This window comes from Chionomys nivalis, chromosome 15 (assembly GCF_950005125.1).
Source record: "Chionomys nivalis chromosome 15, mChiNiv1.1, whole genome shotgun sequence".
In the NCBI taxonomy this organism is placed as follows: Eukaryota; Metazoa; Chordata; class Mammalia; order Rodentia; family Cricetidae; genus Chionomys; species Chionomys nivalis.
In genome coordinates, this window is record NC_080100.1 from 70,175,680 (window position 1) to 70,247,768 (window position 72,089).

The window sequence follows — 72,089 nt, forward strand, 5'->3', positions numbered from 1 at the left end:
TTTGTACTCCCACCAGCAATGAAGGAGTGTTTTTCTTACACTACATCCTCTCCAGGATAGCTGTCATCACTGGTTTTGATCTCAGCCATTCTGACAGTTGTAAGATGGTATTTCAGAGTCATTTTGAGTTGCATTTGAGGTGAGGATTTTGAAAGGTGAAAACCACAAGAAGACCATCAATATCTATGCAAACAATCAAAGATTGGTCTGTTCTGCCAAGTTGAGTGGTGAAGGCAACTCAGAACAATCTTTGGGAACCTTCCTAAGCAGGTCACAGAAGCCAATAAAAGTAGTTAGTCATATCATAACAAATAGATGGCCATAGCTGTAGACTTTTGGATGAGGGTCACTGGGTCAAGGTTTCTCAGAACTTATCTTTCAGGGACAGGAATCAGGAACAAAGACTAGTGGGTTCCAAGATCAATGCTTGGCATAAAATGGGGTTCCTTTAGCCCTACTAAAGGAACTTTTATCACTACTTCAGCACAAGAACTGAAGTAGGAGAGCGACAGCTAGGGATAGTGGGGGAAGGAGTTGGTGGAGTGGGACTGAGATGTAAGAGAGAGAAGAGGAGGAGTAAATATCAAGTCACACACTAGGCATGCATGGAAATGTCATCATGACTCTCAAAATGAACATATGCCAACAGTAACTTAAAACCACAATCAAATACCACTCTATGCCCATTTCAAGAATAACTTTTAAAAATGGGAAGTGGCTTATGGGAACAGAGGAACTGGGACTCAGGGACACTGCTGCTGAGAATGTGATGTGATGCAGCTGCCACAGAAAGCTCCATGGTGGAACCCCAAACAGCCACAGATACATGAGCATCTGATCCAGTGGCTGCACCTCTGACTGTGTGTCCTCACGGGTGAAACTGGGTTCTTCATGGTGCTTCCAAGATCCATCACCATGTCAATGTTGATCATCGCAGCTCATAGCAGGGAGCAGCTGGGTACCAGTACAGAGCAATGTATGTCCAAGGCACACACAAGGGAACGTTACTCATCTTATGCCACAAGACTTGACTATATTGTTAAAAGAAGCCAGCGGTCAAATGGGAGAGGAATGGTGTGTGTTCACTCATAGGAGGTGACTGGCAGAGTCATGGATAAGGAAGTTAGCAAGTCACTTTGCTATATATTTTCTTTATAACACACTTTTAAATTTAAAAAGTATGCAAAGGTCTAAGCCAGATGGAGCACCAGCACCAAAAGGGAAAAGTGGACACAAGCCCCATCTCTAACCCTGAAGTTATCTCCAATTGATAACCGCTCACAAAGGAAAAACATCAGTTTTCCCCAACTGAGACTCACTGTGGATACAAATACACTGGAAGTCTAGTCCTGCACCCTGCAATAGATGACCAACCCAACAGTAACTCGATAATATTTTTGGAGGATTTTGTTTTGCTTCGCTTTTTACTTTACTGGTCTTTTGGTTTTTTATTTTGTTTTTATGAATTTTCTGTGTGTGCCACTATTGTGTCTCTGCATCTCTATGTGTTTCTTGTGCTTTTTCTTCTTCTTCTTTTTTTTTTTTATTTCTTAAAACCGTTTTCTTTAGCTCTTTTTGTTTATTTGTTTTGTTTGTTTAGTCCTATTCTGCTTTGGTTTTATTTTATCTTATTCTATTTTTTTTTAGATGCCTATGAGCTTTCTAATGAGAAGGAAAAATAGTGTGGATTTGGACTAGGGCAATAGGGAGGATCTGGGTGGAGTTGGGGGAGGAAAAAGCTGTAACCAGAATACACTGGATGAGCCAGGCAGTGGTGGCACATGCTTTTAATCCCAGCACTCAGGAGGCAGAAGCAGGCAGATCTCTGTGAGTTCGAGGCCAGCCTGGTTTACAAGAGCTAGTTTCAGGACAGGCTCCAAAGCTACAGAGAAACCCTGTCTCGAAAAAACAAAAACAAACAAACAAAAAAGAATACACTGTATGAAAGAAATCTATTTTCAATTAAAAAAGAAAAAAATTGTGTATGAATGTTTTGTCTGTATATACGAATGTGTGCCATATGAGCACAGTGCCTTCAGGAGCTGGAAGAGGGAGCTGAATCCCTGGAGCTGACAATATAGATGTGTGTGAGCCACCACATGGGTTCTGGACCAAAGCTCAGATTCTCTGTAAGAGCAATAAGTAAGAGTTCTTAAGTGCTGAGCCATCTCTCAAGACCTCCAGATATTTTTAACAGATTTATTTTATTTTCAATTTTTTGTGTGTGTGCGTGCATGCATGTGTGTTTGGGAATGTGTACATGTGAGCAGAGTGCCCATGTGTTTACTATTCTAGAGGTTCTGGGACCTGGGAGAATGGAGCCAATAAATGAGGGATAACAAAGTCTCATGCAATCACCAATTCTATTCAGAGCACCAGACAATTTATACTATTAGGGTTAGGAAGAGTCACATGATAACAAAGTCTCATGCAATCGCCAATTCTATTCAGAGCACCAGACAATTTATACTATTAGGGTTAGGAAGAGTCACATGAGTAAAGCGTACAATCACAAGGACAAGCTACGTGTGGCAGACAAGCCACACTCAGCAGAAACATGTTTTTCCATAGAGGCACATAAACAAATAGCAATTGCCAGCTGTAATGAGTGATCAGCAGGAAACTCACTCCTCTCTGCTGCACCTGGGAGGGCCATGAAAGTACAATCTACAGACGATCCCATACTCTGAAGAGACTAAGTTCACAAGACTCATCTTGTTTTCCTATAAGGACTCAGATATCTTATGTGACTCCATTTTTAGACCATGTTTCAGCACCCACTGAATCCAGAAGAGTGCACTGAGTCTCCTGAACTGGAGATGCAGGTGGTTGTGAGACACCCCACTCGGGTGCTAGGAACCAAACTCAGGTTCTCTACAAGAGCAACAAGAGCTCTAAGTCTTCTGAGTCATCTCTCAAGCCCCAAGTCCTTGACCTTGTTATTTAATTTATGTAATTTATTTATTTTACATCCTGACTGAAGCCCCCCTCCCTCCTCTCCTCCCACCCCCTCTTACATCTCCCCTTTGTCTTTCCCCTCAATCCACCCCTCCTCTGAATTTGCTCAGAAAGGGGCAGGTTCCCATGAACATCAGCAAAGCATGGCATATCAAACTGCCGTAAAACCAAGAACCTTCCCCCGTATTCATGCTGGGCAAGGCAATCCAGCATGAGGAATAGGTTCCCAAGAGCCAAAGCACTGTGGACAGCCCTGATGTCATTGCCAGAAGTCCCACAAACAGATAAGACTACACAACTGTCACATCTATGCAGTGGGCCCAGGTCAATCCCATGCAGGCTCCCTGGTTGTTTATGGGGTCGGGTAGAAGCCTGATGCAAAGGAAACTTCCACAAGTCTACAAGGATGGCCCAGCCAAGACTCTTGGCAGCAGTGGATGTGTAGCCTGAATTGACCATCCTGTGAGCAAAATGATGACCACGCCAGATGTCAGCCTTCATCCAGTGACTGATGGAGGCTGGTTCAGGGACCACTGCCAAACACTGGGCTGAGCTAGGGAGTCCTGCTGAGGAGAGGAAGAACTATAGGAGACAGGGTGCCAGGGACATCTCAGGGAAACCCACAGAAATGGCTAGCCTGGCTCATGGAACTCACAGAGTCTGAAGTCCTTGACGTTTTGAGACAAATTCTCATATTACTTGGCTGACCTTGGACTCACAATCCTCCCACCTCAGCCTCCCAAGAGCTGGAATCTTAGGTGTGTACCATCACACTTTGGAGACACTCTCTGTAAGCACAAAATTCCACCTTGGAGAGATGAAAGAAGTTATGGAGATGAGATGGCCAGTCTTAAAGGCTATTTCACGTTTACTGGCTGGTCTTGTGTGACAACTTGATATAAACTAGAGTCATCAGAAGAAGGAGCCTCAGTTGAGGAAATGCTTCAGTGAGACCCAGCTGTGAGACATTTTTTCATTTAGTGATCAATGTGGGAGGGCCCAGCCCAACCATTCCTGGGCTGTTGGTCCTGGGTTCTATAAGAAGGTGGGCCAAGTAAGCCATGAGAAGCAGGCCAGTAAGGAGCTCCCCTCCACGGCCTCTGCATCAGCTCCTGCCTCCAGGAGTCTGTCCTGTTTGAGTTCCTGTTCTCACCTCCATCAGTGGTGACCATCAGTGTGGAAGTGTAAGCCAAATTATCCCTTTCACCTCTACTTGCTTTAGGGTCATGGTGTTCAGTGCAGTCATAGAAACCTTAACTAAGACACAGGTGAATATGTATTTTGGGTCACCTACTGACAAGCTAAAATGGAAAAATTTGGCAACTGTGTAATGCAAATTGTTACCATGACAAGGTAAAGCCCTCAAATACATTGCTGGCAGCTTTTCAAAAAAAAAAAATGAATAACACGTTAAATTTAAGATACATTTAATACAGTTTGCTGTTAAAAATTACAGATGAAAACCAGCGTGAGATGCTAACAGATACCAATTAGATTGCTGAAAATAGTGACTGAATAGATGAACAGTTAAATATCTTCATAATTCCAAATTCTGGTGTGCATGGCACATACAGAGTTCAAAAGCTCACTTAGTGGGGGTGCAAAATGTGTAGTGACCTGGGGAGCTGTTTGCTAATTCACACAAACTCAGACCTGCTGGAATATGCGCGAGCAACTTAGAATCTAAGTATTTTATTTACCCAAGTGAAACAGACTCACTGGCCAACTGACTCCGGCTTGTTCATGTTTATAGCAATCTTAGTTCACAGATCCCTAAACCTACCTGGTGACTGGGCACAAAGGGAATCACCGGAACAAGGCTCTCAGTGACACAAAGGGCCACACTAGAGACATCACAGAATCACGTGGACGACCCTCCATTGCTATGCTGGAGAGAAGTCAGACCTTAAAGCCTGAGCTGAGTGTCATGAGAACCCATCTGACCTTCAAGGTTATTTTCATCTTTTTATTAGTTCTTTGATAATTTTGTGAAGAGTATTTTGATCAGATCTCCCTGTCCCATTTTTTCCAGATCCATCCCCTTTCCCTACCTACCCAAGTTTGTACCCTTCATATTTTTTTTAAAGATTTATTTAAGTATATGAATCAGATCACACAGTAGATGACTGTGAGCCATCACATGGTTTCTGGGAATTGAATTTGGGACCTCTGGAAGAGCAGCCAATGTTCTTATCTGTAAGCCATCTCTCCAGCCCCGATCCTTTTTATATTTTTAATCCTTCAAGACCAATTTGTGCTGCCCAAATATTCTTGAACATGTGGTTTTGTACAGGTTTGTGATCAGCTCCTCAGGGGCTACGTTCTTAGAGAACGCTGACTCTTCCTCCACAGGCAGCTAACTCAAAGTTACCTGCTGTCATGTGAAGGAATCATGCACGAATAGTCTTTGATATGAACCAGGAACTACTTAGACATCCCTTGCACATGGGGGAGGGGGGTCTGTTTAAGGATTTGGGCAGCATGCTGCTTATGTCAAGTTTCTGGAATTGTCACTGAGCTGTTTTCTGTCTGTCACCAAACCTATTTGCTTTAAGATTATGACAGTCTAGATTTGGCTCAAGTCCTTCCTCATGTTGTTATTTAACATAGGACTCTCTCTATCTTTGCACTTCTGAGGAATTGCTATTTATTTATTTTGATTTTCGGAGACAGACTCTCCCTACATAGACCTGGTTGTCATGGAACTCACTATGTAGACCAAGCTGGTTTTGAACTCACAGAGATCTGTTTGCCTCTGCCTCCTGAGTGCTGGGATTAGAGGTGTGCATCACTATATCTGGCCTGTTAATCACAATTTTTAAAAATCTTTTTTTCAGACACACTGTAGTTCATCTGTTTGGGACATGTGTGATGATCATCACATCCAAATATCACAGGGTCAAGGCTGGAGAGATGGCTCAACAGTCAAGAGTGATTGCTAAAAGCAGAATCTGGATCCAGAGAGCCTTGCCACGGCAGAAGGAGTGTGAGGAGGCCTTGGGAGTGAGTGAGAAAGGGCCTGGTGGATGGAGAGGCAGACTCGGCATAGGTGCACAGACTACAGCGTGTGTTCAAGGCACAGGATTTGATGTCTAAAAGCATCCTAAATGTAACTCGAAATAATATATTTCATATATATATGAAAAAGGAAAAGAGGATCGATTCTGTGGCTCAACAGGCCCATGCACTGGCTACATTTCTGAACATGGTGGGAGGTAAGCTGAAAACTGGACACATCTGAGTTTATCCCCTGGAGCAGATTTGAGATCCTCTCTACAGAATTAGGACAACAAAATCAGAAGATGAGAACCTGTGGATTGCTTCCAGGGGAATATGCTTTCATATACCATGCCCCCCTGGAAGGTCACTGTGAACACCCTCAAAAAATTACTTCATCCAACTGCTGACTGAGATGAACCTAGCACACAGGATATACCATAAAAGACCCGAATAACAGCGCTCCCCCAATCAGAGGAAGCAGTATAGACAGAACTACGCCCATATTCCCAAAGATTGTTTATAATTGTTTGTTTACATTTAATGGGGGATATGCTATAGAGATTTGCATTGATATGGATCTTGGTTTATTGATACAAATTTAAGACCAATTTTGTTATATGTATATGTATTTCTGATCTTGATTAAGGTATTGTGATTTTGTAGCTCATTTGAAAGGTAATGTATAATTAAGAAATACAGATTAATAATCATCTGTAATAGTTAAACTTGTAGTCATGTTAGTAAGATTTTCTATATGTGCATAGATATATTTCAGATAGATAGACATTCTTCATATCTTTCAAAGACTACAGAATATGGCATTTAAAATGTTTTAAGAACTTAGGATTTTTCATGACAATGAGACACATCTGCTCCTGGCAGCACCAATTACTTTGAGAGGAAGATGGGCATCAAAGAGGCTCCTTAGCCATTTGGGCAAGAAACTGCTCTTGCCTGAACTGCTGAACTGGACATGCAGTACCTGCAGAAAAATGACTGCTGAATTTGCCTAAAAATGAGATGATCCTTCTGGATTCCTGCTTCATGAAAGACTGCAAGACATTCTGCAGGATACAGAAAAAAAGTGACTGAACTGTCTTTAAAATCTCCTGCTTCGTCAAAAAGTCTGCCAGATACTATGGGCCTGAAGGTCAAAGATGGATGCCCCAACGGTACAGAAGAACTTTGAGTGACTGTCCAGGCAGTGAGATGTCTCTGTCAATTCTAGAGTTTTGGAAGTTGTTTACAATGCACTTCCTGTTTACTTAGGTAATATTGTATCCTTCTGGAGTCTTTAATGGAGTTGAGGAATAGATAGATAGTTATAATTATAGTTTTCCTTAGTTATGATAAAAGATAAAGTAGTTATAAATATTGTAATTGTAATTCTTGCTTGATACATGTTATATGTACTTTTATTATGTTCAAGTTAAAACCTTCCTTTTTATTTAAACAGAAAAGGGGAGGTGATGTGAGAGTCCCCTCTGTGTGTTGCTTGTAATGGTTAATGAACAAAGAAACTGCCTTGGCCTGATAGGGCAGAACTTAGGTAGGTGGAGAAGACAGAAGTGAATTCTGGGAGGAAGAAAGCAGAGTCAGAGGGACACCATGAACCCGTGGCCGGAGACAGATGTGCTGAAACTTTTCGAGTAAGCCACAACCTCGTGGTGATACACAGATTGATGGAAATGGGTTAAATAAAGATGTAGGAGTTAGCCAATAAGAAGCTAGAACTAATGGGCCAAGCAGTATCTTAATTTTAAAAAAAATCCATAAATCCAGGGGAATCTGATGCCTTCTTCTGATTTCTGAGGGCACTGGGCACACATGTGATTCAAAACATACATGTAGGCAAAATGCTTGTAAACATAGAATTAAAGACAAGAAGGTGTGGTAGCACAACTCATCTAGACAGGTAAAACCTGAAACTGCTCAGTAAGTTCTAGGTTTCAAAGCATTTTAGATTTTAAACTTCTGAATGAAAGATATTCAACCCGAGGAAGACAGATTATTACCTGATTAAGTAACCAGTGTGTGTGTGTGTGTATGGGGGGGACCATATTGGTGACAAAGACTTTACTGTGGGAAAGGAATATTTCTAATTGTCAACAAAATGGAAAATACGAAATGATATTCATGTATGTATATACATACACATATATATCAATGTACATGTGTATATGAATATGTGTGAAGAAATTCATATTTGCTTTGGACATATATATATATATATATATATATATATATATATATATTTGTGTGTGATCTATGTGTGTGCACTGGTGTGTGGGGGTGTTGACCTGTGCATATGGAGGCTAGAGGTAGACTAGATACCTTCCTTTCCCTTTCTACATTCTGTTCTCAAGACACAGTCTCTGGTTGACCTCAGAGCCCCCCATTTTGGCTAGATTTGGAGTTCATCAAACTCTGGATTTCTGACTGATTCCACGCCACCTCGCCCGTTTTTTATATTAATGTGAATTCTGGCGATCTGAACCCAGGTCGTTTGCTATTGCAGCAGCCACGTCACTCATTCATCTCCCCTGACCCCAATCGTGTATTTTTCTGACACAGATGAGAAACAGAGACTGAAATATCAAGTAAAAAATATCACTACTGCCCTTTCAGATAATGAAGGATATTTGAGGAAATTCAGACAACTTTAAGTGACTCAATCTTACTGTTAAAGTCAGGAAAATTTTATTATAAATTTTTTTCTTTTAAAAAATGTTCATACAGTATATTCTGATCATGGTTTTCCCTCCCTCACCTCCTCCAGATGCTCTCCACCTCCCTCCCCATCTAACCCCATGCCTTCTTTCTCTTTCTCTTCAGAAAACAGGCTAATAAAACAAACTAGCCTGAATTTTTTTTAAAAAAAAAAGGTATGAGAAACACACGTATGAAAAAAATACATAAAAACACAAAACTGGAAATCATTATATACAAGAAAAGCACTACTAAGGTTAAAAATGCTCAAGCAAAGCCATATGAGAAAAATCTCCAAAAATATCAGAGTTCAGTTTGAGTTGGCTGTCAGCTGGTGAGCACGGGGCCTGCCCTGAAGGGTAGTTTACAGACCCATGAGAAAATACTGGAGAAAATTATTCTTTCCTTTATAAGTTGTTTTCGATTGGAAATAACTTCTTGACTTGGGTTGTGCCTGCTCTCCCCTCTCAAGTGTTCCAGGGTCTCAAATCAAAGAAAAATTTTGAAGGCAATAATAGACTTATAGCCTTGGTGGTGGCTCATGCCTTTAATCCCAGCACTCAAGAGGCAGAGGCAGGTGGATCTCTGTGAGTTTAAGGACAGCCTGATCTAAAGAGTAGGCTTGACAAAGAAACCCGTTCCTGAAAAACAAAACAAAGAAACAGAAAAACCAACAACAATGGCCTTACGTACCTAAGAATTGTTGAAATGGAGAAATCCAAGGAAATCAGCATGAATTCTATTCAACATTATACATGTACATGATATCATAATATCATAATATCATAATATCATAATGTTACAGCATGTCAATGAACTAAAAGACATAACAGAATCAAAGCACCCATTATCCAAAAGCTGGTCCATGAATTCAAGCAATTGTAGACAATATTTCAATAAAAGATTTCACACACGCAGATTCCAACAGGTATAAATTGAGAAGCTAAATCTCATGTTTATAGAGTATAAAGCAGAAGAAAAAAGTCAAGAGAATTTTGAACTACATGACTATTAGCACTGAGGCACACCACTGGCTCTGCTCCTTGGGAACCTGCCACAGTGCATTAAGCCCTGCGCCCTGCCTCATGTCTGGCAGACAGTACTCTGTCCCTTTAAGCGACAAGCCCCGCCTACTCCCACTGTCTTCCTGCTCTCCTTTCTTTCCTTTGTCTGAGGAGGCAGCTTTCTGTCCTTCTGTCTCTCTCTTCTTCTTTCTCTCCCCCCTCCCATTCCCTCTTTCCTCCCCATTCCCTTTGTCTCAGTAAACTCCACACTCAAGGTCTATCTGTATGCCATATTTGTCCCTCACCAGCCAAGGTCCCGACTTGCCCACTTATCATAACATGGAGGATTTGCAATAAATCCATGGAAACAGAGCCATTGCCTACACAGTTAGAAAATATTTTCCCCTATAGCAGCAAGAGTTAGACATTCCCAGCCTGGGAGTCTCCACTCTAGGTCCCCTGAGAACGCAACACCAGGGGTCTGTTTCTGTTCCTATATTGTCCATCATCATGAGGTCTTCCTTCAGGCATTCTGCCCCATTGTTTGTCACCTACACCACCTTCTCCAACATCCACAGTGTCAAGGAAAACTCTTGAGTGTGGTCAAAGGGGACCCCGTTTTCATTGTGCAGAAAATGTCACCTACAGGGAAGGATGATGGGGTAAGGGATGGACAGCAGCAGAGTCATTTATGGGGCATGTTGGTGTTAGGATTCCAGAAGTAACCCATAGTAGGTGACTGATCTTCAAGGAGCCTAACAGTGCCTGGGTCTGATGCTCCTCCTCCTGAGGCAGCCACTGTGGTGGCCTCACCCCCTGCTTCAGGTAGGCCTTACATCTCTTTGTTCTTCAAAGAGACAGAGACAGACTTCTCCTGATAGCCCTATTGCTATTGCTATTGCTGCTGTTGCTCTGGGGGGTGAAGGGGTGGTGGGTGAGGCCAAGAAGAGTTATACCTTGAGGAGAAAGGGAGGTGACGGTGCAGAAGGACCTGTGTGTTCTTGTGCCCTGCAAGCCTGGGGCCAATCACTCTAGCTTAAAATCTGTGTCTTTATAGACACAATTTCAAACCAAACCTGTACTGCTGACTGATTCCAGTCAACTACTGTAGAAAATCCAGGAGAATTTCTTTCATCATAGACTTAAAGTTCTTGTCAAATAGATCTTTCACTTCCTTGGTTAGAGTTACCCCAAGATATTTTATGCTATTTGTGGCTATCGTGAAGGGTGATGCTTCTCTGATTTCCATCTCTGCTTCCTTATCCTTTGTGTATAGGAGGGCAACTGATTTTTTGGAATTGATCTTGTATCCTGCAATGCTACTAAAGGTGTTTATCAGCTGAAGGAGTTCTTTGCTGGAGTTTTTGGGGTCGCTTATGTACACTATCATATCGTCTGCAAATAATGAAAGTTTAACTTCTTCCTTTCCAATTTGAATCCCTTTGATCCCCTTATGTTGTCTTATTGCTATTGCTAGAATTTCAAGCACTATATTAAAGAGGTATGGAGAGAGTGGACAGCCTTGTGAGGTATCCCAGGCCCAAAAAGAGGAACATGGGATGTACTCACTCATAATCGGTTTCTAGCCATAAATAAAGGACATTGAGCATATAATTTGTGATCCTAGAGAAGCTAAATAAGAAAGTGAACCCAAAGAAAGTCATCCGCCTGGAGAGGGGAAGTAGACAAGACTGCAGGGCAAAAACTGGGAACTTGTGGGTGAGGTGGAATGAGGCAAAGGGGAAATGGGATGAGAAACATGAGAAGGGGAGGATGGGAGGAGCTCGGGGGATTGGGATGGTTGGGATATAGGAAGGGTAGATACGGGAGCAGCGAAGTATATATCCTAACTAAGGGAGCCATCTTAGGGTTGGCTAGAGACTTGACTCTAGTGGGGTTCGCAGGTGTCCAGGGAGATGTCCCCAGCTGGTAACTTGGGCAACTGAGGAGAGGGAACCTGAAATGACCCTATCCTATACTGATGAATATCTTACATATCACCTTAGAACCTTCATCTGGTGATGGATCGAGGTAGAGACAGAGTCTCAATTTGGAGCAACGGTCTGAGCTCTTAAGGTCCAAATGAGGAGCAGAAGGAGGGAGAACATGAGCAAGGAAATCAGGACCACGAGGGATGCACCCACCCACTGTGACAGTGGAACTGATTTATTGGGAGCCCACCAAAGCCAGCTGGTCTGGGACTGAATAAGCATGGGTTGAAACTGGACTCTCTGAGCATGGCGGACAATGAAGGCTGAGGAGAAGCCAAGGACAATGGCACTAGGTTTTGATCCTAATACATGAACTGGCTTTGTGGGAGCTTAGCCTGTTTAGACGCTCACCTTCCTGGACATAGATAGAAGACCTTCGTCTTCCCACAGGGCAGAGAATTTGGACTGCTCTTCAGTATTGAGAGGGAGGGGGAATGGTGTGGGGGGAGGAGAAGAGGAGTGGGGATAGGGGGAGGGGAGTGGGGGGAGGGGGCAATATTTGGGAGGAGGGGAGGGAAATGGGAAACGGGGAGCAGGTGGAAATTTTAATTAAAAAAGAATAAAAAAAAGAAAAATAAAAAAAATAAAAAATAAATAAAAAAAGAAAATCCAGAAGAAACTGCCTTATGGTCCTTCCTAGGCAAGGATTCGCCCTTTTAATGCTGTATAGTTTGAAAGAAAACGGCCCCCAAAAGGGAAAGGCATTATTAGGAGTTGTGGCCTTGCTGAAGGAAGTTTGTCACTGTGGCAGCGGGTTTTGAGGTCTCATATATGCTCCAGCCACATCCAGTGAGACAGTTCACTTCCTACAGCCTGCAAAATGTAGAACTCTCATATCGAGCACCATAAACGCCTGTACCCTACCGTATCCCACCATGATGATAACGGATTAGCCTCTAAATTTTAAGCAACCTCAATTAAATGTTTTTCCTTTTTATAAGAGTTGCCAGGGCCATGGTGTCCCTTCACAGCAATAGAAACCCTAACTAAGACAAATGCCCCAAAGAAGTTTTGGGAACCGAGCTGATGATGCAGATAAGACAAGAGAGTAAAGCCTGGAGACTATAGCATCCAAATTAAAACAAGAATAAAGCCAAAGTTAGGGAGACTGGAATCTTCCCCATCCGATCTTTATAAAACAAAGACTGAGTCCTGAGTGCGTGTGCTGTGTCTTTCCACAATGTCAGAATTTGTCACTTTATGGGGTCTTGGGAAGGAGGGATATGCTTTGCTTTTCTCCATCTAGTGTCTGATAAGACCTTGGGCCTGGTTTACCTGATACGGTTGGACTATGCCATGTGCCCTCACAGTTCCAATTCTCCCCCATTGGACTCACAGGGTGGCTCCCTCTCTATTCCCAGGGATAAGTTAACAGCCGTTGCTTGATGGGGTGACTGTGCAATGATGATTTTTCTGGGTCTACCTAGCAGCAGAATAAAGTCAAAAGCCTCTTAGGGCAATGCGCAGTGTGTGTGGAAAAACCTGTATTATACAATTCGAGGTACCTTAGTCCTTCCTCTGATAGGGATCACCTATCAGATAATTTACATTATGATTCCTTACAGAAGCAGGATTACAGTTATGAAATCGCAATGAAATAATTTTTTGGTTGGGCTTACCACAACATGAGGAGCTGCATTAAAGGGTCCCAGCTTTAGGAAGGGTGAGAACCCCTGTAATAAACGGATCCTATTTCTGTTTTAACCGTGTCCCTGGTCTAATCAGAACCGTATATTTTAATGGGTGGCACCGAGAACCCAATTTGGATCATCTGGCGGAGAAACTGAAGCTCAGAGCATGAGTAAGTAAATAATTTTTATTTATTTCTCTCGAAATATGATGGGAACCGTACACTGAAATGGAAACCCGGTTGCCCTCAGAATACGTCAGAACGCAAAGCATGAATCAAGGCTATCCAGAGACCCTTATTAAATACAATGATCATAAGAAATAACGTTAAAAACCCTAAGGACGCTAATTTCCCAAAGTGCAAGCAGAAAGAGCAAACATTCTCATCGCACAGGGACGCACTGCATCAAGCCGAGACGCTGCTGCAAACCAGTCCCACGTCACCCCCGAGCCCAACACCGCGGCGGCAGGGACTCCCGCAGGTACACTTCCGGCGTCGTCGGGGGCCGCCAGAGCCGGAAGTCTCGCGAGAGTAGCCGCCGGGCCGCGGAGACTCCTGATAGGCAGGTGGCGGGCATGGCCCTGCCTTGGGCTTCCGGGAGCCGGATGGACCGACTGCTGGAGCGCGACGTGTGTGAGCTCGTTCGGCGGGTCACTGGCCTGCGGGACCAGGCGGACCCCAACTTCCGACTGGCGCTGGACTTCGTGTGGTCCAACTTCAGGTGTGGGGTCGCGGCTGCGGGCCGGCGGGCGGGCGGGCGGGGGGAGGGGGGTGCGGCCTCCTGGGAGCCGCCAGCTGCTGCTGTGCCTCGGTCTCTCCGAAGTGCCCTTGCGAGAAACGTGCTTTGAAAACGGAGTCAGCTGTTGATTGATTCTGCTTTCACTGCACATCAAAAGTATTTTTTTAATTGCTGAGAAAATGAATATTAAGTCTCAGCAACTCCTCTCTTCTTGCTCAGGCCGCTTGCAGATTTCCCCGATTCTGTGTCCTCTTTTCGCATAAAACAAACTCAGGTTCTACTACTGAGCAACACGTAGCATGCCCAGTAAAATTCTCCTTGAACACGGAGCAGTTTGTCAAAGTCTGCGATCTTGATTTATAAGCCCAGACATGAGTATCTTTCTAGTTTGTGAGGATACAGACCTCTCAAGTTCATGGAAAGCATGCAACTGTCCAAAATCACAAGTGCAATATTTAGTTGTAACCTATAATGATTCATCAGTCATGGAACTCAAAAAGTAATTGTGTCTTAAAAATTTTTCTCATACTTCTAGCGGCAGGAGGCAGGTGTTTATGTTTGAGTTGGTAAAGAATTAAGATGTTGCATGGTATAATAACAGTAGCAAAAGCATATCTATCACCAGGAGAAAAAGGTGTCTTTTACGTTGTATTACAACTACTTAAGGTTATTCCCAAGTGTTCTTTATTATTACATTAACGACAGTCTTTGATCCCACTGCTGATGTTTAGGTTCTATTGTTTATGTGTATGAGTGATTTGCCTTTATGTACATGCGTGTGTGTGTGTGTGTGTGTGTGTGTGTGTGTGTGTGCCATTGCCATGTGTGTGCCCGTGGAGACCAGAAGAAGGTAGCTGCCTTGGAACTGGAGTTATAGACAGTTGTGGGTGCTGTGAATGGAAACTGGGTCTCCCGGAAGAATGGCAAGAGCTCTTAACCTCTGAGCCATCTCTCCAGACCCTTACCAAAGCTTTTTAAATATTTGGTAATTGTACTTGAATATGCTTGCTTTTCTTTGTATTTCATTTTGTGTGTTTAAAACACAGAATTACTCAGAGGATGGGTGTTAAGACTTCCGCAGGACTTCTCTCTTATATTGAAAAGACAAAGAAAAGCCAGGCATAATGATGCATGCCTGTCATTGCAGCACTCGGGTGGCTCAGGCAGGAGGATTGCTGTGAGTTGCAGGCTATCCTTAGCTTCCCAGTGAGTGCCGAGCCACATAACAAGACCTATCAAAAACCCTAGGAAACTTTGTTATACTGAACGTGGGATCTGGAGAACAGGGTTGTGAGGAGTATCGGGCATGTGTAGGAATGCAGAGAGCTATGGCTCAAGCATGCTTGAGCTATATGGCAGAACTGGCATTAAAAATTGCATTTATCTTCACCAGATTTCATCGTTTCTTGGATGTCAACAGTCACAAGATACAAAAAACAATAGAAGGGTATGTTGAGTCTCTGTATATCTGCATATATTCATTTATTAATGTGTTTTCATCAAGATCCTTTGCTATCAGTTGATTTTTTAAAAAATATTTTAGGATTTATGAAAAATTCACCATTCATTCTGACCTCGGCAAAGCTGCTATTTGGAAGAGAGTAACCACAGAGTTTCTCAATACGTCACTCCCCGGTGTGGAGAAAACAAAGGTGAGCCTTCAGGTGTGTGCTCTCCTTCAGGCGTGTGCTCTCCTTCAGGCGTGTACTCTGTGCTGTGTTCGTTCTTTCCGTGCTGTGTTTGTTCTCTGCGGTGCGGTTATCATCAGCTCGACATCTCTTCCAGACATCCCCTGGCTGGAATATGTTAGCTGTTGCCTCAGATTTGCTGTGAAGTGAGCAACGTGCTCTTGTTCTCTCTTCTCACTTGGTATTTGCTGCCGTTATGAAATCTGCGGTTGATATAGCTTACAACATTGCCTGGTTGCCTTAAACTTTTCAGATAGCACCTGCTACATCCCAAATGTCAGGAGCCCCAAGGTCTCCCTTAGGTGCAGTGATTTGCTACAAGAACTCTCAGAATTTCGAAGTCTGGTGTTTTCATTGTTGAGGTTTATTACCATTTACAAATATAGACTGCAGTCATGAGAGACTGTGGAGGTGAATAGAGCAGAAACAAGCACGTATGTGATAGACTGTGCCTTGAGTTTGTGTGAGTTTACTCTGTAAGGCTCACCCAAGACAAAACTACCTAATGCTGTACTGTCTCAGAATGTTAAGTGAGTCTTGGTTGGTGAAATTGAGATTACATCATTTGTTTGCTAGAATGAGGATGTGTGTGTGTGTTTGTGTTTGTGTGTTCTTGCGTGCTCTCCCTTATTTTTGTTGTTGGTGTTTACTATGTCTTTTGAGAATTTCCTACAATGAGTTTTGACCATGTTCACCCCACACCAAATCCTCCCAGATTCATCCCTACCCACCCAATTTTGTGTCCTATTTTATTTTGACCCATCAAAGCTAATTTTTAAAAATAATTTGTTTAGTTTTATATCATATGCATTGGTGTTTTGCCTGATGTATGTCTGTGTGAGGGTGTCAGATCTTGTTGTTGCCATGTGGGTGCTGCAAATTGAACCCAGGTCCTCTGGAAGAGCAGTCAGTGCTCTTAACTGCTTAGCCATCTGAATCCCCCCATCAAATCTAGTTGTGCTGTCTGTATAGTCGTGGGTGTGTGGCCTTCCACTGGAACATGGTCACCCTGCTAGCAATACTCCTAAGGCAGTGGTAGTGTACAGTCCTTTAATCCCAGCACCTGGGAGGCAGAGGTAGGCAGATCTCTGGGTTCAAGACCCACCTGATCTACAAAGCATGTTCCAGGACAGCCAGAGCCAGAGATATTACACAAAAAAACCCTGTCATGGAAAACCATAGAGAAAAGAAAAGAAATAGAGAACCAGACTTAATGCCATTTAGATTTCATATCTGTGTAAACATTTCGACTGTGAAGAACGTTTAGAGATAAGAATTTATTGGATGGTAACTCATGTTTTTTGAAACAAGTATAGTGCGAGTATAAATTAGTCTCTCCTGCTCGGTCTACTCTGAGAAACGCTCACGAGCCATCCTCACTTTCTTTTTACAGATGGATACTCATTATTCCATACTGTCCCTCCTCCTGTGTCTGTGTGATTCTCCTTCCAACAGCAGCTATGTGGAGATGCCAAGAGACAAAAAAGTGGGTATGTTATCAGACACAGAGTGTTGTAATAAGAGCAGCAGGGCTGCGTCCCGCCACCCGGCTAGCTTTACCTGAAATAATTACACAGAAACTGTATTCTTTTAAACACTGTTTGGCCCATTAGTTTCAGCCTCTTATTGGCTAGCTCTTACATACATATTGATCTAACCCATTTCTAATATTCTGTGTAGCACCATGAGCTGGCTTACCAGGAAAGATCTTAACCTGCATCTGTCTGGAGTGGGAGAATCATGGCGACTCACTGACTCGGCTTCTTTCTCCCAGCATCCTGTTCTGTCTACTCCGCCTACCTAATTTTCTGTCCTATTAAAGGGCTAAGGCAGTTTCTTTATTTAACCAATGAAATTAACTCCTCCATCAACAGAGTGATTTCATTTCCTAGTAATTGTTTGGATTTTTATTGAAAGTTGTAGGAAATCCTTGGCAGGGCTACACAGAGAAGCCCTATCTTGAAAACCAAAAAATTTTAAAATCGGGAAATTAAATTATTTCTGTTGCTTTGGATGGACTTGGAAAATTTCACTTAAAATGTAAGATCTGTGCTCTTGGAGAGATGGCTCAGTGGTTAAGAGCACTGACTGCTCTTCCTTTTTTTTTTTTTTTTGGTTTTTTGAGACAGGGTTTCTCTGTGGTTTTGGAGCCTGTCCTGGAACTAGCTCTTGTAGACCAGGCTGGTCTCGAACTCACAGAGATCCGCCTGCCTCTGCCTCCCGAGTGCTGGGATTAAAGGCATGCGCCACCAACGCCCGGCCTCTGACTACTCTTCCTGAGGTCCTGATTTCGATTCCCGGCAACCACAAGGTGGTTCACAACCATCTGTAATGAGATTTGGTGCCCTTTTCTGACATAAAGGCATACATGCAGGTAGAACTTTTTATGGTGAATTAATTGAAGTGATAAAAGATACGTTAAATTTGGATTTATTGTTTCTCTCTTTTTTCTTTCTTTTTTCTCTTTTTAAGACAAAGTTTCACACACACCAAACTGGCTTCAAGCTCACTATGTAGGCAAGGGTGGCCTTGAATTTCCTTAAGTTCAAGGATTACAGGTGTTTGCTGCTGTGCCCAGCTAATGCAGTATTAAAGAGCCAGCCTATGGCTTCGTGCATGCGAGGCAAACATCAGACACTGTCCCAGTCAGAAGTATCTCAATATTTGTTAACATGGTTTTTTGAAAGTATTTTGAGTTTCATGTACATTTCTTTTCCTGTAGTTTTGTTGTGCTTGGGATTTTGTTGGTTTTTTTTTCTGCCAGATATTTATGATAAAGCTAACGAGGTTCCTTTGTTAAATTTTAGAAAAGAAAGATGATTTTGACTAGGGGAAATACTTGATGGAAGGTGAAGAGATTGACCTTCGTCCAGATGTCGACACACCAGTAAGTGGCTGCGGTTTTGACACTGCACATTATAAGTACATGCCCATTAGGCAGCAGTAGTCTTAGTGTGTCTCTCTGCCATAGAACATGCTATTTAAACAGGACTTCTCTTCACTAAGCCAGTGAGTTTGGCTTCTCAGGTAAACCTTAGTGGCAAACCTGAATACCTGAGTTGGATAGAGAAAAGCAACTTGTGCAAATTGTCCTCTTATCGGCACGTGTGAGCCATGGTGAGCAGCTCATTTTTGTGTCTGCATAATACTCAGTCTCACTGAGTAAAATTTAATAAAGTCATGCTTTAAAAATTAACTATGGAAGATTTATTAGGATTTTGGGCCAAATCAATGTATGTCAATACAGTTTACAGATTGGTGTGTTTTTAAACGGAAGAAAAAAAGAAAACTTCTCAGGTTACAGTACCCTTTTCTAGAACAGAAATGTGTAGATAGGTCAGTGCAATAAATGTACCCAGTGACTGATCACGTTTAGTTCCTACTGTACTGTAGGTCAAAGAATAGCTGTACCCAGTGACTGATCACGTTTAGTTCCTACTGTACTGTACTATTGGTCAAGAAAATTGAAAAGCAAAACTTACTCTCATAGACACTGCCTCAAAGAAATAGTGTATGCTGGATTCTTTAGAATTTAGAATTATTTCTTGCTATTTCTAGTCTCAGAAATTTGAATTTACATATCCACAAAAAAATAAAACTGATGAAGTTCAAACTAGGAAAAACTGAGTTTTCTGTAGTCTTCATGACTGACTCACGGACACTTTCGTTTGCACTCTGTCCTTCCTTGTCACCTGTTAGTCTCGCTAGGTCTCTGTTCTGAGATTCGCCTTCATCTGCATTACTTACATACATGTAGATGTCATACTTCAGTCTTGATTTTTATCACCTCAAACTATTCTATTCCCATTATGGAAACTTTGAAAAGACAAAATTTTATTTGGCTTTTGCTTCTCTATGGAACTATTCATTGTTTTTACAACTAAGTCACTGTAATTGCCACAGCCTCAAGATCTCTTTCTCCTTCACTCAGAACTGGTCTGAAGACAGTGGTGATGAAGACGCACAGCAGCCCTTGAGCAGAGAAGACTCAGGGATACAGGTAGACAGGACCCCATTGGAGGAACAAGACCCCAGCAGGAAGGGAGGACGTCAAGTTGCCTAGGAAGGTATTCTACATGGCTGAGGGCTGGTTTCGTCTCACTAAAGGTCTCAAGTGACAGGTTTAAGACTGCTGGTGTTGATGAGACTGTTGATAAGCCCTGACAAGTAACAGGTTTAAGACTGACAGCATTGATGAGGCTGTTGATAAGCCCTGACATTGTTAACGAACCCTAAACTGTCTTAAGTGCATCCCTAAGAAGTAGCACTGTAGCTTTTATCTCTTATATCACTTCAAATAAGAAAAACAGCACTATGAAATGTAGAATGTAGGGTTTTTCTAAATTTTTATTATTATTTTATGTGGGGGTGTTCTTTGTTCCTCTGTGTACCATGTGTATGCCTGGTATCCAGAGGTCAGAGGAGGGTATCAGAGCCCCTAGAACTGGAGTTACAGATGGTTGTGATTCACCGTATGGGTGCTGGGGGTCACTCGGGTCTTCTGCAAGTGTAACCAGTGTCCTTAACCACTGAGTCTTCACTCCAGCTCTGAAAGACAGGTTTTCAGAAGTAGTTCTAACTGCCTAGTCTGAATATTCTCTTTGTTGTTATTGTGAAACCTCTCTCAGCAAGAGGAGAAAGAGGAGAGTTTATGTTTTACTCGAATGCTTATCTTTTTGTCAGTGAGCAACATGAATTGGTAGAAATTCTAGGAAACTGGAAGATTCTAAAGTCATCCTATTGTACATATCTTGTCAGCTTTTCTCTGATTCCCAGTTTTATTTCCTCTTTCCTGTCAGCTAGTTTTAACACTTGTTCTACTGTGTTTGCTGTCCATATGTGCCATTGTTTCTGCATTGTGAAACATGTTGGCTGGTGTGTTAAATTCCATGATTACCAGTAACTTGTCTCTGACCTTTCCTTAGGTCTCTCTCCTGAGACTCGCCCACATTGGTATGAGACTTTCCTTCCTCTGTTCTTAAACTTCCTGAAGTGTGGAAGGTGCAGTTTCATGATCTCATCTCATGTTCCCTTTTGATAGGCCTCAAGTTACCTGCACAGTCTGAACTTGTGTGAGAATTTGACTGTGATCCACGTTCCTGCCCCCTTAGTCTCCTAAGTGTTGGATTAGGTCTGCTCCTCTGACTGGTTATTTAAAGACTCATGTTCTTGGTGACTTTTCTGTGTATTTCTTGATAACTGCTATTGTGTACTTGTTCCACTGGAGTTTAGTTTGTTTCTAGATAGGGTCTCTTTGTAACTTGAGCCCATCCTCGTCCCTCTTCCTCCTGAGTGCTGGGATTAGAGAAGTGTACCATCATGCCTAGCTTCATCTGGGTTTCCTATCTGTTGCCCTCTTCCCCAGAGCTCTTTTTTGTGTCTGTAAACGGAAACTGCTTGTTTGTTTCTTAGCCATCTGGACCCAAATAATCACACAAAACTTTATTAATTACAACACTGTTTGTCCTATTATCTCAAGCTTCTTAAGTAACTCTTACATCTTAAATTAACCCACTTCTATTAATCTGTGTATTACCACAAGGCAATACCTGTAAGGCCTACCTGTAAGGTCTCAGCTTGGCCTTCCCTTGGGCAGCTACATTTGATCTTGACTCTGCCTATTCTCTATATCTCTTCCAGCCTGACTATATTCTGCCTTGCCATAGGCCAAAGCAGCTGTATTTGTTAACCAATAAGAGCTGCATATATACAGAAGGACCTCCCTCATCAGGTGTCAGTTCTTAGGCCTTAGACATTTTGCAAATAGCTTTTACTCTTCTGACTTAGATAAAAAGAGAAACTGTTCTTTTAAAATAAAAAAAATCAAATGTGAATTTGAGCCACTGAAGAAGTGGCTGAGCACTTACTTAAGAGAGCTTGCTGCTCTTCCAGAGGACCTGAGTTCTAAGCATCCAGTGAACTGCTCACAACACCTGTAATCTAGCTCCACGGAATCCAGCACCCTCTTCAAGCTTCCCTGGGTACTGCAGATGCATGTGTGCACACACATACTCACACACACATGCACATACAAACATATACACACAAATATACATGCACATAAATAAAATTTAAAATCTTAAAAAACATTTCAGATGCTTAGTGTGTGGTCTTGGGATTTTTGCTTAAAACCAACATTTCCCTCTATTTCTATGTTTTATTACTGTTTCATTTGGGTATGGTTTTTGGTTTTATTTTTTGAGATTATAATATAATCGTATCATTTTTCCCTTCCCTTTCTCTCTACAAACCTTCCCTTTGTTCTCTTCCAAATCCATAGCTTTTTTTATTGTCATTACATATATAAATATAGCCTACTCTGTATGTTTCTTGTATGTGTGTTTCCAGGGCTAACCATTTAGGGGGTGACCAATTGATGTGCTCTTCCCTGGAGAAGACTACCCTCTCCAGCTCTCATCTCATTCTTTAATTGCTTAGAGTTCTGTGTGTGGGATTGAGGCCTCATGAGCTCTCTTGAATCCACATTAGCATGTTTGTTGGTGTTGTCCATGTTCAGGTCATATTTAGGCAGCCATGTTGGTGGGACTTTATGTATATATTTTCTGACATTCCTAGGAGACACAAACTCAAAGCAAACTTTCTCTTCTACAATGATCTCTGAGCCTTAGATGCAGTAGGCTTGTAGATGCATCAGTTGGGATTGAGCTCCACCGATCTGCCTTTGGCTGACTGTGGTTTTCTGTAGTGGTTTCCGTCTCTTGCAGAGAGGTTTCCCTGATGAGGGTGAAGACTGCACTCACCTGGCTAGAGCCTGGAAAGGATCACGTTTGGATTGTTAGGTCCGAGGTCTACTTCTTTATATGACACCAGGTTAAAGGATCTACTTACTGTCCAATAAGGCAGTTTTTCCAGCAGAATCATTGTTTGGTGGTTTTTGTCTTGATTGTGTATCAAGCTTTCATTTGTACTTTTTTACAGATCTTCTGTTTATTATTTTAGTGTTCGTCTACCCAGGAACAGACTTTTTTTTGGCTTTGTTGTTCTGTCGTAATACATAGCATACGTATTGCACTTTGTGAACTTAGACTCTTCCATGGACATTTAGAAGCAGTGTGTTAGACAAATCCAAGTCGATTTTTTGATTAGCTTAAATTTGTAGAGTTAGCTTGGGGAGGCCAACAATACCTCCATTGTTTCTAATTATATTAAACTTAGAAAAGTTAATTATTATTTGCTTGGGGGAATTAATCATAGAGCATTGTGAATGCTGAGTAAATGCTATGCCCTGAGCTATATTCCAGTCCTATGAAATTTTTGGGTTTTTTGTTTGCTTATTGGTAATATTCTTTTCTAAATTCTCAAGTATTCATCTAGTGATTTCTGCATGTGCTATAGTTTTTATTGCTGAGAATCTTGAGCAGTTTGTTTTGCTTTGTTTATATAGGGATAGGAGAATACTGTTGGTTTCTGCAGTTTGTCTGTTAGACATTCTTGGTAAATCTTCATCTTAAATTTGGTAGGTTTATTTATTTATTTATTTATTTATTTATTTATTTATTTATTTTTATGTAAGTGACTGGTATTAATCCGCAGACCTTCTAATTCTTAGACCTTGCATCATCTTTGTGACAGCACAGGTCAGCCCTCTCACTTACAGTCCAGGTAGGGGCCATGTGAAGTCCTCGTAGACAGGGACTCATCCCAAGTGAGCACTTCCCGTCACAAGATGAAAGGACCTAGCACACGATGAAAACTGATACCTAGACCACTTCTTCTAGCAGATGAGCCAGATAGCAGCATGTCGTCCATCAGTACTGGACAACCAGGCGCTCCCGGATCCCACACAGTCTGCATTTGCATTCCAATTTAGCTGCTGTCTGGTAAGCTAAACTTTTTGTTTAATATAATGATAAATGTTTAAAGTGATTTGTGATGTAATCAAGTCTGTCCTTGAATTGTAAGTTCGTTAAACAGCTGTAGTGGAGTGATGGAGGAAGGTCATTGGTTAATTAATAAAGAAACTGCTTGGCCCTGGTAGGTTAGAACATAGGTGGGTGGAGTAAACAGAACAGAATGCTGGGAGGAAGAGGAAGTGAGGTAAGACGCCTCAGACGGACACCATGCAGCTGCTCTTCAGGGCAGATGCGATGAAGCAAGCTGCCAGGTCAGACATGCTGAATCTTTCCTGGTAAGACTGGTGCTACACAGATTATTAGAGATGGGTTGATCAGGATATGAGAATTAGCCAGTAAGGGCTAGAGCTAATGGGCCAAGCAGTGTTTAAAAGAATACAGTTTGTATGTTTTTATTTTGGGGCATAAGCTAGCCAGGCGGCCAGGAGCTGGGTGGCAGGAAGCGGCCTGCAGCTCCCACAACAGTGGAGTACGTATGCAAGCATGCATCGTGTGGTGCTGGGAATGTGGTCGCTGGCCTTAGACACATGAGACACGCACAGTTTCGCTGAGCTGAGTCCTGCTCCCTTGAGCAGTTTGTAATTAGTATTGAGTACAGTGAAATTGCTTGATAGTCATATTTTTATTATCAGTGTAAGTGGACTGGTGTACGCTAATGTATATCTAGTATCCATTTTAATGTACTTTCTATAAAAATGCGCTGATTTTTTTGAAAAAAGCATTGCATAGTTTTAAGCGTTTGCTTATTGAATGATAAACAATTGTGATTGCTCTGACCATGCTTCACTAAAAAGTTTTCGGTGACTGTGGAGAATTAATGTGGAGTGCACTGAAGGCATTTCCTGTGTTTATTTGCTGATTGCTTTGTATAAAATTGCAGATATTCATTGAGGCAAGTAATGTTACCTAAAAATTTTTCTGTTGACCTTTTGGTGTTTGCTCTTTAATAGGGACCAACACCTGTACAGCAGTGATCCACTGTATGTTCCAGATGACAGGGTGGTGGTTACTGAGACACAGGTTATTCGTGGTAAGATCCATTAGCCTGGGAGATTTTATTATTGAGAAGTAAAATAATATTCTTTTGCTCTTAAGGGACTATAACCAAGAATTTCCACTTGCAGGCTAGAAACAGGCCTTAAAGATGAAGTTCAGACTTCAGATTTCACTGTGACAATTGTGTGATTTTGATATATTCTTTCCCATTTTAAATAATTTGGGATTGAGTTAGACCACCATTTTTGAATATCTCAATTCAAAGCAAGATTTACTGCTTAGTGCGTTGATCTGAAATGTGTCTGTGAGGGATGTCTGTACTAGTTCCCCAACACTATAAGTCCAATGCAGCCTATGATAGCCCTGGGCCCAGGGGCTCCTGCGAAGAGCTGTACTGCTCACATTCTGTCAGCATTCTGACTGTTGTAGACATGCAGTGGTCTCTTTGTATCCTCAGGAATGTAGGAGAGGTATGTGCGTGCTTGCGTGCCTGTTTGTATGTATATGTAGGGGTGACTGTTGAAGTCTGTTTGTTTGCTTGCTTGCTTGTTGAGACAGAGATTCTCTTTATGCTGCCCTCAAATTCACAGAGATCCTTCTTCCTCTGCCTCCCAAGTACTAGGATTAAAGGTGTGCACCACTGCCGCCCAGCTAACCGTTGAATTTGTAGAGTAATGTTGGAATATCTTGAGTCTTAGCTTAATTCCATGAAGTTTATGATCTTGTCATCAGGCTATTTTGTTTCCCAGTTCGGGTTTTCAAAATAAATTTCTCAGCCATACTTTTAGTGACGGTTTTAGTAAAATTCGAGTATATTGATATTTTTATTTCATTTCAGGTTACTTTCAGGGGTAAAAAAGCTGTTTATATTTCAGTTGATAGATGGAAAGGTAACTGTGAGAAACAATATTATCGTAGCTCATTTGACACATGTAAGTATTTGTATTTATTGTCACTTAAAAATTATAACTAAGCAGTATTTTAAATGGTAATATAACTTTAGAACATTATACAATATCACATTTATTGAATATAGTAAAAACTCTAAAAATCAAAATTAAGTCGTGCATCATTGCAGGGCTTAGCCGGTTCTTGAGTATTATTTGTAACATTTAAGTTTCATTTCATTCTCTCCTTTCTTTAATCTGTACTGGGAAAGCTGTATAGTGTAGTGACTTTTCCTGTACTTCCTGTGTGTTTCTAAAAGGTGTAAGTCGTAATTGACCTTCATTGTGTCTTTTGAATATGAGCTAAACTCGTCATGTTATTCTGTCCTGTACCAAAGTTTTAAACAGTCTTTTTCAGTGTAAGAGAGGTTAATGTAAACATCTGTGGAAGATGAGATATGAATAATTATACCTGGCTTTTGTTGCAGAGCTGTTTGCGATCTGTGCTTGAGCAGATAGCAACATATGGCCAGGTTGTGTTTCGGCTCCAAGAGTTCATTGATGAAGTCATGGGGCACAGCTCTGAGAGCCTGTCACCCGGAAATGGCTCTGGACCTAAGAAGCCTCCTGAAGCTCCATTTAGAACGTACCAGGCGTTCATGTGGGCCCTCTACAAGTATTTCATCAACTTCAAGGAGGAGCTCGCAGAGTTTGAGAAGTGCATCATCAGTAGCGGTAGGGAAATTTCATTTAATTCATAAGCTATCTAATTTGTTTTAAATATTATTGAAGTTATTTATTTTTGATAAAAGGTTTCAAAATTATATTGCAAATCAGTAATCCTCATGAATTTTAAAATTCATTTTAAAAGTCATTTAGGGTAGGGGAGTTAGCTCAGCTGATAAAGGTATTTGCCACCAAACTTTACAACCTGAGTCCAGTCTGTAGGCATGCATGATGGAGAAAACCAGTTCCTGTGGTCTATGTCCTGCCTCCACATGTTCCCTATGGCACACATATCTACCTACCTCCCCCACCACCCATGCCCACGTGTAATACACATGCACACACACACACAAATATGTAAGTGCAACAAAAATGTAAAGTAATTTTGAAGCTGTCTTAAATTTTTATTTTTAAAAATTTGTCTCTCTAAAACATACAGAACAACTTCCCTTGAACAGTTTTTCTTGCTCTAGGTCCCCCTCCCAAGACAAACAGCTTCTTGTGCACCCTTTTAGTGGCTACTGTGTGTGCATATGAGAGCTCCCATATTTCTTTTTACAAAAAAACTGTTTTGTTTCATACTGTAGCCCAGTTTTCCCTTCTGTTGTTATCACTGTAGCTGCAATGATTATCACATATACACTATAGTAATTACACATATGTGTAATGGAATTAATAGGTAAGAGAATATATATAATCATATGTGGTTTCTGCTAGATTTTTATGTATTTCTCTACATTTAAATATAGGTACATTTGTGCTCTTTGAGCAGGATCTTGTTTTATGTTACTAAACAAATTTGTTCTTCACGAATATGAAAGGTATAAGTGGTCAACCAGTGTATGGCTTTTTTTTCCATCTTTAATTTTCTATTTTATTATTAGTACTTTTTTTTTTAACTAAAGACTGAGTAGCACAAGAGTTCCTGTGTTCCCTTGTTTCTCTCAGTGATAAAATTTTCCATAATTATAGAATCAGCTAGGACACCCAAATGTCCCAGCAGCACAGTAGCCAGACCGCAGGCCCAGCAGTATGGGGCAGCGTAGTGCCGTTGTGACGTGCTGCTCTGCCACACGGATAGACCTGAACAACTGCGCTGATGTTCAAGAACTTGACTGTGCCCCTCTTTGTAGCTTCCTTGCCCCTCACTGAACTAGGCTTGTGGTAGGGGAGTTTGTGTATAGTGTATAGTGTAGTGATGTGGCAAGCAGGCCTGCTTTCCTGCCGTCTGGCTAGATTATGCCCCGAAATAACAACACACAAACTATATTCATATAAACACTGCCTGGCCCATTATATCTAGCCTCTTCTTGGCTAACTCTCATATCTTGCTTAACCCATTTCTAATAATCTGTGTAGCACCACGAGGTGGTGTCTTACTGGGAAAGATTCAACATGTCTGACCAGGCGGCTGGCTCCATCGTGTCTGCCCAGAGAGGAGAAGCATGGCTATTGTCTCATTTCCCTCTTCCTCCCAGCATTCTGTTCTGTCTACTCCACCCAGCTAAGGGCTGGCCTATCAAATGGTCCAAGGCAGTTTCTTTATTAACCAATGAAATCAACACAAAAAGAAGACCCTCCCACATCAATATAGTGTGATTTTAGTTTATGCTCTTTTAAGTGAAGTTGAGTACCTTTCCGTTACATTAAAAGTCATTGTCTTTCCTTTTCTGAGATCTGTCAGTTACCTTATACATTATTTTTGTCTGAATTATCTTTTCCTCGTCTTATTGGAGTTTCTTCTTTAAGGAAGATGTAATGTTAAAGATACAGTATTATGATATGATGCTAAAACTTTCCTTCCTCCATTTGGCTACGCCTTGCCTTATGTCAAAGAAATAATATTATTGGCATTGTTATTATATGTTGGTTACAGATGTTTTTCTTTGCTGTTGTGTGTGTGTGTGTGTGTGTGTGTGTGTGTATATATATATATATATATATATATATATGTTGTTTGATTTATATAACAGATACCATGATAACACTTGCAATTGTTGTGAACAAGTTGGCCCCTCGATTGGCTCAGCTAAAAGTCCTGCACAAAGTGTTCAGTACTGGAGTATCAAAAGTCCCTCCTGACACTCAGAATGTCGTCCGGGCATCTCACCTGCTTAACACCCTCTACAAGGCCATTCTTGAATATGACAATGTGGGAGAAGTCTCTGAACAAACGGTATATTGTATTTCCTTATCTGAAGTGCACGATAAAAAGGTAGTAGAGAGCCTGTCCTAATTCCTTGATAAATGAGGTTTAAGTCATGGTATGCCAGACAGTTTTTCAAAGTTTTACAGTTAGCTTCCAAATTAATGTCTGACTTATTAGTTTTAATTACAAACAAGAGAAGGAAAAAAAAAAAAACAAAAACAGAAGTATGGCTTCCTCTTCCCAGTTGACCCCTTATCAGTTTGACAGACAGACACATCACTATTTAACCATGACCATTTTGTTCTTGTTTATCCCTAGCATCTCATGTTATTGTCACAATATGAAACAGTATAACTTTAAAAGTTTGTTCCCTTTAAAACAAACATCCAAAATCTCTTAACTTTGGTCTCTTTGTGTATGATCAGAAATAAGCTACTTCTTATTCCAAAAGAGAAGAACAAGGGCACAGGGATAATCTGAACAATGTAAAATCCAGCTCTTAACTTTACAGTAAACCCTGTGGCTCAGTGCCCTGCATCTGGGATTCAGTTACAGTTCTCTGGGCTCCAAAGAGCATGGGCCTCTCTAGCTCTTGGGTTGTCCATTTAAAGCACACAGCTCATCTCATAGGTTCAAGTTAGCTTCACTTACAGCTGCTACTGTGCTTGGTAGCTGTCCCTCTGTCCTGGCATCTCTGGTATGCTGGGATCTCTACCGGCTGCACCTTCACCAATGGGCTCCTGCCATCTCTGCCTTCGGGGACTCTGACCCTACCACAAACTCTGTCCATCCTGCAGCCTTTACTATAGCAGAGGCTATACCATCACTAATGGCCTCTCCTTGCTTCTGTGGTGCAAGTCTCAGCTACTCTTCATGTCCTCCTCATACCTTTAAAGCCAGTACATCCTTACATGGTGCCAAGTTCAGCTGCCAGCGTTCAGTATAACCCTAGCCCTCATCCTTAGGTCTCGCTCCTGTTCTCTAGGTGGAAACAGTGCGGCCCTACCTACAGACTGTAGATGAATGGATCGTGCATGGACACCTGTGGGATGGTGCAAGGGAGTTCATCATACAGAGGTGAGGATTGTGTTGAGTCCAGGGGATGCGGGTGTGACACCACATCAAAACTGAATCTTCGGGGAGTTTCCCACAGAACCGAGAGAGTGGTTGGTGATAGAGGTGTACTGCTACCATAACACAGGCTCACTCTGCAGCATCTTTAGAAAGATGCCAGGTCCCAACCAATGAGTTCTATAGCCGTTTACATCTTCTCATAGTAGTTTATACTTCTCCTATAAGATGAACAACTATTTCATTCTAAGTCATGAACGTATGACAGTAGTATAGGATTTTAAGGCATTTATTTCTTAAAATAAGCAGCATATTATCTTCTTAACACTTAATAAAACAAATATCTTAATCCATTTATAACAATTTCCCTCTAGTTGACTCCTCTAAACTCATAAACTGCAATGGAAAACTTTGTAATGTTTTAAAGGGAACTAAATAGTCATATTCTGTTTAATTCCAATTCAGGAAAATATTTCACTTAAATTTGATTTAACTTGAGAGTATTATTTTTGTATATCAAACAGAATGAGGTTCAATGAAAACTACTCTTATTATTCCTGAAGATCATTTTACTAACATTGATATTATTGCTCAATTCCCCAGACTAAAAGTAGACTGCTGTTTTAAAGGAACATAAATTAACACTTAAAATTCTTTTGATTCTCCATAGGAACAAAAATGTTCCAGTAAACCACAGAGACTTCTGGTATGCAACATACACACTGTACAGTGTGTCAGAAAAGACGGAAAACAAAGAGAAAATGAGTGACAATGCCAGTGCCAGTTCTGGCAGTGACCAGGGTCCCTCCAGCTGGCAGCACACCATGGTGTCCTTCCTCAAGCCTGTCCTGAAGCAGATCATAATGGCTGGCAAGTCCATGCAGCTGCTGAAGAACCTGAACTGTGCTGAGGGCTCTGCATGCCAGGCAGCAGCCAGAGGTAGCCTGTTCTTTCTGTCCGTGTCCCTTTGGCTGGTCTCACTGTCCCACTCACCGTTGTTGTCCCCAGACATGGACCAAAGCTGTCTGTTTATGTCAGTGGGACTTAGCACCTGCTTCTTTGTTGGTCTGGTTTGGTTTTTTGAGACAGGGTTTCTCCTCTAGCCCTAGAACTCACTCTGGCTGGTTTGGAATTCAGAGATTCTCCTGCCTCTGCTTCCCAAGTGCTAGGATTAAAGGTGTTGGCTGTCATGGTGTCTCACTCATACATCACCCTGGGTTTTTTTTTTTTTTTATAATAATAGTTTTCTTTTAAAATTTCATACTTCTATGCAATATATTTTACATCCATTTATCTCTGAATCTTCCCCGTTCAGCTCTTCCTTGGGTTCCCCCAGCACATCTTCTTCCCAATTTTGTGTTCTGTTAGTATTGCTTTTGTAACCCACTAAGTCCTATTAGTTCTGCTCATCGGCCCATGGGTATGGGCACCCTAACACTGACCACACCCCTCAGTAACCATTGGCCTTCGGCAGCTCATCCACTCAGAGTGTGATTTCGGGAGCCTCTCCCTCAGTTTAGCTGGTGGGTTTCATGCAGGTAACCGCTGCTCCTGTGAGTTGATAATTGCGGGGCCATGTCATGTCACGTAATTTGCATCCTTTAGCTCTTACGTTCGCTCCTCCCCTCTTTCTGGAAGCTCTCTGAGCCATGGGGCAGAGAGGTGAGATTGACACCGATGTCCCATCAGTGGCTGAGCACATGTCACATTGGACAGTTAAGAGTCCTACCCACTGCCAGAGAACCTGGACAACAGTGAGGACCCTAAGAGAGACATACATGATCTCCTGAGTAAATTGGGAGCCTGGGGACCATGGGAGAGGGTTGAAGGGAAGGGGAGCAGAGAAAAATGTAGAGCTCAATAAAAGTCAATAAAAAAGATGAAATCCAAATCCAATATACTACCAAAGAAGAGTTCTACCCTGAGGAAAAAGAAGCTTATTTGACCAAGGTTGAGATAGATCTTTGGTGTTGTGATTTTTGTCAGCTTAACACAAGCTAGAGTCATTTGAGAAATGGTCTCTAACTTAAGAAAGCTCATTCATGTGATTGTTTGTATACAAGTCTGTGGGACTCTTATTATTATCATTAATGATTGACACAGCACACATGGTCCTGATTTGTGGAAGAATGCAGACTGAGGAAGCCATGGGGAACAAACCAGTGAGCAGCATTCCGCCATAGCTTCTGCTTCAGTTCTTGCCTTGAGCCCCCTTCATGATGTACTACAGCTATAACCTAAATAAACCCTTTTGTTTCCAAGTTCTGGTCATGGTATTTAACACAGCAGTAGAAACCCTAACCAAGGCATATGAGTATAAACAAAAATGTTTACAAGGCACTTTGGCAGCATGGCTATTTAGCACAACAAATGGTAGTTCCTCATTGGACCTGTGGGTCTCTGACCAGGTTTACAGTGCCAGCATGAATGGCTTCCTGTGGAGCAGGCCTCAGATCACCCAAAGGCAGTTGGCTAGCCACACAGACTTTATGCTGCTGTTGTACCACTGTGCATGTTGCATAGCTTGTTTTCCCCAGCACCCTGGACGGCCCCTCCTGCCGCCCTAACAGCTAGTTTGAGATTGGTTTCAATATGTCCACATGCAAAGTCTGTGGTGTCTTCAGAAGTGGGGGCCTTGCCATTCAGTTGAATGACCACCAGCAATGGTAATCTGTGTCACCATGGTTGAATTCTCTGCCGTTTCTTTTTGTTCTTGCAAATATAATTTCCATTTGATTTTATTTGTTCTGTTCTTCTGTCCTATGACTCCATGGGCTTTGAGTGGAGGTTATGGGGCAGCACCAGCAGTTTAAATCATGGAGTGTTTTGGTTCTCTAGGGCTTCATGAGATAGTTTCCTGACCACCTAGCTATGGGTGGCACAGGCCACACAGAAATGCAGTTTGTCCCTGGTGGTGGTGGCCTCTGCCCTTTGTTTTATGTGTATGAGTGTTTTGCTTGCTAATTGATGTCTGTGTACTACATGTATGCCTGGTGCCCCAAGAGGTCAGAAATCGGTCTTGGGTTCCCTGAATTAGAAACTGAGCCTGGATCCTCTGTTAGAACAAGTACTTTAGCCAATAAGCTGTTAACTCTCCAGTGCCCCCAGTCTTCCTAATGACCTTGTCCTTGTCCTCTGGCACACACTGGCTGTGGTTCATAGTAAGTTGGCCATGGTCCCACTGTTTGTCCTTTTGGTCCAAGATAGAGCCCGTATCTGACAGTGGAACCAGCGCCTCTGGCATTTTCACTGTGGTACAATTTTGCTTTTAGATGGGCCCTGGCAAGTCTGAACTTGGTAATTCAGTTCATGTAATGCTCAGACTTTGAAGGACTATTTTAAACTGTTGTAAAAATACAATTTAAGTAATTTAAAGCTTTAGAAGCTGGCTGAAAGATCTTGAATGGGGTCCACATTGTTTTTAATCAACGCAGTGCTCTATCTTATTTTTTCCATATCTACCTTATATATTTTTGCTTTGTGAAAGATTTCCTTTTTAACTAACTAAGTATAATGAGTTTCACTGGGCCAGTGCTAGGAGTGTTTTTTTTTTTCAAATTATATTGACTTCCTTAAACAGTATGGTAGTAATTTAAGTTTAAGTACTTTTCTTCAAGTATTATCCTGTTCAGATTAAAATTAGCTTTTATAGCAGGATAGGTGATGAGAAATGTTTCGGTTTAACTGAGACTGAAAAGTGGTTTGGCTGTACTGTAAAGATAAAAGTGAAACAAAAACAGTGATAGACTTTCATGGATGAGGGAAACTCTCAGGCTCTATAGGTACGAAATTCCTTCTTTTTTTTTTTTAGTTAATGCCAGGTCTTAGTTTGACTTGTTGCCCTCCACTTTTCTTTTTTTAATTGAGCTCGACATTTTTTTAAGTTATAAAAAATTTTATTTTCAATAGATGCCTTTTAATCATTAAATAATTTGATCAGTATCCATACATGATTTACTGCCTTATAAACACAAGAAAATACTTATGTTCTCAGTTAGATGTGAAAAATAAAAATCATGCCTAGGAAGAAATATATGCAAGAGAAAAATGCCAAAATTTTTCTTATGAGGAAACTCAAGAGGCTATGAGGTGAAGATTAAATTCTTTCTAGACAAAGGTATATTTGTAGTTTTTTACTAAATTTATTAAGAATGTTTCTTCTTCATTTTGACAATAATTTTTAAAATATATTGAAATCTTCATGGAAAAAATAAAAATACAAAATCATTCTTGTTCAAGTACTAGACTATTTATTCAAGTCTCATCTTCATGAAAGAAAAGTAGGATTTTATTAAATTTTATTGGTTTTCTAAAAACTTTAATAATTGTTAAATATATTAGGAGAAGACTATAAAATTCTTCTAATTCTCTGGCTCTTATATCCTCTCAAAAAATAAAATAATTTTAAAAAATCACTTTCCTGGAAGGCAGTGAGAAACTGACCCACAGAATTAAAGGGAAATATTTTCTGCATATAAGAACATCATTGTCTCATGACTGTATTAAACAAAAAGCTACTTAGGGATTTTTATATATTTGTAGTAACTTAAAACATTATGAAAATTTATTTAGTCTAAAAGGGGTTTTAGATTCTGGGAAATATAAATATGAACTTTGTAAATATATATCTCAATTTTTTAATAGAATATATATATTTTTATTTTTCCATTCAAAAATTTCCACTTCCTCTCCTCCTCCCATTCACTTCCCTCCTCTTCCTCCTCCGTCCCACTCCAGCCTTAACAGAGAGCAGGGTACCCTGCCCTTTGGGAAGTCCAGGGCCCTCCCCCCTCCATCCAGGCCTAGGAAGGTGTGTATCCAAATAGACTAGGGTCCCAAAATTCCAGTACATGCAGGAGAAACAAATCCCAGTGCTTTTATCAATGGCTTCTCAGTCAGCCCCCATTGTCAGCCACATTCAGAGAGTCTGGTTTGATCACATCTTGTTTAGTCCCAGTCCAGCTGGATTTGGTGAGCTCCCATTAGATCAGACACACTGTCTTAGTGGGTGTACCAGCCCCTCATGGTTGGTCCTGACTTCCTTGCTCATCTTCTCCCTCCTTCTGCTCTTCAACTGGACCTTGGGAGCTCAGTCCAGTGCTCTGATGTGGGTCTCTGTCTCTATCTCCATCCATCGTTGAATGAAGTTTCTATGGTTATACTCAAGATAATCATCAGTGTGATTATGGGGCAAGGCCAGTTCAGGCGCCCTCTCCTCTGCTGCCCAAGGGCCTAGCTGGGGACATCCACGTGGACACCTGGGATCCTCTCTAGAGCCAAGTCTCTTGCCAATCCTAAAATGGCTCCCTTAATGTAGATATCTTCTTCCCTGCTCCTGTATCTGCTCTTCCTCCATCTCAGCCCTCCCACTCCCTTAAGCTCTCCCCAATCGTTCCCTTCTCACTTCTCTCTCCCCCCTCCCCTTCCTCCAACCCCATCCTCAGCCCTACTCCCACCCCCATGCTACCAACTTTTGCCCAGCATTCTTGTGTGCTTCCAGTTTCTAGGGGAAAATCTATATATGTTTTTCTTTGGGCTCACCTTGGTATTTGGCTTCTCTAGGCTTGTGAACTATAGGCCAATGTCCTTTGTTTATGGCTAGAGTCCACTAGTGAGTGAGTACATACCATATTCATCTTTTTGGGTCTGGGTTATCTCACTCAGGATAGTGTTTTCTATTTCCATCCATTTGCATGCAAAATTCAAGAAGTCATTGTTTTTTACTGCTGAATAGTACTCTAATGTGTAATTCCACACTTTCTTTATCCATTCTTCCATTGAGGGGCATCTAGGTTTTTTCCAGGTTCTGGCTATTACAAACAATGCTGCTATGAACATAGTTGAACAAATGCTTTTATAGTATGATTGGGAATCTCTTGGTTATATTTCCAAGAGTGGTATTGCTGGATTCTGAGGTAGGTTGACTCCCAGTTTCCTGAGAAACCGCCACAATGATTTCCAAAGTTGTTGCACAAGTCACAAGTTTACATTCCCCCTAGCAATGGATGAATGTTCCCGTTACTCCACATCTTCTCCAGCAAAGGCTATCGTTGGTGTTTTTGATTAGCCATTCTGACAGGTGTAACATGGTATCTCAAAGTTGTTTTGATTTGCATTTTCCTGATCACTAAGGAAGTTGAACATGACCTTAAGTGTCTTTTGGCCATTTAAACTTCTTCTGTTAATAATTCTCTGTTCAGTTCAGTACCTTATTTTTTAATTGGGTTATTTAAAATTTTAATGTCTAGTTTCTTGAGTTCTTTATATATTTTGGAGATCAGAACTTTGTCCTTTGTGGGATTGGTGAAGATCTCCCATTCAACAGGATGTCTTTATGACAAATGACTGTGTCCTTTGCTTTACAGAAGCTTCTCAGTTTCAGGAGGTCTCATTTATTCACTGTTGTTCTTAATTGTCTGTGCTACTGGGGTTATACGTAGGAGGTCATCTCTCTGCCCATGTGTTGCAGTCTACTTCCCACGTCTTCTTCTATGAGGTTCAGTGTGGTCGGATTTATATTGAGGTCTTTAGTCCATTTGGACTTGAGTTTTGTGCATGGCGATAGATATGGATCTATTTTCATTCTTCTACAGGTTGACATCCAGTTATGCCAGCACCATTTGTTGACGATGCTTTCACTTCCTTGGTTAGTGTTACCCCAAGATACTTTGTGTTATTTGTGGCTATCGTGAAAGGTGATATTTCTCTGATTTCCCTCTCTGCTTCTTTATCCTTTGTGTATAGGAGGGCTACCGATTTTTTTTTTTTTTTTTAGTTGATCTTATAACCTCCCACATCACTGAAGGTGTTTATCAGCTGTAGGAGTTCTTTGGTAGAGTTTTTGGGGTCACTGATGTACACTATCATATCTTCTGCAAATAACGAAAGTTTGACTTCTTCCTTTCCAATTCGAATCCCCCTTGATCTCCTTATGTTGTCTTATTGCTATTGCTAGAACTTCAAGCACTATGTTGAAGAGATATGGAGAGAGTGGACAGCCTTGTCTTGTTCCTGATTTTAGTGGAATGGCTTTGAGTTTCTCTCCATTTAATTTGATATTAGCTGCTAGTTTGCTGTATATTGTTTTTATTATATGTAGATATGATCCTTCTATCCCTAATTTCTCCAATGCCTTTTAATAAAGGGGTGTTGAATTATTTCAAAAATTTTTTTGGCATTTAATGAAATGATCATATGGTTTTTTTCTTTCAGTTTATTTATATGATGGATTACATTGATAGATGTTCGTATGTTGAAACAACCCTGCATCTCTGGGATGAAGCCTACTTCAGCATAATAGATATTTTTGTTGTTGTTGTTGTGTTCTTGAATTTGTTTTGCCAGCATTTTATTGAGAATTTTGCATCCATTTTCATGAGTGAGATTGGTCTGTAATTTTCTTTCTTGATTGAGTCTTTGTGGTTTTGGTATCAGGGTAACTGTAGCTTCATAAAAAGAATTTGGCAATGACTCTTCTGTTTCTATTATGTGAAACACATTAAGGAGTATAGGTATCAGCTCTTCTTGGAAGTTCTGGTAGAATTCTGCATTAAAACCATCAGGTCCTGGGCTTTTTTTGGTTGGGAGTTTTTTTATGAGAGCTTCTATTTCCTCATGACTTGTAGGTCTGTTTAAATTGTTCACCTGGTCTTGATTTAATTTTGGTATATGGTACTTATCTAAAAAAAATGTCCATTTCTTTTATATTTTCCAACTTTGTGGCATACAGGCTTTTGTAGTAAGACCTAATGATTCTCTGAATTTCCTCAGTGTCTGTTGTTATGTCCCCTTTTTCATTTCTGATCTTGTTATTTTGTGTGTTCTCTCTGCCTTTTGATTAGTTTGGATAGGGGTGTGTCAATCTTGTAGATTTTCTCCAAGAACCAGCTCTTTATTTTATTTTATTTTTTTTTTGGTTTTTCGAGACAGGGTTTCTCTGTGGTTTTGAAGTCTGTCCTGGAACTAGCTCTTGTAGACCAGGCTGGTCTCGAACTCACAGAGATCCGCCTGCTTCTGCCTCCCGAGTGCTGGGATTAAAGGTGTGTGCCACCACCGCCCGGCTTGTTTCATTGATTCTTCAGATTGTTTTCTGTGTTTCTATTTTGTTGATTTAAGCCCTCAGTTTGAATATTTCCAGTCTTCTCCTCCTGGGTAAGTCTGCTTCTTTTTTTTTATAGAGATTTCAGGTGTGCTGTTAAGTCTCTAATGTGAGCTTTCTCCGTTTTCTTTATGTGGGCACTTAGTGATATGAACTTTCCTCTTAGCACTGCTTTCATAGTGTTCTATAGGTTTAGGTATGTTGTGTCTTTATTTTCATTGAATTCAAGGAAGACTTTAATTTCTTTCTTTATTTCTTCCTTGACCCAGGGGTGGTTCAGTAGTTGACTGTTCAGTCCCCATGAGTTTGTAGGCTTTCTGGGGGTAGAATTGTTGTTAATTCTAACTTTATTCCATGGTGATCCGATAAGACACAGGTGGTTACTCCAATTTTTTTTTTTTTGTATCTATGGATGTTTGCTTTCTTACCGATTATGTGATCAATTTTTGAGATGTTCCATGAGATGCTGAGAAGAAGGTATATTCTTTCCTATTTGGGTGGAATGTTCTATAGATGTCTGTTAAGTCCATTTGTTAGTTCTCCTATTTCTCTGTTAGGTTTCTGTCTGGTTTACCTGTCCATTGGTGAGAATGGAGTGTTGAAATCTCCTACTATTAGTGTGTGCTGTTTGATATGCTTTGAATTTTAGTAATGCTTCTTTTACATATGTGGGTGCTTTTACATTAGGGGCATAGATATTCAGGATTGAGACTTCATCCTGATGAATTGTTCCTTTTATGAGTATAAAGTGTTCATCTCCATCTCTTCTGATTGATTTTAGTTTGAAGTCAATTTTGTTATATATTAGTATAGCCACACCCGCTTGTTTCTTAGGTACATTTGAATAGAAAATTTTTTTCCAATCCTTTACTCTGAGATAATGTCTGTCTTTGTGGTTGAGGTGTGTTTCTTGTAAACAGCAGAATGTTGGATCCTGTTTTCCCTTCTCTTAACCTGTGCCTTTTTATAGGTGAATTGAGTCCATTGATAATTAAGTGATATTAATGACCAGTGGTTGTTAACTCTGTTTTGTTGTTGTTGTTGTTTTGTTTTGTTTTGGTGGTAGAGTTTGTGTGTTTCCCTTCTTTGAGTTGTGCTGTTGGAGGGTTGTTAGATGTCTGTGTTATTATGGATATTGTTGGCTTCCTTGGGTTGTGGTTTTCCTTCTAGTACTTTCTATAAGGCTGGGTTTGTGGCTATGTATTGTTTAAATATGTTTTTATCCTGGAATATTTTTTTTTTTCTCCATCAATGGTAAAAGAAAGCTTTGCTGGGTATAGTAGTCTGGGCTTGTATTCATGGTCTTTTAATGTCTGCAGCACATCTATCCAAGACCTTCTGGCTTTCATGGTTTCCCTAGAGAAGTCAGGTGTTATTGTGATAGGTTTATCTTTTTATGTTACTTGACCTTTATCCTTTGCAGCTCTTAATATTCTTTTTTTTTAAGATTTATTTATTTATTTATTTATTTATTTATTATTTATACAACATTCTGCCTCCATGTATGCCCGCATGCCAGAGGAGGGCGCCAGATCTCAGTACAGATGGTTGTGAGCCACCATGTGGTTGCTGGGAATTGAACTCAGGACCTCTGGAAGAACAGCCAGTGTTCTTAACCTCTGAGCCATCTCTCCAGCCGTTTATTCTGTATGTTTTGTGTTTTGAATTTTGCTGTTTTTTTTTTTTTTTTGATCCAGTCTATTTGGTGTTCCATATGCTTCTTGTATTCTTGTACCTTCATAGGAATATCCTTCTTTAGGTTGGGAAAGTTTTTTTCTATAATTTTGTTGAACATATTTTCTGGGCCTTTGAGCTGTAATTCTCCTTCTTCTACCCCTATTATTCTTAGGTTTAGTCTTTTTCATGGTTTCCCAGATTTGCTGGATGTTTTGTGTTAAGAATTAGTTATATTTGCTGTTTTCTTTGGTCAATGAGTTTATTTCCTCTATAGTATCTTCTGTGTCTGAGATTCTTTCTTCTATCTCTTGTATTCTGTTGTTCCTTTTCATTTACCCAGATTTTCCATATCCAGCCTTCCTTCGGTTTGTGTTTTCTTCATTGCCTCCATTTCAGTTTTCAAGTCTTGAACTGCTTCCTTTTCTTGTTTGATTGCTTTTTCTTGGTTTTCTTGGGTATCTTTTAGGGATTTATTCATTTCTTCTAACTTTTTAATTAGTCTTCTCATCCATTTCTTTAATGGAGTTTTTCACATCCTGTTTAATGGTCCCTATCACTTTCATAATGTTACATTTAAAGTTGATTGCTTCTACTACTTCTGTTGTATGTTCTCTGGATTCTGGTGTTATCATGTTGCTTTTCAGGTTGTTGGAGGAATTCTTGCATTGGCACCTGCCCATCCCTTCCTTCAGCTGCGGTCAGGAGAGTCTTGGCGACTTGGTTCGATCTTTGCTGTGGCCAGCTGTATACTTGGGGGTTTTTCTTGTTCTGCCCTCTCTTAAGTCCCCTCAGCACTGGAGTTGGCTCTCAGATCTACTCCTCCCTGAAGTAGGCTGTGGTGGTGTGGATCTACGGACCCCACGGATGAAAAGGAATGCTTGGGGGCAAGATGGGATAAGATAAATAGAGAAAGCCAGAAGCCAGGGAGAAGCCCCACTGAATGGCCGGAAAGTTTAGGGGACTGGAGGGTGCCTGTACTCCATTCCCAGGGTGCTGGGCGGGCACACACTTACTTGGTACTGGATGTGAGCTCTGCATTTTTCTCGGCTCCCCTCCCTGCCTTTCCCCTTGCCCCTTCAATCCCCCAAGGTCCCCATGCTCCCAACTTACTCATGATATCTTATCTTTTTCTGCTTCCCATGTACATTAGCTCTATGTAAGTCTCTCTTAGTGTCCTCATTGTTGTCTAAGTTCTCTGGGATTGTGATTTGTGGGCTGGTTTGCTTTGCTTTATGTTTAAAAACCATTTATGAGTGAGTACATGTGATAATTGTCTTTCTGTGTCTGGGATACCTCACTCAAAATAATGTTTTCTATCTCCATCCACTTTCCTGCAAAATTTAAGATGTTATTTTTTTTTTTTTTTCTGCTGTGTAGTACTCATCCATTGTGTAAATGTACCACATTTTTCTTATCCATTCTTCAGTCAAGGGGCATTTAGGTTGTTTCCAGGTTCTGGCTATGACAAACAATGCTGCAATGAACATAGTTGAGCACATGTCCTTGTGGCACGATTGAGCATCCTTTGGATATATACTCAAAAGTGGTATTACTGGGTCTTGAGGAAGGTTGTTTCCTAATTTTCTGAGAAATCGCCACGCTAACGTCCAAAGGGGCTGTACCAGTTTGCACTTCTACCAGCAATGCTGAAGTGTTCTCTTTCCCCACAACCTCTCCAGCATAAGTTGTCATCAGTTTTTTGATCTTAGCCATTCTTTCAGGTGTAAGATGGAATCTCAGAGTTGTTTTGATTTGCATTTCTCTGATGACTAAGGATGTTGAACATTTCCTTAAGTGTCTTTCATTCATTTTAGATTCCTCTGTTGAGAATTCTCTGTTTAGGTCTGTACTCCATTTTTTTTTTTTTTATTGGATTATGTGTTCTTTTGGTGTCCAATTTCTTGAGTTCTTTGTATATTTTGGAGATCAGACTTCTGTCTGATGTGGGGTTAATGGAGATCTTTTCCCATTCTGTTGGCTGTCGTTTTGTCTTGTTGGTCATGTCCTTTGCTTTACAGAAGCTTTTCAGTTTCAGGAGGTCCCATTTATTAATTGTTTTTCTCAGTGTCTGTGCTACTGTAATTATATTTAGGAAGCAATCTTCTATGCCAATGTGTTCAAGTGTACTTCCCATTTTCTCTTCTTTAAGGTTCAGTGTGGCTTTATGTTGAGGTCTTTGATCCATTTGGATTTGAGTTTTATGCATGGTGATAGATATGGCTCTAGTTTCATTCTTCTACATGTTGATATCCAGTTATGCCAGCACCACTTGTTAAATATGCTTTGTTTTTTCCATTTGATATTTTTTTGCTTCTGTGTCAAAAATCAGGTTTTCGAAGATGTGTGGATTGATATCTGGGTCTTCTATTCAGTTCCATTGGTCCTCCTGTCTGTTCTTATGCTATGAACTTCTTTTAAGCAGTTTCTAACATTGACTTTGTGTGTGTGTGTATCTGTATTTTGTATGACATGTATGTATGTGAAGGCCAGATTGGGCATTGGATTTCCTGAAGCTGGAGTCACAGGCAGTGTGAGCCACTTGAAGCAGGTGCTGGGAACCAAACTCCGGTCCTTTGCAGGAGCAGTATGCTTTCTTAGCCCCTGAGTCTCTTCTTCATCTCCACCCCCAGCTTTATATGTTTGTGTGAGCATATGTGAGTAAGGGTGGTGCGGGAGGACAGGAGAGGGTGGCAGATGCTCTGTAGCTGAATTAACAGGCTTTTGTGAGCATTCTGATGTGGTCACCGGGAACCAAACTGACCCTCTGCAGGAGCAGTGGGAGCACATAGCGCTCATCCCTCCAGCCTTGAGACATACCTGGACTGCTTTTGAGAACAAAATCCATCTTATGTGTTTGTATTTTAGATGCAGAAAGAAAGAGCTTATATACCCTCTTTCTGGAGTCTATACAGTTGCGTCTTCAGCATGGAGAAGATTCCACTCCACACATTCTTACGGAACAGCAGACAACTGAAGAGAACCTAAGAAAGATGCAGTCCATTGCTGAAAGGCATCTGGAGGTAGAAGATGCTCACGACCCACTGCTGGCCATCAACTTTGCGAGGTGATACATGCATACCGTGTTTACAGGGACTGAGATAAGCTTTGAGTAGTGCAGAGTGGGTGGCTGTCATTATTTCTGCCAGCTGGGTCTTTCCATCTCAGAAACAAACCCTTGTCATTGCTAACAGATGGGTGCTAGACGATGTGTTCACCTGTGCCAGCTGTATAGTCCTCGTTAATGAACGTGTACAGATGTCAGCTGGGTGTCTGTACCCTGCCTCTAAGAATATCGTAGCTCACCTAGAACATTCTGCGAAAAGTCTGGACAGGCTCCGCACTGTCACATGTATTACACAAAAAGAGCCTTAGAATCCTTCTAGGACTAACTCCAGTGGAATGAGCCACACTGCCCTTGTGACTTCATGTCTGATCACCATTCACGGCATAGCACTATTGGAAAGGCACTGACCCAGAAAAGATGTGCTGGGGGAAAGATTTCGTTCTGTAATAACTGATAATCTAAAGCTAAAGGTGAAAATAGGGCTCTAGGTTTGGGTTATTAGAATTCTGTCAACAGCAGCTCACACAGTCAATGCTCATTCATGTTTTAATATTGAAGGTTGTATTTGGAGCAGAGCGACTTTCATGAGAAGTTTGCTGGTGGTGACATTTGCGTGGATAGATCATCAGAGTCTGTGACATGCCAGACTTTTGAATTAACGCTAAGGTCTTGCCTCTACCCTCACATTGATAGACAGTATCTGCATTGCTGTGGAAACCTCATGCAAACCTTAAAAAGAGATTTCAGGTAAAAAGAAGTAATTTAGCTCTGGAAGTGATCAATTGTTAGTAACCAGTGGATGTTTTCCCTCTGCTTCCCTTATATTTCCTTTCTATCTTTCTTTTTGGTTTTGTGTCTGTTTGTTTTTGGTACTGAGAGTCAAGTACTAGAGCCTTCTGTAGATTGAGCGTTAAAGTCCATTTCAGTTAGAGGATGGAGATGCAGTTAGCAGTCTTCTCTTTAAAGAACAGTTAGCCATCAAGGTTTAAGTATGTTGTAACTAATTCATTATGTGAGAATCTATGTCAAGAGACACACCAGAAGAATAAAAGAAACCCTCAAAGCATATGCATAAACTGTCCTCTCTGGAGAAAACATACACCTACTTCTAGTAGATGACTAGCTCTAACTCTGACTTACTCTTGTTCATGTGCAATCTCCATAAAGCTCATAAGATTAAGTGTCCTCATTTGCTTTCTCTTGCTGTGATAAAAACAGTGACCAGAAGCGACTAGGGAGGACAGGATTTATTTGACTTCCACTTAGAATTCATCATTGAGGGGACTGGAGAGATGGCTCAGCGGTTAAGAGCCCTGGCTGCTTTTCCAGAGACCCTGAGTTCAGTTCCCAGTAACCACACAGTAACCATGTGTAATAGCATGTGATGCTGTTTTCTGTTGTTCAAGTGCACATGCAGAGTGCTCACACATGAAATATGCATAAGATAACAACAACAGTTCATCCCTCAGGGAAGGAAGTCAAGGCAGAAACCTGGAGTCAGGAGCTTCTGAAGCAAAGACCACAGAAGAACACTTCTTATAGGCTTGCTCACTTTGCTTTTTTATAACCAGCCCAGGCAGAGGTTGCTTCACCCACAGTGGGCTGGGCCCTCCTTGTCAATTATGATTCAAGAAAATGCCCCACAAACTTATGAGGCCAAGTTGATGAAAGGGTTTTCCTAATTAAGGTTTCTTATTCTACGACGATGCTGTGTCACGTTGATGAAAACTAACCAGCATATTAGGTTAAATACAGAGCTTAGTAAGCAGGGTGTTTAATATGGTAGGATCTATGTTTTTCCTTAATGCTCAGCAAAAACGGAAATGAAATATTCCAAATAGTAACTAAGTAAATATTTTGGGTTGCGGAATTTTAATTATTTGTTTCAATTTTCATGATTTGTCAAAAGTGTTTTAGAGGAATGACTATTTCTAATTTTGGTGACTTTTTTCGGCACACCTGTCTGACAAATGAGTGTCTGGGCATGACCCTTGCATTCCTGTAGAACTCTGCAGTACAGACATACATGTGTGTTCTTCCGTGTCTGACAAATGTCAGGCGTGACCCTTGCATTGCTGTAGAACTCTGCAGTACAGACATACGTGTGTGCTCTTCCATGTCTGACATATGACTGTCAGACGTGACCCTTGAATTTCTGTAGAACTCTGCAGTACAGACATATGTGTGTGTTCTTCCATGTCTGACAAATGGCTGTCTGGGCGTGACCCTTGCATTGCTGTAGAACTCTGCAGTACAGACACACGTGTGTGCTCTTCCGTGTCTTTCTTTTCAAGGTTGGTGGAGTATTTGCAGGCCATGAGGAATTTTTTCTTGATGGAAGGTGGAGATACCATGTATGATTTCTACACTTCAATTTTCGATAAAATAAGAGAAAAGGAGTCATGGCAGAATGCGTCTCTTCTGAATGTCCAGCTCCAAGGACAGTTTACGGTAACTATGGGGGCACCTCTCACTTTAAGAAGTATAAAGTGAACCATTTGCCAAGAAATCAGCTAAATTACCAGTGACCAAAATACCTTACAGAAGCAAGTCCAGGGTAGTTTATTTCAGCTCACAGATTGAAAGAGTTGTGTGTTTCATGGCAGGGAGGATGTAGGCTAAGCAGAGCGATTTTTGTCCTGGACAAAGGAATATAATAATACCATAGTGGGGAGGATAGGAAACAGCGCCAAGGATAACATACTCCTTAGGACATGTCAGTGAACTGCTTGTTCCTGCTGAGCCCACCTCCTAGCTTTCCAGACCCTCTCAAATTAGCTCTCACTTTCTAAAGATCAAGCCACACATATGGAAGACTTCACTACGTGTATTTTATCTTCACTTTAACCCTACAGATTACTTTGCAAATTAGAAACTCAAAGCTGAGCCAAGAAGAGATGGCCCAATCCTTTAATTCCAGCACTCGGAAGGCAAAGGCAGGCAGAACTCTGAGTTCAAGGCCAGCCTGGTCTACAGAGCTAGTTCCAGGATAACCAGGGCTGCCCAGAGGAACCCTGTCTCAAAAAAAAAAAAAAAAATCAAAGCTGGGAATTCCTGTGGTACCAGGTTCTTGAGGTCTGAGATGAGATCCTTTGAGCCTGGAAATCTGAGGCCAGCCTTTATCTCCAAACAAAACAGAGAAGAGGCTAAGGGGGTGGTTCATTGGGTAAAGGACTTGCTGCAGAAGCCTCAGGAGCACCCACATAAAATAGCCATATGGGCATGATGTTCCAGCTGTAATCCCAGCGCTTGGGAGGTATCAGGTGGTGGGGAAGAGAATCTTTAAGGAAAGCTGGCTATTAAGGTCAGGGTCAGTGAGAGCCTTGCCTCACTGGAGTAAAAAGTGATTAGCCTCTGACCTATATACATAGACATACACAAATACACAAACACATTGCACACATGGTACATATATGCCCCTCCCACTCCCCAAAAGTGGAAGAAGGAGAGGGATGAGTTAAATTGGCAGCTGAGGGGGCTGGAAAGATCACTCAGATGTTAAGGACACTGGCTGCACTTACAAAGGTCCTGAGTTCAATTCCCGGCAACCACATGGTGACTCACAACCATCTCAACCATCTGTAATGAGATCTGGTGCCCTCTGCAGGGACATATGCAGGCAGAACACTGTATACTTAATAAATAAATAAATCTTTTAAAAAAATGCCAGCTGATATGGACTGCTCAGTGAGAGGGTGAGTGGGTGGAGAGCTGCCTGCCGACTTGTTGGGGATGGCGGCCTCTACTTTCCTATTGCCAGCCTTCACCAACCCTCCCTCCTTGAAGATATCCATAGCCTCTCTGGCAGGCCTCCACCACAAGGGACTTGACCCTCAGAATGGTAGCCATTACTCACAGAGGCCTCACAGCAGATGGAGAAAGCTTTGCACTGTCTGACTTCACCTTTGCAGCCTCCTGTCTTACATGTTCAGCCTTACACTGCATCTCACACGGCAGGAGTGTGCAAATGTGTGCTGCTGTTCCTCACTCCTAGACCTTCTTCCGTGGTGTGCGCTCCCTCTCATGACCTAGCAGTCAGTCTGTTTACTCTAGCGAACCTTGTGTTTTCTGTGCCATGCAAGTAGCTCTGCTGACCTCAGATTCCATCATCTGCATAGTAAGCACTTAAGTGGATGTCGATGGAGCAAACCCTGAAAACTACAGTAGTTTCCTCAGGTTCCTGTGCTGTGGAATACATTGGCTGTCATTCACACACTGCCTTTGCCTCTTTCCTGGCCTTCCTATTTTAAATCATCCATGACCTGCATCAGGGTTATCATCTGCTAGTATCTCAGTAACAGTAGCGAGATCGATCGTTATAGGACCTGGAAATCACATGAGGAAAGAACACCTTCTTGACTGGCACGTGGATATTTGTTCTGTGTTGCTTTCTCTCTTGGGAAAGCAGTGTTCAAACCCATCCAGGTGCGCAGGTAGAGCAGTGCACAGCAGTGTTCACACCTGTCCAGGTGCGCAGGTAGAGTAGTGCACAGCAGTGTTCACACCCGTCCAGGTGCGCAGGTAGAGCAGTGCACAGCAGTGTTCACACCCGTCCAGGTGCACAGCAGTGTTCACACCCATCCAGGTGCGCAGGTAGAGCAGTGCACAGCAGTGGTCACTCCTGTCCAGGTGTACAGGTAGAACAGTATACAGCAGTGTTCACACCCATCCAGGTGCATAACAGTGTTCACACCCGTCCAGGTGCACAGGTAGAGCAGTGCACAGCAGTGTTCACACCCGTCCAGGTGCGCAAGTAGAGCAGTGCACAGCAGTGTTCACACCCGTCCAGGTTCGCAGGTAGAGCAGTGTACAGCAGTGTTCACACCTGTCCAGGTTCGCAGGTAGAGCAGTGCACAGCAGTGTTTACACCCGTCCAGGTGCACAGATAGTACCTGAGCAAATGCAGACCCCACGGTGCATGACTCATGGAGACTTACCAAGGAGCAGTGTTCTAGCCCTCCTGCCAGCCCTGAACTTAAGGCTCAGTCTTTTTAGCCTGACTTTGACGAGAATTGAGCTCCCAGTCTATCCCCAAGCTGTTTTTAATTCTAATTAAGTGGCTAACATTGTTAAGAATCTTTTTTATAACAAAACCCATTATTTTAAAACTAATTGGATATTGGTGCACACATACCTGTAATCTTGAATGACAAAGGTTGGGAGTCATGGGGATCTCAAGGCAGACTACAATTCAGTCTTGGAAACCAGACAGGGTAGCACAGACATTTCGGAGGCTGAGGCAGGGAGGTCTTTGCATTCCAGGTTGGATACATACCAGGACCTTGTCTCCGAAAACAAAATTGCTAGGTGAAGAAGCTCATATTTGGTAATTCTAATGTTCCAGAGGCTGAGGCAGGAGGATGGCCATACACTTGAGGCAAACTTGAGCTTTACAAGGAGACACTGTCTCAAGAAGTAGGCGCAGAGATAAGGGGGACCAAAAACAGCTGCCATTCATTTCTAAAACCAAACTCTAGTTCTGAGGTGCTGGAAAATGTAAGTTTGTCTGCATATTTATATTGAATGGAAGTTCTAGGGGGATTGGTTGTTGTGTGGAACTATTATTGTCAGGACCTTAGTCACAGTACCCACGTGTTGTGCCCCTGAGGGATGCTCCCTGCCCATGAATCCACGAAAAGTGTTAGAACATTTTATATGAACTTTATATGAATTTTATTATCACAAACTAAATCTGAAACTTCTTTATTTAGTTTATCTATATCATTTGAAAATGTTGATACAGCTAAGAAGAAACTACCCGTTCATATCTTAGATGGTTTTACCCTGAGCTACAAGGTAAGCGCTAATTATTTTTTATAAAAATTGGTTTTTTATTGAGACTAAGTTGTGCATGTAAAATTTTATTTTTGTTTTTTTTGGTCCCATGGCCTGTGGACATTGTTATAAGTGTGGATGTCAAAAAATTTATAATCAGGTCTTCCTTCTCCTATTGCAAATAAAATGGGCAAAATACAGCCTGGATGTTCTACTGTTTGGTGGTAAGATTTGATTTTAATAAACTAACTCTAATTTGATTTTGGTCCTGGAAAATTTTGTATAGGTTTTCATCATTTCTATATGTGAACAAATACCAGCCTGGCACAGGAGTATGGCAGCAGGTTTACCAAGCCTACTATGGGAATGAAGTGTGGGGCTGGAGGGGAGCTCACCAATGGAGTGCTTGCTGCTCTTCCAGAGGACCTGTCTCAGACAGCCTGCAGCTACTTCCGACACCAGTGCATACACACAAACACATAGAGCATTTATTCACTGCTGTGAAGAGCGTAGGGCCCCTTTGTTCCGTCCCACCTGACTAACTTACACCCGAAATAATCACACAGAAATTGTATTAATTAAATTACTGCTTGGCCAATAAGCTCTAACCTCTTATTGGCTAACGCTCACATCTTGATTCAACCCATTTCTGATAATCTGTATGTCACTACGAGGTCATGGCTTACCGGGAAAGATTCAGCATGTCTGACCTGGCAGCTTCATTGTGGCTTGGTTCAATCTGCTGCTTTCTTCCTCCCTGAATACAGTACTGTCTTCTCCGCCTATCTAAGTTCTGCCCTATCAGGCCAAGCAGTTCTTTATTGGTTAACCAATGAAAGCAACAAATACTGAAGGACCTCCTACACCAATTCACTCATACAATATCCGCTCCTGCATACACAAAAATAATAAAGAGTCAGGAACTCATAGGATTTTTCTCAAATGTAATAACTTATTAGGAATTGACATCCAAAAAGTTGAGTAAGGGTCTGACAGGGAATTTGCATCTCAACAGTGATAGCAAGGATTTAATTATCATTTATCTGCCCTCCCTTTGTCTACTCAGTGCTGGGATTAGCAGATGTGTGCTATCATAGCTGGTTTATTTGGTGCTGGGAAGTGAACCCAGAGCCTCAGCATGCTAGGCAAGCACTCGACCAACTGAGCCACAGCTACAGCGTCTTGAAATTTGGTATTTTATCTTCCCAAGGCACAAATGTGCCCTTTAGGTTCCCGCCCTGCTGATACTGCATTGCTCGTCTCTTCATGTAAGGGTTTGTATGGCGGCTTTCCCTTAATTCTTTTTCTGCCCATTTTCTCCTTTCAACATTTTGTAGAACTGGCTGATACTGCTGAAAGATCTCAAGCAAAAGAAGGCTCTCCACGTGAACAAGATACACTCTCCCAGTTTGGAGCACCAAAAGAGTCACTGAGGCAGCAGATCCATCGCATGTTTCTTTTACGCGTGAAGCTCATGCACTTTGTGAATAGCCTGCCAACTACATCATGACCAGGGTTGGTGTCTGTCCGTCTCCCCGGTTCTTTTGTCCCTTGTAGGCAGTAGTTCAAAGAAAACACTGATCATGTCTTTACAACTACAGAAGAGCCATAAAACACGTAGAGATTGAAAAAAATGAAAGCTAGATGTAATTTCATCATAAAATAGCATGGCAGTGAATGGTAATATATTTTTCAATAAATATTTTTGTTGTTTGAGAATTTCATACAATGTATTTTGTCATATGTATCTCAGTCCCTCCCTTGAACTACTCCCAGATCTACTTCCTTACCCACAGCTTTGTGTCCTGTTTAGTTTTACTTAACACATGAACTCCATTTGGTGCTGTCCATGCATTCTTGGTTGGCGGCACCATCCATGGGCAGCATGCTTGGCCTATTACAAGCCAAACTCCTAAAAATCTTGACTCTCCCTCCCCCAAAAACCATGAGCTGTGCACAGCTGCTCAGATATGGGAACTCATGACTCCCTTCCCACTCTGCTAGAATGCTGACGGGCTTGATCGTCTGTCAGCCCCACAGCTGCCGCGAGCTCCTGCAGTCAGCAGTCCTATCCTGTCTGTCAGACTCTGTTTGCTCTGCCCTCCCTCATCACCTGGCTTTTAACTGTCTCCTCATTCCCTCCTGCACTGAGAGAGAAGAGGCTGACAAGAAGGGCAGGTAGCTCAGTTGGTAGAGTACTTGCTAAAAAAGCATTGATGATTGAGCTTGAATCCCCAGTACCTACATAAAAAATGCTATGGCTTGGCAGTGATGGCACACACCTTTAACCCCACCACTTGGGATGTAGAGGCAAGCAGATCTCTGTGTTTCAGGCCAGCCTGGTCTACGGAGTGAGTACCAGGACTATACAGAGAAACCCTGTCTCAAAAAAGCAAAAAAATACCTCCAGGTGTGGTTACGCACACCTAAGGAAGGAGGCAGAGACAAGAGAATCCTGGGGCTTGCTAGTCATGCAGTCAGGACAAACGGATAAATGGGTAAGTGCTAATTACGCTCTTGTCTTTCTCTTTCAAGATTCTCCACAGTACAGGGCTGGAGTTTCAGCATCAAGTTGAGGAAGCCAAGGATTTAGATCAGTTGATTAAAATTCACTACAGGTATTTGTCAACCATCCATGATCGGTGTCTGCTGAGAGAAAAGGTGTGTACCAGTGAGGCAAAAGGGCTATGTCTTTCTGCTGTGGGATTTTGAATTCTAAAACTGCTGTCCTGTGCAGTCATCTCTTGGGAAAGGACAGGTTGGATGGGTTACAGATGTGTGCCTACTACCAGCAGTTACATTAAAGAAAACATAGCTGTACAGAACTGAAAACTTGAGTCTGCAGTAAGGCGGTGGGTGTGCACCAATGCATTATGAATATGTAGAACTGATAGTTTTATAACCACTGGGACTTGTGTCTCACGGCCTCTGATGAATATAAATGGCTTTCAGGAGTGAAAACTCGTGTGCCATCCTGGAATGAAGGTTGACATCCCATGTACCTTCCTATACATAAAAGACTGTCATTGTGATGTGCTTTTTCTGTGATGTAAGTTAGGAGAAAATATTGGTGTCATTGTCCAAACGTAGTCACCAAGCCCATATTGTGTCTCAAATATTGATCTTCAGGTCAGCTTCGTGAAAGAAGCCATCATGAAAGTGCTGAACTTGGCGCTCATATTCGCAGAAGGCTGGCAGGCAGGCCTAGGAGCTTGGCGGTAAGTGTGTGCTATGTGATGACCTGTATCGTGACTGTGTCAGTGCCCTTCTGACAGGCTTCGATTGAAGAGTCCACACCCAGTCCTGGTAATGGTTCACATACTATTGTAACTAAGAATTCAAGTTTTTAATTTGAAGAATTGAAGTATAGTTCCTTGGCTTGCCTACCATGCATAAGGCCTGAAATTGAATCCTATGTGCAACCAATAATAGGATTTATTTAGTTCAACTAGATAGCATAAGGTTAGTTTTCTTATAAGAAGCAAAACAGTTTTTTTTTTAAAAAAAAATGAGGTCTTTTAATTAAAAACAGAATCAGAGTATAAGACTTGATTTTATTATAGATTCCTCCAAATGTATGGAGGAGTGTAAAGCCTATGTGCCTAACCACAGTAGTTTCTGAGGGTGACCAGTTCTGGGTCCTGATCCAACCCCTCACACTCGCTGAGACATTTTAAAGTGAGTTGTGGGCGTCACGCCGGGTGCTGTCCAGACCTCCATGTCTGTAGGCTCTAAAAGGCAGTGTGTGTTTATAGAGTGTTTTCACCTGTGTAATATAGAAAGGCAAATGGCTTAAAGTCAGTATACAGGAAGAGGCCAGGAGTCTTTCTTCCAGTCTGGTAGGAATGTTGTAGGCTGAAGTGGGCTGTGTCCCACTGTCCAGCTAGGTTAGCCCCCAAAATAACCACACAGAAATTGTATTAATTAAATTACTGCTTGGCACATAAACTCTAGCCTCTTATTGGCTAACTCTCACATCTTCATTCAAGCCATTTCTGATCATCTGTATGTCACCATGAGGTCTTGGCTTACCGGGAAAGATTCAGCATGTCCTGATGACAATCGCTGACCCTGCTTTCTTCCTCTCAGAATTCAGTTCTGTCGACCCCGCCCACCTATGTTCAGCCCTATCAGGCCAAACAGTTTCTTTATTAATTAACCAATGAAAGCAACACATAGATAGAAAGGGCCTCCTACACCACAGGAACATCTCCAGTTTGTCCTGTTTCCATGCTCAGGACCTTTGGGTGCTGTGTGAGTGGTTTACCACTGAGCTATACTACTAGCCTGGCTATCTTAATATGTTAATTTGAATATAAATTTTAGTGCTTAGCCTCTGTCTCATTTTTGGATTATATGCAATGATATTTCACTTTGCTGAAATAAAAGTTCATGTCTGATGGACTGGAGGTTTTGTTTGTGTGCCTGGGCTTATCTGAGGAGTATATTTACACAAATATGTGAAAGTATCAGTCGCAAGCTGGTGAGATGACTCAGCAGGTAAAGGGATTTGCCACACAAGCCTGACAGCCTGAATCCAACCCTCAAGCCCACATAAAGGGAGAGAAAAAGCTTGTTGCCTAAAGTTGTATCCTGATATCATCATGTATGCGATGGCACACACACACATTACTCACAGACATGTTCAGTAGTAGTACACCCAAGAAGAAAATCAGGGGCTGGGAATGTAGCTTGTTTGTGAAGCACTTGTCCAGGGTGGCCCATGCCCTGAGTACCATTCTTGGCAATGCAAAAGAAAACAGAAGCCCTTTCTTGCTTGGTGCTGTCCTCTCAGAGTATGCAAAACTCCTTTTCTCTGTAACACTGAGGCAGGTGAGAGAATGGCTATTCCATATGCTTTCCTAAATTTCTGTAACAAATGACAGCCAAAAGTAGCGGTGGGGAGGACTTCAGCACCTCAGAGCTGGTGTGGGGACATAAGTCTTAGCCTACTTGGAAAGTGGAGGCTGAAAGATCATGAGTTGTAACATGGACGGGCCTGGCCTGCTTGTTGTTGGGGGTTTTGTCCCGTCTGGTTCCCCACAACTGTTTGGCCCCAAAGAAAATCACACATAGGTCTCTGTAAATTATAAAGCTGATTGGCCCATTAGCTCTAGCCTCTCACTGGCTAACTCTCACATCTTGATTAACCCATTTTTCTGATCTATGTTAGCCATGTGGCTCAGTACCTTTTTGTAGTGGGGCAGATGACATCCTGCTGCTTTGGTGGTCTGGGCAGGAGTGGGAGGAATCAACTTCCTCCTTCCCAGAATTCTCCTGTTCTCATTACATCATTTCTACTTCCTGTCTGGTTTTTCCGCCTATATTTCCTGCTTGGCCAGTCAGCATTTATTTAAAACATGATTGACAGAATACAGACAATTCTCCCCCACCAATGAGTGAAGGTTAGCCTGGGTAACAAAAAGACTCTGCACACCAGTGTTGACGGATGTTTGCATGTTTCAGTGTGGGACTGCAGGCATGGCTCAGTAGTTGGGGGGGTCACTGACTGTTTTTCCAAAGGACCCAGGTTCAATTCCCAGTACCGGGACACCTGACACCCTCACACTGATATACAGGGAGGCAAAACACCAATGCATATTGAAAAAAATATTTTTTTAATGTATCAAATTTGCTTCTAAGTAAATACTGTGGTAAGGATAAGGAAAACTTGTTGGCTCTTGGTAAGTGACTGACAAAGATAGTTGATGAGTTGTTGTATGGGAGACACAAACACACACACACACCTGCTCACCCCAGAAAGGGAACGCATGACAGACCAAAGTAATGGATGCACTCAAGTCCAACTTGGTGAACAGTGAGTACACGCTGGGGATATTAACAAGGGTCTGGATGAAGGTTGCTTAGAAGAGCCTACCAGGATCTTGAACTTTGGAAGGCTTATTTGTTTTACTTTATGTGTACGGGCGTCTGGCCTATATGCACATCTGAGCACTGTCTCCATGCTGTGCCTGTGAGGGCAGAAGAGAGTCCTGCAATTACATGTAGGTGCTGAGAAGAGCCTGGGTCCTCTGTAAGAACAGCTACTACTGCTCTTAACTGCTGAGCCCGCTCCAGCCTGCCTCTGCCTCTCGAAAGCCTGGGACTAGAGTGCACCACACCCAGTTTCATGTGGCTCAGGAGAGCACCCAGGGCATCAGACATGAGGCAAGTGACAGCCCCTAAGGACTTTTCATATTAAAGAAAGGCAGGATGGAGTTCCAGAAGCCTGGGAGCTAAGGCATTAAGATTTTAAGTTCCTGTCAGTCCTAGGCAACATAATGAGACCTTGTCTGTGAAAACTAATGCAAACTAATGTAGACTATGATGTTGCATATTTCATAATATTTAGGTTTAGGATTATAGAAATTACTTCATTGATAATATAGCCTGTCTATTACTAGTTTCACTGAATTTAATGTAAATCAAAATTTCCTTTCTTCCTTAGGATGGAGTCTATAGAGAAAATGGAATCTGATTTTAAAAACTGCCACATGTTCCTCGTAACCATTTTAAATAAGGCTGTCTGTAGAGGATCCTTTCCCCATTGTGAGTACACCGTCCTATGGAGTCACCGTGTCATAATCTTATGTAACTAAATTTGTGTGTCGGTAGCTGTTACTCGTCCCATGGAGAGTTTGCATTTCTCCCATTTCAAAACTGGGAAGTACTAAGCCATGGTTTGAATTGGTGTTGCAGAACTGTGATGGGGTGGGTGAGTACCAGATGGCTGGCACTAACCTGAAGGTCCTGCTCGTTTATGTGCCTTTTATTCCCGTGGGTTCCTAACATGGAAATGTAGGACTTGGAGAGTCAGTTTCTCACTCCTGACTGTCGTGCAAAGCCACTGTAAGATACAGACCCTTAGCAATTTCAGAACTTACAAGACTGTCTTCTTGCAAAGAAGTGTGGATTTTACAGTTCAGAATCTAGGGTGTGAGGGAGCTGAGCGATTTCTGAGAATGGTTGAGGAGGCTTTAGGCTGTGGAGACAGACTAAGTGGTGTCTGCATCCACGCTCTCCCCTTTTTTTAGTAAAGACCGTATGTACTTTGAATCTCTTCTCCATTTGTGCATACTCTGACCGCAATACACTACTAAACACAGCAAGATGTGAGCTGTGATCTGCCTGCTTAGGCAGTAACATTTATGCATTTGTTCATGTTCGCCCATAGATTAGAATACGACACTGCATTAGGAGCTCTCCTGGGAGTTGTGCTGCTTCAGTGAAATGAGTCAACATTTAAAACTCTGAAGTGCCATTTATAGTAACAAATGATGGTTTTAATTAAAACAATAAACACTTTAAGTTTTGAATTCACCTCCTTATTTAAACATTTAAACAAATTTAGAATTAATTTTTAACCTTTTTTTTTTCTTCTTCCCACAGTGGAATCTCTAGCACTGTCCCTCATGGCCGGCATGGAGCGAAGTTAAATATCTCTAACGTAACAAGTACTTTAAACTTCATCATCGTCCATGTACATTTTCACCATTTGCAGCTGAGAAATAAAAATATTTTTATTTTTATTTATTATCCTATCTAGACAAATGAATTATAGGGATTTTCTCTAGAGATTGTTTGCAAGTATGTAGAATTATGTATATAAGGTTTTGTATCTAATTGCACAATATATATGTATTATATAAAAGTAGATTATCTTCTCATTTGTTTTATTTTTATTTTATATATAAAAGTATTTACCTGCTTATACATATGTGCACCATGTCCATACTGGATACCCAGAGGCAATGAGAGGGCAGCAGATTACCATGCAAGCTTTACATTTACCCGTCCCTAAAGGTGTCCTAGATTTGACTGTCCTTGAAGTACTTAAGCTTTTATGTGCACATAAAGGTCCCAAAGGAAAATAACAACTAATATCAGTGTACAATCCCAATTTTACTATGGCCATCTGTCATGTACCAATGTGTATAATATCTAACCATGTATATACTATGTCAAATAAAATTATGTGTACATTTAGTTTTCTACATTTTTCTTGCGTTGCTCAGTAGACACTGTATAGGGACAGATGAATAATGTAGACAGATAAATTCAGTAAGGATATAGAACTGAACTCTAGCCAGCTAGGTCAAACTGACAGTCCTCATCCACCCATAACAGATCCTAAGCTTATATAACACATTCATCAAAGTAGTGTGTAGATTTTGTGCATGAAATAGACGTGACGTTTGTTTTGTTTTTTTTTTTGCTTGGTTGGGTTTGGCTTTGGGTTTTGTTGTTTTGGATGTTTTGTTTTGGTTGGTTGGTTTTTTGTTTGTTTTTGTTTTGTTTTTGCGGTTTTTTTTTTGTTTGTTTTGTGTTTTGTTTTTTTTGGTTTTTTTTTTTTTTGGTTGGTTGGCTTTTTTTATTTAGTTGGTTTTCTGAGGCAGGGTTTCTTTGTTCCAGGAACTCACTGTTCTTTAGCTCACTCCGTAGACCAAGTTAACCTCAAATTCTGAGATGTTGGGACCAAAGGCATGTACAACCAGCTTTGTTTTTGTGTGTGTGTGTTTGGTTTGGGTTTTTTTGTGGGGGGAAGGAGGGGTGTTTGTTGGTTTGGGGTTTTGGTTTTCAACCAAGGTTTGTCTCAAACCTAGAATCCTTCTGCCTCAGTTTCGTAAGTGCTAAAATTACAAGCGTGTACACACACTGTTTTAGTTATGGTTGCTGTTGCTATGAGAAACACCATGACCAAAAGAAAATTAGGGAGGAAAGGGCTTATTCGACTCGCACTGCCACATCTCTGTTCATCATTGGAAGAAGTCAGGGCAGGAGCTGATGCCGAGGCTGTGGAAGAGAATGCTTACTGGCTTGTTTATCATGGCTTGCTCACCCTGCTTTCTTATAGAGCCCAGGACCACCAACTCAGGGGTGGCCCCACCCAGAATGGACCAGATCCTCCCCCATCAATCACTAAGGAAATGCCCTGCAGTCTTGCCTACAGATGGATCTTATAGAGGCATTTTCTCAACTGAGGATCCATCTCACATGACTCTAGCTTGTGTCAAACTGACATAAAACTACTCTTTAGAAATAGAAGTTATGCTGGGTGGTGGTGGTACACGCCTTTAATCCCAGCACTTGGTAGGCAGAGGTAGGCAGATCTCTGTGAGTTCGAGGCCAGCTTGGTCTACAAGGAGCAAGTTCCAGGACAGGCTCCAAAGCTACACAGAGAAACCTTGTCTTGAAAGAGATAGGGAGAGAGGAATAGAAGTCACATAAAGTATACTCTGAGTCACAGTGCAAGTAAGATTAACAATAACAAGGACTATAGGTGTCAGGTTTTATAGAGTACTGAATCCAAGATCTCATAAAGAGACTCAGGTCAGTCAGGATAATTCAGTGACTGACAGGAAGTAAAATCTGTTAGACTGATGACCAAATGAGGAGCAACTGATGGACTGTCCAACAGGGAAACTAGCCAGGTGGGCCTGTGTCTGCTGAGGTCAGGAGATGCACAGAAAGGCAACATTTAAGTCCCCGTGAGACTAAGTACCAAAGCACTGCAGTAAAGCAGGGGACTTTCAGTGTCAGGAGCCATTTTCCAGGGATGATGGTGGGAACCATTGTCCTGGGGATGTTTGCGGAGTGCCCCACACCCCAACTGTATTGAGAACTGTTTGTTGGCAGAGCCCACCCCACACCCAACTATCTTGAGAGCTATCTGTTAGTGGAACCTGCCTCACATTCCAACTATCTAGAGAACTGTTTGTGGTTGGAATCACAAAAGGAACAATTCCGCTTGCATAGAGAACACTAGGTATGTCGACTCGTGACCTCCTGACTGACAACTCGTGACCTCGTGACCGACTCCTGATCAAGCATTGCTGCAAGATCCCTTCCTGCCCTTGCCATGCCCCTGCCCCCCATCCCAACCCAAATTCCTCATCCAGGGGCTATATAAGCCACAACCATTATGCTAATAAACGGAGACCTTGACAGGAACTCTGCTTGGTCTCCTTCCTCTTTCCTGCCCATGTATTTTCAGATAGCGCCTCTTTGGGGACCCTGGAATAACTGACCCGCTAGGTGGATTACAGTTGGCAGGCAGGTTACATTTCAGGACTGTCTCCAGGTGCTGCTCCTGTTACCCAGGTCATGGAGCTTGGTATCTTTGAGTCTTGATCAGATGGGGCCCAAAAGCTCTGGGGCAGCAGATGTTGAATTGACTGAATTCATTGTTTCAGTTTAGTGGTGGTGCGTGCCTTTAATCCCAACACTTGGGAGGCAGAAGCAGACAGATCTCTGTGAGTCTGAGGCCAACCTGGTCTACAGAGTCAGCCAGGGATACACAAAGAAACTCTCCTCAAAAAACTATCAAAGCAAAAAGTAAAATTATAGTTCTTACATGGCGGACAATGAGAGCTGATGAGAGGCCAAGGACAATGGCACGGGGTTTTGATCCTACTTCATGTTCTGGCTTTGTGGGAACCTAGCCAGTTTGGATGTTCACCTTCCTAGACCTGGATGGAGGGGGGAAGACCTTGGACTTTCCACAGGGCAGGGAACCCTGACTGCTCCTGGGACTGGAGAGGGAGGAGAAGAGGAGTGGGGGGAGGGGGAGAGGGGCGGGAGGAGGGGGAGGGAAATGGGAGGTGGGGAGGAGGTGAAAAATTTTTTTTCAATAAAAAATTATAGTTCTTATAATACATGTAAAAAATAGGATTTTTAATTCATTCTTTTCATGTAAATAACCAAGATATCCCAGAATAAGACTTCTTCATTGAATTTTTTAAATCCACCAATCAGAGATATGAGCTTTTTCTATGCACTTAACTCTATTTCCTTTTATATTCTGTTCTTAACTTCCAAGATCAGACAAATCAAGAGCATTTGGGTAGTATAGTGGAGGCTCGTAGGGTGGTTTTACATCTATGTTTGAGTCATGTAATTTTATTCATCTTTCACCTAGATTATTTTGTCTACTCTATACCTTTTACCTTTCTTTATGAGTATTGGGATCAGCTTTTCTAGCTGCCAAAAAGGCCCCAGAAATCTACACACTGAGTCTACAGACCAACGTGGAGTGTGCTGTCTTCTTCACAGTAGTAAGTCTTATCTTTGGACCCATAAATGTGAGGTCCTTGCTCTGTAGTTAGGTATAAACCTCTTTTCAACACTGTTGCTTTCAGCACTTTGTCCCAGGGTATTCTCTATAATAATGCTGAAGTGTTTCCTTAATTGTTATAACACAGGAAAGACTCAGGAGGGCTGTTGGTCAGTGCCAGACAGCCCAGAGTTTATTTCAGAACTTGCTTTTATTCAGATTTGTAACATGAGGGCCAGCTTGTTGGGGTTTCTATCCCACCCAGTACTCCACAGCTGGCAAGCCCCAACGAAATCACACAGAGAGGTCTATATTAGGTTATAAACTGATTGGCCCATTAGCTCAGGCTTCTTATTAGCTCTTGTAGCTTATATTAACCCATTCTTCTTATCTATGCTAGCTACATGGCTCGGTACCTTTCACAGTGGGGCAGTCACATGTTCCTTCTTCGGTGGTCTGGGCTGGACTGGGGAGAAATGGGCTTTCTCCTCAGCATTCTCCTGTTCCCATTGACCTGCCTCTACTTCCTGTCTGGTTGACCTGCCTAATTACGTCCTGCCTGGCCAATCAGTGTTTATTTAAAACATGATTGACAGAATACAGACCATACCCCACCTCCCCCGCCCCCCAAAAAAAGAAAGAAAGAGGAAAATCCCCATAGTCCATTTTCTGGGAATGTGGGCATAGTATTCTAGGCTACTTCCGGCTGGTTGGGGGTGCTGATAATCTAATGGGGTCCTAAAGAAAATTTAGAATTATCATCTAGTCCTGACTGGAGTATCCAGTGAGTCTTGATCACCTGAAGCGGCAGTCTTGAATCTGTTTTGGATGTGAACTCTGATATCAGGCCATCTCTTCCTACCGGAGATTTCGTACTTGCTCAAATCTGATTTTTTTTTCTTTCTTTTTTTCATTTTGTTTATTCTTTTTTAATTAAAATTTCCAACTGCTCCCCCTTTCCCATTTCCCTCCCCCTCCTCCCACATATTGCCCCTCCCCCCGCTCCCCTCCCCCTATCCCCACTCCTCTTCTCCTCCCCCAAGTCCATTCCCCCTCCCTCTCAATACTGAAGAGCAGTCCAAATTCCCTGCCCTACAGGAAGACCAAGGTCCTCCCACTTCTATCTAGGTCCAGGAAGGTGAGCATCCAAACAGGCTAAGCTCCCACAAAGCCAGTTCATGTATTAGGATCGAAACCTAGTGCCATTGTCCTTGGCTTCTCATCAGCCTTCATTGTCCGCCATATTCAGAGAGTCCAGTTTCAACACATGCTTATTCCATCCCAGTCCAACTGGCCTTGGAGAGCTCCCAATAGATCAGTTCCACTGTCACAGTGGGTGGGTGCACGCCTCGTGGTCCCGATTTCCTTGCTCATGTTCTCCCTCCTTCTGCTCCTCATTTGGACCTTAAGAGCTCAGACCGTTGCTCCAAATTGGGTCTCTGTCTCTCTCTCGATCCAACGCCAGATGAAAGTTCCCGTGACATTCTCCTTGGCCTCTTGTCAGCTCTCATTGTCCGCCACATTCAGAGAGTCCGGTTTTATCCCATGTTTCTTCAGTAGCAGTCCAGCTGGCCTTGGTGAGCTCCCAATAGATCTGCCCCACTGTCTCAGTGGTTGGGTGCACCCCTCATGGTCCTGACTTCCTTGTTCATGTTCTCTCTCCTTCTGCTCCTCATTATAACCTTGGGAGCTCAGTCTGGTGCTCCAGTGTGGGTCTCTGTCTCTATCTCCATCCATCGCTAGATAAAGGTTCTATGGCGATATGCAAGATATTCATCAGTATGATTATAGGATAGGTTCATTTCAGGTTCCCTATCCTCAGGTGCCCCAATGAACTAACTGGGGACATTGCCCTGGGCATCTGGTAGCCATTCCAAGTTCAAGTCTCTTGCCAACCCTTAGGTGGCTCCCTTAACTAAGGTATGAGTTTCCCTGCTCCCCTATCCAACCTTCCTTTATCCCCAATCACCCCGATTCCCCCAGTTCCCCTCATCCTCTCCTTCACACTTTTCTCTCCCCATCACCCCTCATCCCCATCCCACCCCACCCCCAAGATTCCAATTTTTTGCCCATCAATCTTGTCTATTTCCCATAGCTGTGCTGATATCTATATGTTTTTCCTTGGGTTTACCCTCTTGTTTAGCTTCTTTAGGATCACAAATTATAGACTCAGTGGCCCCTATCCATGGCTAGAAACCAATTATGAGTGAGTACATCCCATGATCTTCTTTTTGGGTCTGGGTTACCTCACTCAGGATCGTATTTTCAATTTCCATCCATTTGCATGCAAAATTCGAGAAGTCATTGTTTTTTACCGCAGAGTAGTACTCTAATGTGTATATATTCCATACTTTCTTCATCCATTCTTCCATTGAAGGGCATCTAGGTTGCTTCAAGGTTCTGGCTATTACAAATAATGCTGCTATGAACATAGTTGGACAAATGCTTTTGTCATATGATAGGGCATCTCTTGGGTATATTCCCAAGAGTGGTATTGCTGGGTCCAGGGGTAGGTTGATCCCAATTTTTCTGAGAAACCGCCACACTGATTTCCAAAGTGGTTGCACAAGTTTGCAGTCCCACCAGCAATGGATGAAGGTACCCCTTTCTCCACAACCTCTCCAGCAAAGGCTATCCTTGGTGTTTTTGATTTTAGCCATTCTGACAGGTTTAAGATGATATCTCAAAGTTGTTTTGATTTGCATTTCTCTGATCGCTAAGGAGGTTGAGCATGACCTTAAGTATCTTTTGGCCATTTTAACTTCTTCTGTTGAGAATTCTCTGTTCAGTTCAGTGCCCCATTTTTTAATTGGGTTAATTATCCTTTTAAAGTCTAGTTTCTTGAGTTCTTTATATATTTTGGAGATCAGACCTTTGTCTGTTGCGGGGTTGGTGAAGATCTTCTCCCAGTCAGTAGGCTGCCTTTTTGTCTTAATGACAGTGTCCTTTGCTTTACAGAAGCTTCTCAGTTTCAGGAGGTCCCATTTATTCTATGTTGCCCTTAATGTCTGTGCTGCTGGGGTTATACATAGGAAGCAATCTCCTGTGCCCATATGTTGTAGGGTACTTCCCATTTTCTCTTCTATCAGGTTCAGTGTGTTCAGATTGATATAGAGGTCTTTGATCCATTTGGACTTGAGTTTTGTGCATGGTGATACATATGGGTCTATTTTCATTCTTCTACAGGTTGACATCCAATTGTGCCAGCACCATTTGTTGAAGATGCTTTCTTTCTTCCATTGTATACTTTTAGCTCCTTTATCGAAAATCAGTTGTTCATAGGTTTGTGGGTTAAAATCCGGGTCTTCTATACGATTCCATTGGTCGACTTCTCTGTTTTTATGCCAGTACAACGCTGTTTTCATTACTGTAGCTCTGTAATAGAGTTTGAAGTCAGGGATGGTAATGCCTCCAGAAGTTCCTTTATTGTATAAGATTGTTTTGGCTATCCTGGGTTTTTTGTTTCTCCATATAAAGTTGATTATTGTCCTTTCAAGATCTGTGAAGAATTTTGATGGGATTTTAATGGGGATTGCATTGAATCTATAAATTGACCTTGGTAGAATTGCCAGTTTTACTATGTTGATCCTCCCAATCCAAGAGTAAGGGAGATCCTTCCATTTTCTGGTATCCTCTTCAATTTATTTCTTCAATGCCTTAAAGTTCTTGTCAAGTAGATCTTTCACTTCCTTGGTTAGAGTTACCCCAAGATATTTTATGCTTTTTGTGGCTATCGTGAAAGGTGATGATTCTCTTATTTCCCTCTCTGCTTCCATATCCTTTGTGTATAAGAGTGCAACTGATTTTTTGGAGTTGATCTTGTATCCTGCCACATTACTAAAGGCGTTTATCAGCTGTAGGAGTTCTTTGGAGGAGTTTTTGGGGTCGCTTATGTACACTATCATATCATCTGCAAATAATGCAAGTTTAACTTCTTCCTTTCCAATTTGAATCCCCTTTATCCCCTTATGTTGTCTTATTGCTATTGCTAAAACTTCGAGAACTATATTGAAGAGGTATGGAGAGAGTAGACAGCCTTGGCGTGTTCCTGATTTTAGTGGGATGGCTTTAAGTTTCTCTCCATTTAATTTGATATTAGCTGTCGGCTTGCTGTATATAGCTTTAATTAAATTTAGGTGTGACCCTTGTGTCCCTAATCTCTCCAAGACTTTTATCATAAAGGGATGTTGAATTTTGTCAAATGCTTTTTCAGCATCTAATGAAACGATCACATGGCTTTTTTCTTTCAGTTTATTTATATGATAGATTACATTGATAGATTTTCGTATGTTAAACCAGCCCTGCATCTCTGGTATGAAGCCTACTTGATCATAATGGATAATTTTTCTAATGTGTTCTTGGATTCGGTTTGCCAGAATTTTGTTGAGGATTTTTGCATCGATGTTCATGAGTGAGATTGGCCTGTAATTCTCTTTCTTGGTTGAGTCTTTGTGTGGTTTTGGTATCAGAGTTACTGTAGCTTCATGAAAGGAATTTGGCAATGACTCTTCTGTTTCTGTGTTGTGAAATACATTAAGGACTATAGGTATTAGGTCTTCTTGGAAGTTCTGGTAGAATTCCGCATTGAAACCATCTGGTCCTGGACTTTTTTTGGAAGGGAGGTTTTTGATAACAGCTTCTAATTCTTCACGACTAACAGGTCTATTTAGGTTGTTCACCTGGTCCTGGTTTAACATTGGTACATGGTATTTATCTAAAAAAGTGTCCATTTCTTTTACATTTTCCAGTTTTGTGGCATACAGGCTTTTGTAGTAAGATCTAATGATTCTCTGAATTTCCTCTGTGTCTGTGGTTATGTCCCCTTTTTCATTTCTGATCTTATAAATTTGCAAATTCTCTCTCTGCCGTTTGATTAGTTTGGATAGGGGTTTATCATTCTTGTTGATTTTCTCCAGGAACCAGCTTTTTGATTCATTGATTCTTTCAATTGTTTTCTGTGATTCTATTTTGTTGATTTCAGCCCTCAGTTTGATTATTTCGTCTTCTACTCCTCCTAGGTGAGTCTGCTTCTTTTTTTTCTAGAGCTTTCAGGTGGGCTGTTAAGTCTCCAATGTGTGCTTTCTCTGTTTTCTTTAAGTGGGCAGTTAGTGCTATGAACTTTCCTCTCAGGACTGCTTTCATAGTGTCCCATAGGTTTGAGTATGTTGTTTCTTTATTTTCATTGTCTTCAAGGGAGACTTTAATTTCTTTCTTTATTTCTTCCTTAATCCAGTTATGGTTCAGTCTTGACTATTCAGTTTCCACGAGTTTGTAGGTTTTCTGGGGGTAGCATTGTTGCTGAATTCTAGCTTTAATCCATGGTGATCTGATAAGATACAGGTGGTTATTAATTTTTTTTGTAACTGTGGATGTTTGCTTTGTTACCGAGTATGTGGTTGATTTTTGAGAAGGTTCCATGAGCTGCAGAGAAGAAGGTATATTCTTTCCTATTTGGGTGGAATATTCTATAGATGTCTGTTAAGTCCATGTGATTCATTACCTCCATTAATTCTCTTATTTCTCTGTTAGGTTTCTGTCTAATTGACCTGTCCATTGGTGAGAGAGGAGTATTAAAGTCTCCTACTATTAATGTGTGCGGTTTGATGGCTTCCTTGAGTTTTAACAATGTTTCTTTTACGTACATGTGTGCTTTTATATTAGGGGCATAGATATTCAGGATTGAGACTTCATCCGGATGAATTGTTCCTGTTATGAGTAGAAAATGTCCTTCTCCATCTCTTCTGATTGATTTAAGTTTGAAGTCAACTTTGTTAGAAATTAGTATGGCCACACCTGCTTGTTTCTTAGGTCCAACCCTTTACTCTGAGTAGTTTCCTGTGTTTGTGGTTGAGGTGTGTTTCTTGTAAACAGCAGAATGTTGGATCCTGTTTTCGTATCCAATCTCTTAGTCTGTGCCTTTTTATAGGTGAGTTGAGTCCATTGACATTAAGTGATATTAATGACCAGTGGTTGTTAACTCCGGTCACTTTTTTAGTAGTAGATTTTGTGTGTTTCCCTTCTTTGAGTTGCGCTGGTAAAGGGTCTCTAGATGTCTGAGTTATTGTGGTCATTGTTGGACTCCTTGATTAGTGATTTTCCTTCTATTACTTTTTGTAAGGCTGGATTTGTGGCTACGTATTGTTTAAATTTGTTTTTATCCTGGAAAATTTTGTTTTCTCCATTTATAGTGAATGAAAGCTTGGCTGGGTATAGTAGTCTGGGCTTGCATCCATGGTCTCTTACTTTCTGCAGTACATCTATCCAGGACCTTCTGGCTTTCATGGTTTCCATAGAGAAGTCAGGTGTAAGTCTGATAGGTTTACCTTTATAAGTAACTTGGCCTTTTTCCTTTGCTGCTCTTAGTATTCTTTCTTTATTCTGTATGCTTTGGGTTTTGATTATTATATGGCGAGAGGATGTTTTTTTTTTTTTTTTTGATCCAGCCTATTCGGTGTTCTGTATGCTTCTTGAACCTTCATAGGTATATCTTTCTTTAGGTTGGGAAAGTTTTCTTCTATAATTTTATTAAATATATTTTCTGGACCGTTGAGCTGCGCTTCTTCTCCTTCTTCTATTCCTATTATTCTTAGGTTAGGTCTTTTTATTGTGTCCCATATTTCCTGAATGTTTTGTGATGAGAATTTGTTGGCCTTGCTGTTTTCTTTGATCAGCGTGTTTATTTTCTCTATGGTATCTTCAGAATCTGAGATTCTTTCTTCTATCTCTTGTATTCTGTTGGTTATGCTTGCTTCTGTAGTCTCTATTCGTTTACCTAGATTTTCCCTGTCCAGCTGGCCTTCTGTTTGTGTTTTCTTCTTTGCCTCCATTTCAGTTTTTAAGTCTTGAACTGTTTCCATTATTTGTTTGATTGTTTTTCCTTGGTTTCCTAGGGTATCACTCACTGATTTACTCAATTCTTCAAACTTTCTGTTATACTTCTCATCCATTTCTATAAGGGCATTTTTTACATGCTGTTTAAGGGCGTCAATCACTTTCATAAAGTCAATTTTATCTACTTCTTCATGATTAAGGTGTTCATGTCCTCCTGTTGTGAGGTCGCTGGGTTCTGGTGGTTTCATATAGTTTTTCAGATTGTTGGGTGAATTCTTGCATTGGCGCCTGCCCATCTCTTTCTCCGAATGCTCCCCTATGGATCTTCTTTTACCTGATCAGGTCTCCTTGCCTACTGATGTACCTTCCCATTGATGGCACTCTGCAGTGATAGCTCTCCTGGTCCTCCAGTGATGTCTCTCCTGGTACCAATATCAGATCTCCGTGGCCAAACACAGCTCTCCTGGTACCCAGATTAGCTCTCCCACTGATGGCTCTCCTGGTGCCAAGATCAAATCTCCCTGCAGGTTGGGTAGTTCGTAAACAAAGCCCCACCTTGCTTGTTGCAGGCAGGCCAGTGAAACAAAGGAAGTCTCATCTGCCTACTTGCCCTGAGGAATTGCCCCCAGCGCCAGACAGACTGAGCTGGATGGTGTTATGTGCCCAATGAGGAAAGGGGGCAGAGGGAAGAAGGGTTCTGGATGCAAGCTGGGTGGGACAAGAAGAGAGAGGCAGTATGCAGGGTGTAGAGCCCCTGCAGGGAGCCCAGAGAGTATAGGGTGGGGGATGAGGAACTTCAGAGTTCCCTGTCCAAGGCTGCTTCTGCCGCCCGTCACAAATTCACCCCGCTGCTGTCTCTCCTGGTGCCGAGATCAGCAATCTGATTTTTCTTAACTCAGAATGAATCCACAACCTCTCATTTCCTGTGGAAACAAAAGCAAAATCTCTTCTCCAAAGTAACATATCTTCTGACTTCAATTTTGAAGTTAAGGTATTTTCAAAATACCTATGTTGGATTAATTCAGCAGCATTTATAAGCAAATATCTTTTAGTAGCTGTTGCTCCTTTCTCAGCATTCAAACAATTCAAAGAGCATAATAGCATGCATTATCAAAATTCTCTGTGTATTTTTTATCTTTATGTGGCTTTACTTTAACCTCTATTTCTTTTATTTTTACTTTTCCTTTTTGAGACAGGTTCTCTCTATATCTTTGTCCTGGAATAACTCTGTAGACCAGACTGTCCTTGAACTCACAGAGATCTGTCTGTCTCTGCCTCCCAAGTGCTGGGATTAAAGGTGTGTGCTACCATACCTTGAAGTATCAGAGGTCAATCTACCTCTGCCCCTTGAAGTCTCAGAGGTCAATCTACCTCTGCCCCTTGAAGTCTCAGAGGTCAATCTACCTCTGCCTCCCAAGTGTTGGGATTAAAGGTGTATACCACCATACCCAATGACTCTGTTTTTTTTTATTTTTTAAAAACTTTAACCTTTAGCCTGCATATATTTTAACACACTGTAAGCTATTTTGATATTTTCTTCAACTTTGAATCATTCTTTTACTGTATATCTCTCTTTCTGTGACCACGTGAGTCATTGATTTACCAAGCAATATGGGTAGGATTAAAGCCATGGCTTTGACAGCAAGATTCAGCCCATTCCTTAGCTTTCTGTGATTCCAGCCTCATGGCAGAGGTACCAGTTATGCCATGTTTATCGCCACAACTCTATGGCATTTCAAGGTCCCAGCCAGGAAGCAAGCTGCAGCATTCTGCTCACAGACAAATGGTCTGTAGTCAGATGCCTGCCTGAAAGAGTCAGAGTTTGCCCTGGCAGAACAGCCCAGAAAGCCAGCATTTTAAAATGGTGCAGCATTTTTCCTGCTACGGCTGAAAACTGAAAAGCATGTGGTCAGCTTTTCATCAAAACCATTTAAGGGTTTCATGGCAGGACCTCTTAAAGAACCAACAGGGTCCAAAGAAATCACACAGAAAGGTCTATATTAGGTTATAAATTAATTGGCCCATTAGCTCAGGCTTTTTATTATCTCTTGTAGCTTATATTAACCCATTCTTATCTTTGCTAGCCACATGGCTCAGTACCTTTCACAGTGGGGCAGGTCACATGTTGCTTCTTCGGTGGTCTGGGCTGGACTAGGGAGGAATGTGCTTCCTCCATCCCAGAATTCTCCTGTTCCCATGGCCCTGCCTCTACTTCCTGTCTGGTTGACCTGCTTAATTACTTCCTGCCTGGCCAATCAGCGTTTATTTAAAACATGATTAATAGAATACAGACAATTCTCCCACACCACAGATTAAAGGCAGAAGGAAGAATAATTAGTACAATCAGTTAACCACCTTCCTGCACTGTCCTAGGGAGAAAGTGCATGCAAGTTCACTATTTACCATGTGAGTTCTGCTAGCGGCAAGTAGTTTCTTTTTCTATCTGGATGTGCCTTCAGCTGGCATTCACTAGCCTGTGCCTTAATAGATAATGTGTTCTCTCTTGGGCTTAATGAGAACTTTCTCACAGCTCTTAAGGAGACTGAAACAAGCAAGCTCGAACCCAAATGACTTAAGTCAGAGTATGTAGTGGGGAGCTTCGGGCTGCGTTCCTGCCACCCAGCTTCCAGCCGCCTGGCTAGCTTATGCCCCAAAATAACAACACACAAACTGTATTCTTTCAAACACTGCCTGGCCCATTATATCTAGCCTCTTCTAGGCTAATTATAACGTATTAATTTAGCCCATTTCTAATAATCTGCATAGCACCACTGGGTGCGCTTACCAGGAAAGATTCAGCATATCTGACCTGGTGGCTGGCTGTATCGCGTCTGACTCTGAGAGGAGCTGCCCTGCATCTCAGCTCACTTCCTCTTCCTCCCAGCATTCTGTTCTGTTTACTCCACCCACCTATGTTCTAACCTATGACACCCAGGCAGTTTTTTTATTAATTAACTAATGACCTTCCTCTATCAGGAGTAGACTCCAGATAGAAACTGAATCACTTGTAGGCCACCACACTTATGATTCCAGTACTGGGGCTCTCTGGACAGCCAGAATATCCTATTCTACAGATTGGGATTCTAGTAAGAGAGTCTGTTTCAAAAAACTGTGATAACGCTCACAAGATGTCTCAGTAAATGAAGTGTTTGTCTCTTGAGACTGATAACCTAAGCTTGGTTTCCAGTGAAGGTAGGAAAGAACTGATACCACAGAGCTGTCCCTTGACCTCCCCACTCATGTGGTGGCATGTGTGTGTGCACACATGCACACCACACACAATAGTAATTCATAATAATAATAATAATAATAATAATAATAATAAAATAGTTTGGAGCTGGAAGGGCAACTCAGCAGTTAGCACTCACTGCTCTCCCAGAGTACTTGAGCTAGATTCCAAGCACCCACATGACAGCTAACAACTCACTGTAGCTCCAGTTCCAAGGGGATCAACCTTCTGGATTCCACAAGCATCAGGCGCACAGTGTTGCACAGGCATGCAGACAAAACATTCATACACATAAAGAACAATAAAATTCTATTTTAAAAAGTAGTTGGATCCCTATGAGCAATCCTGTGCTGACATGCACATCTGTATACATGCACATACCTACACACACACAGTAGTTCTTTCAATATGAACGAGTTACTTCATTTTCTCTGCCAATTGTTCTAGCTAGAAACTGTAATAAGCCATAACTAAGAAAATGTCCCTGCATTTGTTCTAAGAGGAAAGTTTTCAGCCTTCCAACATTATAATGTTAGCTCTGGGTGCGGTTTTGTTTTTAATATATATACCTCTTATTTGAGAAAGTTCTCTTATAATTCCTATATTGTTGAGTATTTTTATCATAAAAGAATGATAATTTTTTTTAATTTTTTAAAAAAACTATCTTTTTCATTATACAAACCAATCCCAGTTTCCTCTTCCTCCCCTCTTCCCATTCCCTCTACATACCCTCCCACCCCACCCCTATCCACTTCTCAGAGAGGGTAAGGCACATTGCTTTGGGGAAGGTCCAAGGCCCTCCCTACTAATATCTAGGCAGAACAAGGTATCCATCCAAAGAGAATGGGTTCCCAAAAAGCCAATACAAGCAGTAGGGATAAATCCTGGTGCCACTGCCAGTGGCCCCTTAGTCTGGATCAACCATGCAACTGTCACCCACATAAAAAGGGACTAGTTTGGTCCTATGCTTATTCCTTCCTTGTCTGGCTGGAGTTGGTGAATTCCCATTAGCCCAGGTAGACTGTTTCAGTGGGTGAACCCATCATGGTCTTGACCTCTTTGCTCATAGTCTCATTCCTCCCATTCTTCAACTGGACTTTGGGAGCTCACACCAGTGCTCTGATGCAGGTCTTTGCCTTTGTTTCAGTTGGTGGATGAAGGTTCTATGGTGAAATTTAATTCATTAATCTGACTATAGGACAAGGTCAGTTTGGGCCCCCTCTCCTCTATTGCTTAGGGTCTTAGCTGGAGTCATCCTTGTGGATTTCTGGGAATTTCTCTAGAGTCAGGTTTCTTGCTAGCCCCATAATGGCTCCCTCAATCAAGATATCTCTTTCCTTGCTCTCATCTCTATCCTTCCTTTATCTCGACTATCCTATTCCTTCAAATTCTTCTCCTCCCTCCCCTTTCCCCCTCCTTGAGTGTTAAATTTTTCTGCCTCTATTGATGACTACAAGGTTGTTGTTTGCGTTTTTCCTCCCTTGTTCTGATGTAGGAAATCCTTCTGCATATATGTTGCTTTTATTGGTTAATGAATAAAGAAACTGTGTTGGGCTGTGCAGAGTAGAATAGAGGTAGGTGGGGAAAACTAAACTGAATGTTGTGAGAAAGAAGGCAGAGTCAGAGAGAAGCCATGTAGCCCCACTGGAGACAAATGCCAAAACTTTATTCATTTAGCCACAGCCTTGGGGTGATACACAGATTAATGGAGATGGGTTAATTTAAGATACGAGTTAGGCAGAAATACATTTTTTTAATATTTCCACCTGCTCCACGTTTCCCATTTCCCTCCCCTCCTCCCAAATATTGCCCCCTCCCCACAAACCCCTCCCACTATTTCCACTCTTCTTCTCCACCCCCCACACCATTCCCCCTCCCTTTCGATACTGAAGAGCAGTCCAAATTCTCTGCCCTGCGGGAAGACGAAGGTCTTCTATCTATGTCCAGGAAGGTGAGCATCTAAACAGGCTAAGCTCCCCCAAAACCAGTTCATGTATTAGGATCGAAACCTAGTGCCATTGTCCTTGGCTTCTCATCAGCCTTCATTGTCCGCCATGCTCAGAGAGTCCAGTTTCAACCCATGCTTATTCAGTCCCAGACGAGCTGGCCTTGGTGGGCTCACAATAAATCAGATCCACTGTCACAGTGGGTGGGTGCATCCCTCGTGGTCCTGATTTCCTTGCTCATGTTCTCCCTCCTTCTGCTCCTCATTTGGACCTTAAGAGCTCAGACCGTTGCTCCAAATTGAGTCTCTGTCTGTACCTCGATCCATCGCCAGATGAAGGTTCTAAGATGATATGTAAGACATTCATCAGTATAGGATAGGGTCATTTCAGGTTCCCTCTCCTCAGTTGCCCAAGTTACCAGCTGGGGACATCTCCCTGGACACCTGCAAACCCCTCTAGAGTCAAGTCTCTTGCCAACCCTAAGATGGCTCCCTTAGTTAGGATATATACTTCGCTGCTCCCGTATCCTCCTTTCCTATATCCCAACCATCCTAATCCCCCGAGCTCCTCCCATCCTCCCAATCTCATGTTTCTCATCCCATTTCCCCTTTGCCCCATGCCACCTCACCCGCAAGTTCCCAGTTTTTGCCCTGCACTCTTGTCTACTTCCCCTCTCCAGACTGATGACTATACGATTTTCTTTGGGTTCATTTTCTTATTTAGCTTCTCTAGGATCACAAATTATATGCGCAATGTACTTTATTTATGGCTAGAAACCGATTATGAGTGAGTACATCCCATGTTCCTCTTTTTGGGTCTGGGATACCTCACTCAGGATAGTGTTTTCTATTTCCATCCATTTGCACGTAAAATTCGAGAAGTCATTGTTTTTTACCGCTGAGTAGTACTCTAATATGTATATATTCCACACTTTCTTCATCCATTCCTCCATTGAAGGGCATCTAGGTTTTTTCCAGGTTTTGGCTATTACAAA

The 72,089-nt window shown here is 41.7% G+C and overlaps 1 protein-coding gene across 1 annotated transcript; it reads left to right on the forward strand.

Moving 5' to 3' along the window:
- Positions 1 to 13,867: 13,867 nt before the first annotated feature.
- LOC130887230 (gamma-tubulin complex component 5-like) lies at positions 13,868 to 55,994 on the forward strand. The gene is given in 25 exon segments (XM_057789520.1): positions 13,868 to 14,013; positions 15,425 to 15,478; positions 15,575 to 15,683; positions 17,113 to 17,209; positions 18,527 to 18,606; positions 19,651 to 19,779; positions 23,478 to 23,560; positions 24,544 to 24,636; positions 25,401 to 25,521; positions 25,965 to 26,211; positions 28,176 to 28,378; positions 29,317 to 29,332; positions 29,335 to 29,428; positions 30,093 to 30,361; positions 42,063 to 42,261; positions 42,820 to 43,008; positions 44,556 to 44,750; positions 47,973 to 48,057; positions 48,170 to 48,260; positions 49,374 to 49,529; positions 49,532 to 49,551; positions 50,572 to 50,697; positions 51,166 to 51,254; positions 54,485 to 54,585; positions 55,426 to 55,994. Coding segments are annotated over 25 exon segments (3,039 nt in total). The 3' UTR covers positions 55,473 to 55,994.
- Positions 55,995 to 72,089: the final 16,095 nt, after the last annotated feature.